This window comes from Lissotriton vulgaris, chromosome 10 (assembly GCF_964263255.1).
Source record: "Lissotriton vulgaris chromosome 10, aLisVul1.2, whole genome shotgun sequence".
Classification (NCBI taxonomy): Eukaryota; Metazoa; Chordata; class Amphibia; order Caudata; family Salamandridae; genus Lissotriton; species Lissotriton vulgaris.
The window spans coordinates 1,016,736,113-1,016,807,944 of NC_141698.1; the positions used below are offsets into that span (position 1 = coordinate 1,016,736,113).

The 71,832-nt window shown below is 48.4% G+C and overlaps 2 protein-coding genes across 2 annotated transcripts; both read left to right on the forward strand.

The window, feature by feature from the left end:
* The first annotated feature begins 8,441 nt into the window (after positions 1-8,441).
* Positions 8,442-45,279, forward strand: LOC147689202 (uncharacterized). Its single transcript, XM_086940027.1, has 11 exons — positions 8,442-8,650; positions 30,759-30,920; positions 31,059-32,519; positions 33,294-33,386; positions 33,638-33,742; positions 34,422-34,531; positions 34,692-34,886; positions 39,972-40,134; positions 41,993-42,158; positions 42,641-42,735; positions 44,450-45,279. Exons 2-11 carry the CDS (start codon positions 30,773-30,775, stop codon positions 44,533-44,535), a joined length of 2,622 nt encoding a protein of 873 aa, XP_086796153.1. The 5' UTR covers positions 8,442-8,650; positions 30,759-30,772; the 3' UTR covers positions 44,536-45,279.
* On the forward strand, positions 10,347-15,759 carry LOC147689203 (uncharacterized). Its single transcript, XM_086940026.1, has 6 exons — positions 10,347-10,400; positions 13,158-13,257; positions 13,367-13,465; positions 13,607-13,747; positions 13,952-15,044; positions 15,105-15,759. Exons 1-6 carry the CDS (start codon positions 10,347-10,349, stop codon positions 15,757-15,759), a joined length of 2,142 nt encoding a protein of 713 aa, XP_086796152.1.
* Positions 45,280-71,832: the final 26,553 nt, after the last annotated feature.

A 71,832-nucleotide genomic window follows, 5' to 3' on the forward strand; every position in this document is an offset into this window, starting at 1 on the left:
GGCTGAGAGATCAAGAAGGACCAGGGCCTGGGTCTTGTTGGTATCCATTCCCTCCCTGAGGTTGTCAAGGACTGAGAGTACTACGGACTCCGTGGAGTGTGCAGGGCGGAAACCGGCCTGGCGGGGGGCTAAGACCCCATGCATCTCCACAAAAGTGCTCAAAGTGCGGGTGATGTGGCGCTCGAGCACTTTTGCTAAAAATGGCAAGAGGGAGATGGGGCGGTAGTTGGCGGGGACCGAGGGGTCCGTGCCAGGTTTCTTGAGAATGGGGACGATGATTGCTGTTTTCAGTGGGGCGGGAACCACGCCCTGAGAAAGTGAGCTGTTAAGAAGGTGAAGGGGGGGATCGGAACAGGAAGAAAAAATGTGACGGAGAATGTGGGAGGGACAAGGGTCTAGAGGGGAACCAGATTTGACTAAGGGAATTATCGAGGTAAGGATTTCCTTAGTCAGGAGAGTGAGGGCATCAAATTGTCCCTGGGGGGGGGGGGGGGGCACTGAGGGTCCACAAACGTAGGAGAAGGGGGAGGGATATTGGCCTTGATGGCGGCAATTTTTTGGATGAAGAAATTATTAAGGGAGTGGCAGAGTTCTGGAGAGAGAGTGGGTTTCAAGGTGGATCTATCAGAGAATGCCAAGTTGTGCACAATCGAAAAAATTTCCCTCGATTGGTTCTCTGCGGCAAGGATTTTGGAGGAGAAGTAAGATGATGAAGTCGTCGCTGTTTTAGAGGGTTGAGGAAGTTCCCAGTTAGACTGGGAACTGGGAACTGGGAAGTCAATCGTTAAGATCTAGCCCAGAGAGGGCGTTGAATCTATTATATGTCGGAATATTGTAGGGAGTAGGTAATGGCAAGGCCATTTGTCTCCATCGATTATCACCATTCTCTTGGAAAGCGGTTCCAGAAAGATAAGGATGAATAGGAGGAGGTATAAGTGTTTGACTCTGATGCCACTGTACCGAGCCTGTTGGGTAAAGAAACTTGGGATTATGATAAGAAGTGGAAGGATAAGAGTCAGAAGGGAAAGAGTTTTCTGAAAATGGGTTCATAGTGATAGGTGGGATATTATTATTTGTATTTAGCAAATGCCTGTAAAAATATCCTAATGGGAGGAGGGTTGTATTGAATTCCCAAGTGGAAGGTGGAGGGGCCTTAGCTAGTGTCTTTTCGGCCCACTGAGGGTTCCTGAAAGTAATCGCTACACAATCCCCCTCAATTTTTTTTCGTAAGGGGCCTATCCAACCTACTCTTTGAGTGTGGGAAATTTCCCTGGCACATTCTATTGGAAAGTTACAGTTCAAACTTAACCAATGTAGTATCTTATTTTTCAGGGAAGAAGTAGTTTCACTCTGCTCTTGTTTGAGGGTCGGTACGTTTACCAATACAAGTACATAGGCTCCACATTCAGGGGTGAGGGTGATGCGTGTAGGGATCTGTATTGACCTGTATGGTTGTTCGTACGGTATTTTCGACTGCTGGGTCCTTGCAGCCATATAATTAGATTGGATGGGAGCCTGTGATCCTTGTTGGTGTGCTACGTGGGAGTTCCCTGTCTGACTAGTGACTGATTGAATGTTCGTATTGAAGGTAAGAGGTGAACTGTTAGACGATAAAGGTTTATTTACAGCGGTTGGATTATTGCTCGGAGTCTTCTGTTTTTGCATAGTTGCTGGTGTAGGAATAGGTTTTGGTTGAGGAATAATTGTTTTGCTAGTATTTGATTTAGGGTTTCGAACTGCAGAGATATTTTGAGGGGCAGTAGGTGCTGTTTTTATGTTTAGGGATATTAATTCTTCAATTTGTTTTTCCAGTCGGGCAAGTCTAGTTTCGAGTGGTGACAGATATATACTTAAGAGATTCCCAATTCGCTCAATCAACTGATCGCTGCCTATAGTATTTTCATGCTTGTCGCTATGTTCTTCCCTTATGTTTGTGTCTGAAGTCCCAAAGGGTTGGAGTATTTCATTAGATGTCTTTTTACTCTTCTGCTGCCTCACACGTTGGCGCTTCGTTGAGGCCCGAGGGACCGCTAATGTCAGTTGCTTAGTTAGTTTAGGAATTGCGCCCCCTTGTATATGAGTGGCTTCATTCTCTTGAGTGTCATCCACAACTTCAGGTGATAAGGCCACTTTGAGGGCTGGGGATCTTTCTAAATCAGTACTTAAGTCACAATTGGTGGAAGAATCTGATACTGATAGATCGACCTCATTTGTTAGTATGCAAGGGTCGTTTTGGGTGTCATGAGTGATAGCTGAGTGGGTTGTGCTGGAATTACCTGGGGTAGTAGCAAATGTAATACTTCCTAAAGAAAAGCGTTTGGCAATGCTCAAGTCATGTGATACTCTTTGCTGCAGTAATGAAATGCTAAGATCGATAGCGTCACTTGTTCTAGTTATAAAGCTGTCTATCGGCCCTAAAATTGAAGCTGCTCCCGCAGCAGTCTTACTTCTGCTGCCTCTCGTAGTCATAATGCAGTTTGTACTGTTTCAGCAATTGGACAATGTTACTTATAAATCAGTATGCACCACTATAAATGTCTATAAGTACTCCCAGGGTACACAGTAGTACATAATAGGTAGTAAGCAATATCCTACTTGTTTGGCTGGCTAAGATGTTAGGGCAGTGGACCCAACCCGACCTCTTCGGCCTCGGACGGCCACAGACGGCCCCGCCCTTGTCCCGGGCTTCTCCCGGTCGCTCCCGCGCTGCGGGGCTCAGCTGTTAATTTTATATGGCCGAAAGAGGAAGGAGAGGGAGGAGCCTGCAGGGAGAGCTGCCCAGGTGGCTTCAATGTGGGCGGGCAGGCGCTCCTGGGACAGGTAGTCCTGCGCCTCCGCCTACTCGCAGCCCTGCAGGTTTCAATAGCAAAGTTTCCAGTCCGCTTTTGAAATAGTTACAAAACAGCTTCCCAGGTGACGCGACGCTAGGTGCTGGCTCAAACAGAGGGAGAAAAGGTAAATTCCGCCGCCTCGGACAAGGTGCTGCCAGGAAAACACTGAACAAAGTATCCCACTAGTAGCCCAGTACTGCTGCCTTAAGAACGGACCAGTGAGGGAGGAGCCTGCAGGGAGAGCTGCCCAGGTGGCTTCAATGTGGGCGGGCGGGCGGGCGCTCCTGGGACAGGTAGTCCTGCGCCTCCGCCTACTCGCAGCCCTGCAGGTTTCAATAGCAAAGTTTCCAGTCCGCTTTTGAAATAGTTACAAAACAGCTTCCCAGGCGACGCGACGCTAGGTGCTGGCTCAAACAGAGGGAGAAAAGGTAAATTCCGCCGCCTCGGACAAGGTGCTGCCAGGAAAACACTGAACAAAGTATCCCACTAGTAGCCCAGTACTGCTGCCTTAAGAACGGACCAGTGAGGGAGGAGCCTGCAGGGAGAGCTGCCCAGGTGGCTTCAATGTGGGCGGGCGGGCGGGCGCTCCTGGGACAGGTAGTCCTGCGCCTCCGCCTACTCGCAGCCCTGCAGGTTTCAATAGCAAAGTTTCCAGTCCGCTTTTGAAATAGTTACAAAACAGCTTCCCAGGCGACGCGACGCTAGGTGCTGGCTCTAACAGAGGGAGAAAAGGTCAATTCCGCCGCCTCGGACAAGGTGCTGCCAGGAAAACACTGAACAAAGTATCCCACTAGTAGCCCAGTACTGCTGCCTTAAGAACGGACCAGTGAGGGAGGAGACTGCAGGGAGAGCTGCCCAGGTGGCTTCAATGTGGGCGGGCGCTCCTGGGACATGTAGTCCTGCGCCTCCGCCTACTCGCAGCCCTGCAGGTTTCAATAGCAAAGTTTCCAGTCCGCTTTTGAAATAGTTACAAAACAGCTTCCCAGGCGACGCGACGCTAGGTGCTGGCTCAAACAGAGGGAGAAAAGGTCAATTCCACCGCCTCGGACAAGGTGCTGCCAGGAAAACACTGAACAAACTTCTGTCGGACACTGCTAGGTTTGCCTTGGTTAGAGGAGAGCTGAGGAAATTACATTGGCTTCCAATCCCATTTAGATCACGGTTTAAGGCCCTTTGTGTGGTCTTTAAGGCAGTGAATGAGATTGACCCGGAGTTTCTTAAACATAGGCTCAATTGGCATGTCCCCAACAGAACCCTGCGTTCTTCCGGGTCTAAACTTGTTCGAACTCCTATGTTTAAGAAAACTAACTGGGGAGGCCGAAGTTTCTTTCACTGCGCCTCCAAAGCATGGAACAAGCTTCCGTTCCACCTCAGAAATGCCCCAGATCTTAGCTCCTTTCGGAAGGGTTTCAAAACCTGTTTTTTCTCTGAATAATCAGCTCAGTTTTCCCCAGGTAACGAGGACCCAGCGCCAGGACACCCTAGGGCAGCTGCGCGCTTTACAAGTTCTATTAACATAACATAACACCTTTCTCACAATAGAGGGCCTCAATTACAATTCCCTGTGTCACTGGAATGTCACTTTTATTGACTCTCTGGGGGGGCACATTGCAGTGCCATACCTACAAGGCCATGTAAAGCCATCCTGCGTGGATTTTCAAGGCCTAGTAGATGTGGTGTGAGGCAACGCAGCACAAGGGAGAGGATGTGGCCTAGCGGCCAGGGTGGTCGACCTCGAAGACGGAGAACCGTGCTCGAGTCTCGACAGGGACACTCAACATCCTGTGATTCTGGGCAAATCATGTAATCTCCCCCTGCCTAAAAAAATGAATGTGTCCATTTGTAACGCAACTGGGGCTCATGTAAAGCACTCTGATACCTTTGGGTCTAGTTTGAGCTACATAAAATTCAACAAAATAAGAAAAGTTGCAGCGTTGCCTCACACTGTGATCGAGAGGCGTGGCATGGGCATTACGTTGCCATATAACACCCATGCCATATGGCACATTCCCAGATTTATAATGTTCTGTAAACCTGGGAAAGCGCCAAAATGCTACGTAGGGGAGGCACAACGAAGAGAAATAAGTAACTTTATGTCTCCTTGTTTTTTTCCTCTTTCTATGTGTGCTGCTTTCAGCAGAACACGTAGAAGCAGGAAATTGCCTCCATTGATTGTTTTAGTGCAGGAAGGTGTTCGTTCCTGCACAAAAACAATCATTACCACAACGAAGAGGATGTGGCCTAATGGCCAGATCTGCTAACTAGGTTGGAGTCTCGTCATCGGCTCAGCATCCCGTGATTCGGGGCAAATCACTGATTCTCCCCGAGCCTGCAAAAAAAATGAATATGTCCTTGTGTAATGCAACTGGTGCTCATGTAAGCACTCCAATACCTTCGGGTCGGGATCATGCTATATATTTAATATATTTCTTTATCCTGCGCGTGGACATGAATGCAGAAGGTCGGACTGCCTTGCCAAACATGGTATATTGATTTAAATGCCTCCCATTTTTTGTGTTTCTAAATGCTTCATGTATGACCCTCTGGTAGCTGGACATTTAAGTTCGGCAATGTCTATGCAGTCTTACATATGTGATTACCTTAGGTGGGGCAGTGACTGAGTTCCCTAGCTGCCAATACTTTTTCAAAAAAATAAACTGCAAAACGCAGACACCCTTGCACCATGTTTGGTGCAAGAGTGCCTGTGACCATGTTTGGTGCAAGTGTGCCTGTGACCATGGTTGATGCAAGGGTGCCTGTGACCATGGTTGGTGCAAGGGTGCCTGTGACCATGGTTGGTGCAAGGGCGCCTGTGACCATGGTTGGTGCAAGGGTGCCTGTGACCATGGTTGGTGCAAGGATGCCTGTGACCATGGTTGGTGCAAGGGTGCCTGTGACCATGGTTGGTGCAAGGGTGCCTGTGACCATGGTTGGTGCAAGGGTGCCTGTGACCATGGTTGGTGCAAGGGTGCCTGTGACCATGGTTGGTGCAAGGGCGCCTGTGACCATGGTTGGTGCAAGGGCGCCTGTGACCATGGTTGGTGCAAGGGCGCCTGTGACCATGGTTGGTGCAAGGGCGCCTGTGTCCATGGTTGGTGCAAGGGCGCCTGTGACCATGGTTGGTGCAAGGGCGCCTGTGACCATGGTTGGTGCAAGGATCCCTGTGACCATGGTTGGTGCAGGGGCGCCTGTGACCATGGTTGGTGCAAGGGTGCCTGTGACCATGGTTGGTGCAAGGGCGCCTGCGACCTTGGTTGGGGCAAGGGTGCCTGTGACCTTGGTTGGTGCAAGGGCGCCTGTGACCATGGTTGGTGCAAGGGCGCCTGTGACCATGGTTGGTGCAAGGATGCCTGTGACCATGGTTGGTGCAAGGGCGCCTGTGACCATGGTTGGTGCAAGGGTGCCTGTGACCATGGTTGGTGCAAGGGCGCCTTTGACCATGTTTGGTGCAAGGGCGCCTGTGACCATGGTTGGTGCAAGGGCGCCTGTGACCATGGTTGGTGCAAGGGCGCCTGTGACCATGGTTGGTGCAAGGGTGCCTGTGACCATGGTTGGTGCAAGGGCGCCTGTGACCATGGTTGGTGCAAGGGTGCTTGTGAAGATGGTTGGTGCAAGGGCGCCTGTGACCATGGTTGGTGCAAGGGCACCTGTGACCATGTTTGGTGCAAGGATGCCTGTGACCATGGTTGGTGCAAGGGCGCCTGTGACCATGGTTGGTGCAAGGGTGCCTGTGACCATGGTAGGTGCAAGGGCGCCTTTGACCATGGTTGGTGCAAGGGCGCCTGTGACCATGGTTGGTGCAAGGGCGCCTGTGACCATGGTTGGTGCAAGGGCGCCTGTGACCATGGTTGGTGCAAGGGTGCCTGTGACCATGGTTGGTGCAAGGGCGCCTGTGGCCATGGTTGGTGCAAGGGTGCTTGTGAAGATGGTTGGTGCAAGGGCGTCTGTGACCATGGTTGGTGCAAGGGCACCTGTGACCATGTTTGGTGCAAGGGTGCCTGTGACCATGGTTGGTGCAAGGGTGCCTGTGACCATGGTTGGTGCAAAGGCGCCTGTGACCATGGTTGGTGCAAGGGTGCCTGTGATCATGGTTGGTGCAAGGGCGCCTGTGACCATGGTTGGTGCAAGGGTGCCTTTGACCATGTTTGGTGCAAGGGTGCCTGTGACCATGTTTGGTGCAAGGGTGCCTGTGACCATGGTTGGTGCAAGGACGCCTGTGACCATGGTTGGTGCAAGGGCGCCTGTGACCATGGTTGGTGCAAGGGCGCCTGTGACCATGGTTGGTGCAGGGGTGCCTGTGACCATGTTTGGTGCAAGGGTGCCTGTGACCATGGTTGGTGCAAGGGCGCCTGTGACCATGGTTGATGCAAGGGCGCCTGTGACCATGGTTGGTGCAAGGGTGCCTGTGACCATGGTTGGTGCAAGGGTGCCTGTGACCATGGTTGGTGCAAGGGTGCCTGTGACCATGGTTGGTGCAAGGGCGCATGTGACCATGGTTGGTGCAAGGGTGCCTGTGACCATGGTTGGTGCAAGGGTGCCTGTGACCATGGTTGGTGCAAGGGCGCCTGTGACCATGGTTGGTGCAAGGGTGCCTGTGACCATGGTTGGTGCAAGGGTGCCTGTGACCATGGTTGGTGCAAGGGTGCTTGTGACCATGGTTGGTGCAAGGGCGCCTGTGACCATGGTTGGTGCAAGGGCGCCTGTGACCATGGTTGGTGCAAGGGTGCCTGTGACCATGGTTGGTGCAAGGGTGCCTGTGTTGGCTCGTGGCAGCCAATTAAGCTCAAGCATAGGGAAAGAGGACAGGAATGCACCGTAGCTGATGGACAGGGTGCATTCCTGCCCTTTTCTTTTGCCTTAGGGCAGTGCAGCAGGAAGGCTTGCAGCGCTGCCCTACAGCAAAATATTGTAAATGAGGCCCAGAATGCCTTGGTTGGACATTTACAGTCTCCGCGTGAGACTTCTGGATACAGGTTTCAGAGACACTGAGAATGACGTCAGGGCTTTGAAGATGGACAGGACTCATAGGTGAAAAACTGCAAATTTAGTTTTTTCCTCTTTCTGCAAACATGTGACAGTACATACGCTCTGACTCAGCAAATGGTGAGGGGCCCAAGTCGTTTTTAGAAGAAAGCGCAGATCTAAGACATTAGCTATGTATTCACTGTGACCACCGCAGCCCTGGCTCTGATTGTGGCAATGACAAACTAACTACACACATGTCATGTATACAGGACACGCATGACACACGGCTCAGCACTGCAGTCTGTGTAAAAAGTGAAACACTTTCCACCTGTAACCCATGTTAGAGTTTGATTTGTGTAATACTGGTCTGCTCCTGAAGTACTGAGAAGATGTGGCCTAACACCGCCCCAGCTGTCGACTTTGAGAATGGTGAACTAGGTTTGGATCCCAGCGTCTATTCACCACCCTGTGATTCTAGGCAAACCACTTGATCTTCCCGGTCCTAGAAACACTAAAGGGCAAAACGAAACTGACCTTACCAGATATGTAAGCGCACTGACGTCAGCAGTGACGTGTCCGCGCTTTTCAAATAATTAAATGAAGAGGTGTTATGCTAATGGACGGCGTCTTTTCTGTCCCGAAACAAAGGCCTTGAGTAGAGGTCCCCTGCGGGGCCGAGATGTCAGTCCCGGGCTACTTCAACACCCCTCCGCCATCAGAAGAGATGGAACTTCCCAACCGGAGCTGAAAGTTATGGGGAATTCCCAGAGAGACCCCCCTCTTCCCGTCTGCGCCCCTCTGCTTCGGAGATCTCACCTCACAGGAACCCGAAGAAAGGGGTGACATTTTTTACTGTAAAAATGAATGCATATTTGTGATAAAATCAGGAGCTCAGAATTGAAAGGAGAAACACCCACAGTGATCTTATTTGAGTGAGCTGCGTGTGAAAGACATACCTGGGCATCACTTCCCCCACTCGTGAGGTCACCACAGTGAGCTTCTTGTGAAAGACATACCTGGGCACCACTTCCCACACTCGTGAGGTCACTACATGAGCCTCTTGTGAAAGACATACCTGGGCATCACTTCCCCCACTCGTGAGGTCACCACAGTGAGTTTCTTGTGAAAGACATACCTGAGTAGTAAGAAGGGATACCTTCCATCAAAAAATCCTGGTCGCAAAAGTGACAGCGCTGGTCGCAAACTGCTGGTCGCAATTTTGACAGCTTTTGACATGTCTGGTTTTAAACTTCTGGCCTTATTTTTGACAGTTTAAAACCAGGACTGTTTAAGACCAGGGTTTGATCAGCCCCTGACCTTAAGCAGTCTGGTCTTAAACTTCTAGTCTTAAATTTGACAGCTTTGCTCTGCTGCAAAACATGAGGTAATTGTGTATATGTTAAAAGTGCATAGAAAAAAACTACATGGTTGTAGGCTGGAAATGTCTGTGCATTTTTTTAGAACTGGGGTTTGCAGCCAGCTGATGTTTGAACAGCTGGTGGGGGCAGTCCTGCATTCCCAGCCCAGGGCCTGGGAAGAAGAATGCCCCATCAGCTGTTTGAACAGCTGATGGGGCAGTCCTGAGTTCCCCAGCCCAGGGCCTGGGAAGAAGAATGTGTCATGTAGGTGTCAAAGTGGCAAAGGGGCCTCAGAAACCTACCAATAGTAATTCTCTCTAAAAAATAAGTTACTACAAACCCCTTATAAAATAATAAACCCCAGCCAGCCCTGAGATTTGAGATAAGAAAAAAAGAGAGATGGCCTGTAGAGCAAAGCTTCCCATTGTCTAACCCCACTCTTCCCAGGATAGGCTCACACATCACAAAGCCACTGGTCCCAAATTTGACAGGTTAGTTCCAACTTGACATGGCTGGCAGGAAATTCATGTGAGTCCCAAGGTAGATCCTGTTCCCGGGCTCCCTACTTCCCAGGAGAATGTGTCACGTAGGTGTGAAGAGTTTTGCGCCGGCCCCCATTGTCGAACCCCACTCTTCCCAGGATAGGCCCACACATCACAAAGCCCCTGGTCCCAAATTTGACAGGTTAGTTCCAACTTGACATGGCTGGCAGGAAATTTAATATGTGAGTCCCAAGGTAGATCCTGTTCCCAGGCTCCCTACTTCCCAGGAGAATGTGTCACGTAGGTGTGAAGAGTTTTGCGCCGGCCCCCATTGTCTAACCCCACTCTTCCCAGGATAGGCCTTGAGTTTGAGTAACAAGGATAGAAAAAAAGGATCCCAACCAAAGGCCATCAGGGCATTGTTCTAACCCCCTAAAGTCATAAAGGGTGTGGGGGGGGCTTCTAATTAGCATGCTTGGACAGGTATAAAAGGCCCCTCAAGGAACACTGCCAAACACCCATTCAAAAACCCCCCCTTTGAGGAGTGACTGGCGTGGATTGTTCTGCTGTACCTGGAGGACTCCTGCACCAGCAACCAAGTCAAAAACCTTTGTGGATTTCTACACCATCAAGCCCTACAAAACCTTGGGGAGTGACTGGCCTGGATTGTTTTGAAGGCACAGAGCCAACCCTTGGATCCTAAGGCGAGAATGGACCAGAGCAACTTCTCCCAGATTGACGCAGCCTGCCAACATGTAAAGAAGGTAAATAATGGATGGTGCAATGTTGTATTAGGGTGTACATGTAGTTTAAAAAAAATAAAAAAGTTGTACTTTTAAAAAAATAGTACTATGTAGTGTGGCTTGTAAACTGTTACTCTTTAAGTCTATGTGCTGTGTTTAATGTGAATAATGGTGACAAAGAAGTTTTTTTTTTACAAGATGTGAATTGTAATGTAAATGTGCTTAAAGTGAATAAAGGCTTTGCTGATGCATTGAGTTTAAAGCTGTGTGTGTGTGTGTGTGTGTGTGTGTGTGTGTGTGTGTGTGTGTGTGTATTTAATGTTAATAAGGGTGGTGGCATAAGTTAGAGTTTGCAGGGTTTGTATTTAAGGGGTCATAATGTTATAGGCCTTAGGAGGGTACATGTAGAGGGGAAGCGTATATTTTACAGAGAATAGAAACATTTTTACCAGGCTGCTGTACATTTAATATCAATAAAATGTTAGAGGCTACTACTGTTTCAGGGGTGCCAGAGGTTCTTTAAATAAAATACATGGTATACATATAAAAATAAATAAAATGCATTATTGTACTCACCAAGTTGCTGTTTTGGGGGCTTTTCGAGGATCAGAAGTGTGGGGCTGTATCTGTGTAGGAGAGCCTGTAAGGGGTGAGCTGGAGGGGTCCAGGATGTTCAGGGTCCTGGAGTGCATCGTTTTAAAAAATCCTCTGGAGATGCACTGGGGTTCTGGGTGGGGAGGTCTCTGGGCGTCCCTGGGGGGGGGGGGGGGGGGGGGGCTCCGGTGCCCTTGTGCCGCTTTTTAAAATAAAAATAAGCCCCCATGAGCCCTCTTGAGGCTGATGCTGCTCGGGGGGTGCCACGGGAGGTCTGTGAGGGGTCTTCAGGGCTCTGGGGCCCCGCTTGCCGCTTTTTTTTTGTTTAAAAATCGCCCCGAGTCCGCTTCTCCGGGGCGCTGTCGAGGGTTAGGGTCAGGGTGTCCCTGGGGGCTCAGTGCCCCGATTGCCGCTTTTTTTTTGTGTTTAAAATTAATCCCCCTGAGCCCGCTTGAGGCTGGCGCTGCTCGGGGGGCTCTGAGGGCGGGCTCCGGGTGTCTCTGCAGGGGCGCCGGAGCCCGAGTGCCGAGTTGTCCCGCTTTTTTTTTGTAAATGCCCCCGAATGCTGCCTCGATCCATCGTTTTTTAAAATTAACCCCCCTGAGCCCGCTTGAGGCTGGCGCTGCTCGGGGGGCTCTGAGGGCGGGCTCCGGGTGTCTCTCCAGGGGCGCCGGAGCCCGAGTGCCGAGTTGTCCCGCTTTTTTTTTTTGTAAATGCCCCCGAATGCTGCCTCGATCCATCGTTTTTAAAATTAATCCCCCTGAGCCCGCTTGAGGCTGGCGCTGCTCGGGGGGCTCTGAGGGCGGGCTCCGGGTGTCTCTCCAGGGGCGCCGGAGCCCGAGTGCCGAGTTGTCCCGCTTTTTTTTTTTTGTAAATGCCCCCGAATGCTGCCTCGATCCATCGTTTTTAAAATTAATCCCCCTGAGCCCGCTTGAGGCTGGCGCTGCTCGGGGGGCTCTGAGGGCGGGCTCCGGGTGTCTCTCCAGGGGCGCCGGAGCCCGAGTGCCGAGTTGTCCCGCTTTTTTTGTAAATGCCCCTCGAGTCCGCTTTCACAAGGAGCGGCTCGAGGGTGCGGGGGTGTAGGGCTCCGATGTCCTTGGGTGGCTGTGAGGGTCCTGGGAGGGCATTTTCCCACGGTCCCCACGTGGATCCAACAGAGCAGCTGTAGCAGGGAGGGCGGACGCTTCACCGGGCCTGCAGGGGCATGGTCCGCCCCTTCAGTGATGTCAGCAGTGCATCACTGTAGGGGCGGTTCAAGCCCCTGCAGGCCCAGTGTGTGTGGTTTTTTTTTTTTTTTTTTTTTTAAACATTTTATTGAGAGAAAGCGCGAACACGATAGTGTTACAGCGCTGTACATAAGAACCAGTTGCAAAACATAGGGATTTAGGATTACAGGTATTACATAAAAGATGCCAAAACAGAAAAAAATGTAAATGTAGCGCGAATTTCACCCTTAAGTGTCAGAGCGCTTTACATAAGCACCAGTTGCAAAAGATAAGGACTAAGAATTACAGGTGTTACATAAAAGATGCCAAACAAAAAAAACTGCCAATATAGCGCAAATTACAAGAGCAGGCTTTAAGTTACATGGCCAAAAAATTTCAATTGTGTGCAAACAAAATACATGTGTTAGCAAGTGGGGTATTACAGGAGGAAAAAAGTGACATGTATGACGGTTACAAAAGCAAGCGTTAAGCTACATGAGTAATAAATAAAGTGACAAGTGTGTAGGTTACAAGAGAAAACAAAGTACAATTAGAGGTATAATCCTGCAATATAGGGTAGACACTCAAGCACAAGAATAAGCGTTATGTAGGCAATTGTGGCACTGGCACAACTATCAAAAGCACACAAAAAAGTGAGAGGGCGCAACCACAGTGTTACAAGAGAAAAGGGGCATGTACATGTTACCAAAGAGTACCATGAACCTAGGGGCAGTTTTTGTAGGTCAGAAGGACTATGTGTACCTAAAGTGATTTACCCCATAAGCAAAGGATATGGCGCAGGTTGTTTTTAACATATGTTTTAGCGCAGCACATACAACGCTTTTTTAAAAAAAAATGTCTGTTGTTGCACCCCTCTTAATAGTTTTTTAAAATGTATACATGAATTGATTGAAGTTGTGATACTTTTATTTATGAAAGGTGCTTTAAATCCTGGTCTTTTATTTAATATTTAATACAGATGCAAGACCCTGCAAATGCAACCGTCACCAATGTACCCCCTGCGGTGGACACAGCTGTAATAACTAGCAGCGATGGTCACTTGTCAGCCCCGCAGCCAGGTATATATATTTAGAGTTGTGTAGTTCTACGTAGTTTTGTACACCATCAACGCACAAGTTCTCTTTTTTTCTTTTCTAATGTGGGTCTCATGTCTGTATGCTTTTACAGCTAATAACACCGACCTACAAGAAGCTTATGACGATCTTATGTTGTTCCTCGAGGCTCAAGACGCTATGAACAATGTGCAAAACACTACAGTTCCTACAGGTAATTAAAAATGCCGTTGTTATTTAAACTGTCTAAGGCGTTAGGGAGTTGGCGGAGTAGGACAGCGTCCTGACCCTGAGGGTCTATAGAGGTAATCCTCAGAAAGATGACTAATGTTGGGTATTATTTTTTTCTTTACAGGTGTCCCTATGTTATGCCAGGACGGTGCTGAGGTCCATGAGGCGGCGCAATGTTCAAAAGAAATTCCTTTGAAGAGGAAAGCTTCAACTTCTAAAGTGGGACCTCTGTCAAAGAAAAGAGCTGCAAAAAGACCTCTTTCAGGTGTGTTTTTTATAAAAGGGTGTGAGAAGTACTAGAGGCGTTACAGACTCTCAACCAGAAGGGTACAGCTGGTTGTAGGAAGGCCTATATAAAAAAGGTGCCTGTGTAGAACTTAGGATGGTGTTGATTGTACGTGTTGTTTTTATGCTTACTCTAATATATATATATATATATATTTTTTTTTTTTTTCTGTTTATATTTTAGAAGCGGCTCAGAAACATGCTGCTGAAGAGAGGTCGGTGCCGCCCTTAACGGACATAACATCCATCCAGAACAACAGAAGCGGCGCAAAAGTCGTGAGTAGGCGTGTACGCCAGGAAAAACTATCCACGTACTACACACCAAGCAACACGCTCAACAACCATCTACAACAATCTATTCTGCACAGGGGAGGGGCCAACACTGGCGGTATGCTTACAAGCCCTGCCTCCCTTAAGAAGAATCAGGGGGACTCAGAGAACCTCCCCAGCCCTTTAAAAAGGGTGAAGGTCTGTAAGGTGTTCACAGACACCCAAACAAAGCCCTTAAACCAAAAGAAGACAACGGCGGTGCTCCACGAGGGCCTTGCAAAGCTCTTAAGCCCTGAGAAGAAAAGCCCTAGCACCCCTGAGCCCCAAGCTAACCCCTTAGATTTATCTATAAAAAAGGATGCTAAGCCCTTGAATGAGGCCTATACAACCTTGAGCCCCAAGGAGGTGGTAGTTGTACCGGTGGTTGTAGAAGAGGCGGCGCCGCCACAAACCCCTAAAACATCGCGCCTCTCAAGAAAACATCTGAAGCTAAAACCGGGGGTCCCTAAGTTCCCGTTACCAGAGTCCCTCAGCAACCCTAATACAAGCCAGGATCCACCAAGCGTCCTGAAACCCCAGACAGTGGCTAATAAAATAACTGTGCATGTAGAGGTGCACGCCCCTGAGCAAACCCCAAAGCCTGTTGTAAGTGTTCAGGCCCAGCCTAGGGTATCAACAGGTGGTAATGCGCAACCCCTAGAAAGTCCTTCTAGCATGAATAGCCACGCTCTTGAGGAGTTGAGGGGGATGGTATACAACATTGGTAGAACCCCAGAAGCGGTGTACCAGAGGTCTTTGAACACAGATGGCTTACAGAACATAGGTAACCATGCACCACACCCTAACACATACATTTCAGCTAGGCCCCAGGATTACAATGACAACTCCTCACAATCCTCAGACCCTTTGTCCCCGAGGACCCCTCCAGGAGCATACGACCCTACCAGTCCCACGGTCATCCACATGTACAGCCCCGTGTCCAGCCCCGATGCCAGCCCCGCGTACAGGCCCTTGGACAGTCCAGCTGACAATCCCATGTACAGTCCCGTGTCCAGTCCAGTGGCCAGTCCCGTGGCCATCCCCGCTGCCAATCCCGTGTACAGTCCCGTGTCCAGTCCCGGGGCCAGCCCCTCTGCCAACCCCGTGTACAGTCCCGTGTCCAACCCTGAGGCCAACACCGCTACCAACCCCATGTACAGTACAGTGTCCAACCCTGAGGCCAACACCGCTGCCAACCCCTTGTACAGTACAGTGGCCAACCCTGAGACCAGCACCGCTGCCAACCCTTTGTACAGTACAGTGTCCAACCCTGAGGCCAGTACCGTTGCCATCCCTGTGTACAGGGCCATGTCCATCCCCTGGGACATGCCCGTGTACAGACCTGTGTCCAGTACCGCCACAGCTGGTGGCAGTATAGATGTGCCTGAGGCGTTGTCACCATTTATAAGACCTCGCAAGGTGTGCCCCCCTAAGCAGGAACAAGATGGGTCTGTAAACACTGAAGAGGCATTGAAGACACATGTAAAAGAGATCCAGATGGCTGTTCGCAAATTAAAGCGACAGGCGAACCGTGCAATCATAAGAATGGATATGGGGTTTTCCAATCTCAGGAACAAGAGGGAGGCCCAACATCTGGTCGTGGCACGGGTTGGGGTGTGTAAAAAAGAGATCATACAGATGTGTCAGGCGGCTGTGGCCGATATACACGGTACACACTCATGACTATGTCAGTACCAGCCCCTAAAGACCCCCACAGCCCTTGTTACTCCTAAGAGGACCCCAAAATATAACCGTAAGGTCCAGAGATTAGTGACAAAGGCTGTACGGTTCTTAAAACTACTCAGGCAACGACCATCGGGGGCCCCACAAGCCCTCAAACAAGACACCCCTGTTTCCATAGACCCCTTCAAACAAGATACACCTGTTTCCCTAGAACCCTTCAAGCATGGTACCACAGCTTCAAGATCAACGCCTGAAGCATATAATCCAACACTTCACCGCCGACAATACATAGGGGCAGGGTCTAACATACCTAGGGTCGGTCATTTGAAGGGGGTCGGGGGGCTGGCTTTAAAACTCCAAGCACCCCAACATTCAGAAGGACCTTGGGGTGGAACTGTAGCGGAGGCCTCCATGAACAAGACAACCAACGACTGCGACCTACCTGTTCAGATAGGCTGGGGCTTGGTATCTCGAAAAGCCTGGGCCCGTAAAAAAAAACAAAAGTGGCTTAATAGTACAAAGCAACGCCGGCTTTTAATAAATAAGCTGAAGAAGGCGAGAATCTGCGCTACCCGCAGGCTTACAAGAACCCCTGAGACAGGTCCCACCATGACCTCCCAAAATGACACAACAGAGAACACCTCCACAAATCACACTCCTACTGATGAGGGCCCAGAGCCCTTGTTTTTAGAGAGTGTTAGAAGTTACACTCGCAATGTAGAGAGGTTTAGGGCCGTAGAACACTATGAGGAGTTTAGATTTGTTAACCTACACCAAATAACATCAACCACTCATGGTGTTCTGGCTATACATCAGGCTGTGCAGGAGCTCATAGAAAGGTTGTTACACGATGTGGGGCCTAATGACTTTTTCCAACTCCGCTTCCAGGGGCAGGGTTTTGACACGCCGTTGTTCACCAGGCGTAAGACCCGAGATGTTTTTGACGCTGTGCAATTTTTAGAAAACCTCCAAAGGCTTTTACAGAGTAAGGCGGAACTAGTCGCCTATGGCACTTTTAGAGTCATAGCCCTCATTGTACGGGGGCGTGAGGGGGGTGTTTCCAGACCCTTAAAGAGCGTACTATACAGTAAAATAATTGGTAAGAAACAGATGTGGCTGCTCAATTTTACCAACGCCACTGCCAATACATGTCTGGCGGCCAGCATCGTGGGTCTGCTGATGGCTCGCAAGACCCCTGACGCTGTCATCATGTCTAGAGCTGCTGAAGCCCATGAGGATCTTAAAATACCTCCTGACCGAATGGTCGGCTTTGGCGATATAGGTCTTTTTGAGAACTATTTCGCCGTGACGGTGAAAGTTCTCTATCACAGCGGTTCCTGGAAGTACTTTACAACCGGGGAACCTGTGAGAAACAAGACCGTATATGTCCTCCACATGGAAAATCATTTTTACGGCATCTTGAACCTAAAAGGTTTTCTGGGGGCCAAGTATGTGTGCGCCCACTGCGACCATATATACAACAATAAAACACACCACCAGTGTGAAATGTGTTGTAAGATGTGTCAGAGGGTTGGCTGTATAGAAGACGCTACCCTGAAGGTGAGGTGCAGCACGTGTAGGCTGTTTTGTCGCTCGCAAAACTGCTTGAGCATACACGAGAAATCTTTCAAATGTGTCCCTAAAAAGGACTGCAGCGAGTGTGGGCGGTATGTTGCAACGGATCACAAGTGCAAAGGTATGATATGCCCCCGTTGCCATGTGTCTTACGAGGCCGGCACCAACCATCAGTGTTATATGGTTAAAGGTCCACCTCAGACCAAGACCGAAGACTATATAGTGTTTGATATAGAGTGCACACAAGAGACAGGGGTACACCAGCCTAACTACATTTACGCACACCATCTAACTTCCGACGACAGTTGGGAGTTTGAGGGACGAACGTGCGTTGGTGATTTCCTGAGCACTTTCATTCAAGCCAAATTCCAAGGATATACCATGCTCGCCCACAACTCGAAAGCCTATGACTCCTTCTTTATTCTACGAGACATGATTCGTGAAAAGATACAAGTGGAGCTCATAACCCAGGGGTCTAAACTGATGCTGATGACAGTATGCTCTTTAAAAATACGCTTCATAGACACCCTGAATTTCCTACCCATGAAATTGAGCAAGCTGCCAAAGGCCTTTGGGTTCCCAGGGTGTAAAGGTTATTTCCCACACTTTTTTAACACCTGGGCTAACCAAAATTATGTGGGACCCATGCCGCCTCCTGACAGCTATGGGGTTGAATACATGATGCCTGATGAGAAAGTGAGCTTTCTACAGTGGTACTCTGAAAACCGTGAAAAGGAGTTTCACTTTCAAACAGAGTTGAAAGCTTATTGTCAGGCTGATGTAATGATCCTTCGGCAGGCTTGTAACCTCTTCAGAGATGTTGTGGTGTCTATGACTAAAGAAGTCAAGGACTTGAAACCTAAGACCTTGCCTAAAAAAGTCAAGGCCTTGACACCCAAAACCCCTGGAATACAGCAAGCGGTCGAATACATAGACCCATTTCAAAACGTCACTCTGGCATCCATGTGTATGTCCATCTACAAACACATGTTTTTAATGCCTGAAACTATCGCTCTAGTACCGCCAGACCTCTATAACGGTAAACAGAAACGTTATTCAACCCCCTCTATCCAGTGGCTCATGCACGTCTCTGAGAAGGAAAACATACAAATTCAACATGCCTTACAGGGTGGTGAATACCGCCTGGGCCCCTATTACCTGGACGGGTACTCTGTAATTAAGGGTGTGCCGACAGCCTTTGAATTCAACGGCTGTTTTTACCACGGCTGCCCCAAGTGTTACAAACCCCACGAGTATAACAAAATGCTGGGTGCCAAATTTGAACACTTATACAGGCGTACTCTGACAAAGGCCCAGTATGTTGAAAACCAGGGCTTTGCTATGAGAGTTCTTTGGGAGCACGAGTGGTTAGACATGTTAAAAACCGACACAGACCTCTGCTCTTTTCTTAAGACTCACCATTTACCCACACCATTGGAGCCCCGTGATGCCTTATTTGGGGGGCGTACAAATGCCATACAACTGTACAAGGTCGTTGGTGAGGGTGAGAAAATACACTACTATGATTTCACCAGTCTGTACCCTTTTGTGAACAAGATGAAGTTGTACCCAACGGGTCACCCCACCATCATCTATAGAGATTTCAAGCCCCTATCCGAATACTTTGGGCTTATCAAATGTGAAATCTATCCTCCTAAGCAGCTTTACTTCCCAGTGTTACCATGCAGAGTCGATGGCAAGCTGATGTTCCCCCTATGTCGAACATGTGCGATGCTTAAAGAGATTGATGGCTGCAGACACACCGATGAACAAAGGATGCTCACAGGGACCTGGTGTAGCATCGAGGTACAAGCTGCCTTAGAGAAAGGGTACAGGATCGGTAGAGTACACGAAGTGTGGCATTTTAAGAGCACTACAACACAACTCTTTGCCCCCTACATTAATTTGTTTCTCAGAGACAAACAGGAGGCCTCAGGGTATCCTGAATGGTGTACTAGTCAGGATGCAAAACAGAAATACATCGATGACTACTACGCTCACGAGGGTATCCGTTTACGCCCCCATCTGATAGAGGTCAATCCTGCACGCCGACAGTTAGCCAAACTCTGTCTCAACTCCTTATGGGGAAAATTTGCACAGCGCACAAACCTTTCAAATACCACTTTAATATCAGACCCTGATGAACTGTTCAAGTACCTGTTTGCCCCCGCTACGAGGTGTCCAGCTGCGAGTTTATCGATGACGATACCGCAGCTTTGTGTTGGAAATACGCCCAAGAGTACCCCACATCGAGTAACAACATAAACATTTTCATAGCCTGCTTCACGACAGCCCACGCTCGTCTAGAGCTTTACGGGGTTATGGATAAGCTCCAGGATCGCTGCTTGTATCACGATACAGATTCTGTGATTTTTCTGAGCAAACCGGGGGATGAAGACCCTCCTCTAGGAGATTATCTGGGTAATCTAACCAGTGAGCTAGATAAGGATGAGTATATAAAAGAATATACAACCTCAGGGCCTAAGACATACAGTTACCGGACCAACAAGAACAAGGTGTGTATGAAGGTCAAAGGGATAACCTTAAATGTCAGCAACACTGTAAAAATCAATTTTGATAGTCTGAAGAATCTGGTACACGAATACGCTACAGCAGACGATTCTGAGAATGCTAAAACCATAGTTGTGAACCAGCCCTGCATAGTCAGATCTAAAAAGAAGTGGGAAATCACAACCCAGCCTCTACATAAAACATTGCGAGTTGTTTTTGATAAAAGGGTCCTAACCACCGACTATAAAACACTGCCTTATGGTTATTAGGTCCATTAGAGAGACAGCCGCCACAGTATGGACACCAGGTTGCAGCATCCGTTCTCCTGCGTGCTAGCAGGACCCTCAAACTGTGGTAAAAGCTATTTTATAAAAAAGCTCTTAGAAAATGCCGCCTCTGCTTTATCACAAATCCCTAACAACATTGTATGGCTTTATTCATGCTGGCAGCCTCTTTATACAGACTTGGGCCGTCGGTTCCCCCATATCAAATTTATAGAGGGCATACCGGATAACCTCAACGATGATGAGCTACTACCACCAACCCTTGTAAATATGATAATTGTTGATGATCTGATGCGTGAAGGTGGTGATCATCCAGAGTTAGAGAGAGCTTTTACTCAATATTCACATCATCGCAATCTAAGCATCTGCTACATTGTGCAGAATTTGTTTTACAAAGGCAAGAACAGTAGGTCTATAGCTCTCAACGCTTCATACCTTGTTTTATTTAAAAACCCCCGTGACAAACAGCAAATAGCTGTCATAGCTAAACAGATGTACCCTGGAAACACACACTTCTTCATGGAGGCCTTTAACGACGCTACAGCAAAACCCCACGGGTACCTGTTGGTAGACTTAAAAAATGAAACTCTAGAAGACTATAGACTAAGGGCTGATATTTTTCCACCAGAGCTACCTGTAGTTTACACCCCAAAGCCCAAGACCAGGCCCTATAAAAAGCAGCGGTGATGTCTTTTAGAACCATTTACAGACCAGCCCTTATAACGCTCAGTGGTGACCATGTCTACACACCTACGCCACAATTTAGCTCTCCTGAAAATGCTTGTTACAGCCAGCCCCCAACACCGAAAGGCCATCCTGGGCACCGCTTCTGACGATTTAGTGGCTGCCATTTCAGAAATAGCCCTAAACACCCTAAAAGGCAACGTCCCTATATCAAAGCGTCAGTTACAGGTTCTGAAGAAGAAGAAGGGGCTCATCAAGAAGCTCAGTAATAAAAGGGCCTCACTCATAACAAAGAAGAAACTGGTGAAACAGTCTGGAGGTTTTATAGGTAACTTGCTGGGGATAGCTATACCTGTAATTACAAGCCTTCTTACGGGTCAGTGATGGAGCATGCCACAAAAATGTATCTGGTTCCTAGGCAGCAAATGGAGCAGCTGGGGGCCACCACGGACAACGCATGGGATATCCGTAGAAATGAGACTTTACGCTTGGATGCTGAAATTAAAGACATTTTGAGCAGGACTGATCTAAACCCCTACGACAAGGCTAACCTTTACAACAACACTCTCAAAAAATTCTTAAATTACTACACCCAGTGGAATACCGAAAAGAACAAGTTGACTCTATATACCCCAGACTCTGAACAACCATCTGCTCAGGCCCCCGACCCTCAGCCCCTACAACCGCCTCCCGATGATGCGACAGCCTCAGATACCTTTGTTGGAGACCTCCTAAAAAATATAGGTCAAAGGCACAGAGGGGCTGCGCAGATGTTGATGAGTAAACTAGCCGCTTCTAAAGACCTAGTCTCTTGGAATGAGCTAGGTGAGTTTCTCTACAAGGGCCAACCTGTTGCAGGGTCGCATATGTACGATCTAGTGAAAGGTCTCACACACCCCAAAATCCTGACACCTCAAAATGCACCGCGAGGCTGGGAGCAGTTTCTGCAGGCCGCTGCTGAACTCAATATACCCTCCACGATCGTTGGTAATAATGAACACCGCAGACTGCTAGACAATTTGAAGAGTCCCCTACTGCCATCGCCTACAGGTTCTGAAGTCCGAAGGCTATCCCCTAAATGGGCTACTCCTGCACCGTCGGTGCCAGCTCGAAAAAAAAAGACAGCTCCTAAATCACCCTTCGCATGGATTTATGATTAATTGTGTGTGATTTTTATTCCTATGTTTCTGCAATAAAGTTTTGTCAACTAAATATTTGTAATAAACACCTTGTTATAACTTTACAAACCGTCTCAGTCATCTTTAAAAAAAAAAACATTTTATGGTGCATGTATATTGAAATAACAAGTCTGAATACATGTTTTTAAAAAATATAATGTCTTTTATTTTATACGTTCAACATTAAACATACAACTGTTATAAACCCTTACAGTTTTGACAAGGTACATATTCTGTTTTCACAGGTCTGACCGATACCCTGGTGTTTTCTTTTACATATTTCGCAACTATAATATCATTGTTAACAAGATCCCCCGGATATAGATTTAAGAAATTTCTAAACGAAAGACCCTGTGACATTTTACTGATAAAATAAATACAGTGTTCCCCGCATGTGATGGCCATGGAATCCTGAACCCTTAGTTTGTTATACTCCACCACAGCTGCAGCTTTTTTCACAAACTTGAATATAGGGGGTGTATAGAGTCTGTGCTCAGGGAACTCTGCGGTACTGTCAAACACCGTAACCTTGTCAACATCTATAAACATTGCTGCCCAATGTGTCCCAGCCTGGTCATGCGGGTCTGTGTTAAAGACTAGGGTGCATGGTCTTTCTGCCCCTATTTCGGCTGGTAAACCGTCGCTAGGGAAAACACCCAAAAAGTATTTCCTAGCGTATTTATGTCTGCTTAAGAAGTCACGTATCTGCACAGTATCCATTTCACAAATGTTTTTAAAGATAGTCAAACAAAATCTGCCTTGCGTGGTTGATCTGAATGATGCTGTCGAATACAGAGAATACGACCATGTTCACATTAGCCACCAGTGGATCTGCGAATCGTATTTCAGCTTTTAGATTCCCATTTTTGACCAGGTTGTAGTGATCACCATCTTCCATGTCAGGTGTCAGGTCAAATGCGAACAGCGTGTATCCACGGCCATAGCCTTCTCTTGACACCGCTACACCGCAGTCCCTTTGATGCTTTCCTGTTATCGAAACCAGTCCTTGATATTCCCTGATGTAATGACCGGCTGCAAAACTGGGGGTGTAGGGTTTTGCAGGAATCACATTGCCCTCATGGACCAGCGCCGCGTAGTTGATGTTGTAGTGTTTAAAATTGAAGGGGTTTGAGGCATAGGTGCCACTAAAAGCTGTGTTGTCCACAAACCCTATGATGATGAGCTTTGGTAGTTGTCCCAGAAATAAATTCTGCTGTTGTGTTAAGCGGGTACCTGCAGGGATGCTGAATACCTTCAGAGCTACTCTTTCCACAGCATACTTGGCGTTGGATATTTGCAAAGCTTCGGCGTGTGCTAACCTGACGCTCGGGGACACTTTCACTCTCTTTACAAACAGGCTCGCAGACAGTATGTTCAACTTGTACTGTTCTGCATCCCCGTTGATGAGGCAGAATGAGTCCTTGTTACGATTGAGCTTGACTTTAAGATCAATTCCGTTGATGAGCAGTTTATCTTGGAAGAAGAGGTCCGAATGTATGCGCCCCAGGAGGTCAAAGGTACGGCTGGATGCAGCATGCCCCGCTCTTTTTATAAAGCCCTTGTTATCACCATCCAGAGCTGTGATTTCAAAATGTCCGTGTGTATTCCTGTGAAAGAGACCAGCTGAAAGTTGTGTGTCAAGGGCGTCGCTACTGTAATTTAGAATGCTCTCAATGTAGGCTCTGTAGGCGTACATGTTATCGTTCTGGGTGATGAGTCGGTCGCCCAGGGTGATGTCCACTTGATTAAACATGGTAGCTAGAGGGTAAGCGATTGGTGCCACTTTAGCGTCATCGTCAATGTCGGACCCATCCGCTTTTACGATTTTACACATAAGATGCAGCAGGGTGTTGTTGAGATCCAAATACATATCCGTGGCCCCTGACACATAAAACTCTATAGGTGCCAGCGGTGTCAATGCTGCTAAAGGTGACACCTCCATGAAGAAGCTGTTTTCGATGCTGGTCTGCGTGGGTTTTAGACTGAACAAGTCCAACTCTGATTTGGCGCACTCTCCAGATCCACAATGTACGAAGGCCATGGCTGTGTTTACAAGGCTTTAAAAAATATTTACTTTAGAGCCGGTTCGCTTCTTCGCAGCTCTCTTCCGTCTTGGAGCTCTTCTTTTCTGAGGGCGTTTTGAAGCTGTCCTCCTTTTTTTATAGGGGGCTGGGGGGCCCCTGCGTCTGGAAACACGCCGTTTCCTTTTGACACTCGCACGTGGTTTATACATCAAACCGGCTCCTTCTTGAGGTTGCTTGTTCATGCGTTCTGCAACCGCCGATGTAACAGACCCCACTACCTCCTGGGCAATGTTCGTGGCAGCCGCCTTCACATGAGGTTTTGCAATTTCATAGCCTCTTCTCAGGAAAGGCATAGCTCTTCTAAACAGACTCCTAAAGAATCCTCCTAATCCAGCCCCGTACATAACAGGTGAACCTTGAAAGTACGGTGGTCCTCCATAACCGGCTTGACTTCTGTAATAGTCTCTGTACATAGACGGATCTCCGTACGTTTTCATAACCACCATGATGGCTGCTTAATACCCTCTGTCGTGTCTAGGCCTTAAATGAAGCTTGACAATAACTTTCCCGTATTTAAAGGCCACCGGCTCAGACTGATCATCATAGATCATAATTGAAATAGTGTCAAAATGGTTTTTAGAAACTGCGACGTAGTCAGGTTTGTTAAATTGTATGTTGACCATGGTATTATTATCACCCTGTACATGCACCCACCTTAACAACGGCGAGTAACTATCACCTATCCTCTGAGACTCCACAATATCGCTGTACACGTAGAGCGTGTAGAACCCCCCATTAATATCGGGGCACGTGTGATCTTGTTCCACGGGGCTTTTCACATGTTGTACTGTCCCTAAAATCCTTCTTAATTTACCTGAGCAGTTAAATAGAGTGTTTCGATTTATGGATTTAAGAAACACCTTCCTTCTCACATTATCTAACACCAGATGAATATTCGGATGTGGTTCTATACTGGCTATGGATTTGTTGATGGCTTCGATAATGCTTGAAACGTGCGGGTAGTAGCCTGGTGGGAAGGATGTGTGTATGCCCATGGGGTCCTGTTCCCTCTTGATGTGAAACTTGGTTTCGGCAGCGGTAAATGTATTCCATGTTCTAGGGTATTGTATTTCTGTTAGGGCAACCTCCCAGTCCCCCTTCAGGTCCACAGCCTTAGCCAGTTTGACGGTGTAATTAGAAATCTGATTGTTGGGGAACATGTCCTTAGAAGCGTTGGATGGTAAGGTTATATAAAAGGGTGAAGTCTCCATCGTCGCAGCGGCTTTTAGTTCACACACCCTTCAGGGAGCTGGCCAATACCCAACTGTTAAATTTCTCAGGCCAACCGCGCCATTTGACATATGCCTGGCTCTTAGCCCCTGTACCTTTCCTTTTCAGAACCTTTTCAACCCTATACACCCTGTTCGGATCATCGGGCACCTTTTGTAACTCTTCCTTGTAAAAGGACCCCGACACCGTTTCCCCATCGTAGTCCTTTAACCTGTAAATATACAGCCCTTCCTTAAGCTCCACACTTTCCACTATAAATATTTCATCACTAAAGGTCTGCTGGTAACCCTTCGTGAAGACTCCTTTCAGTTTAGAAATCCTTACGTGATCACCCTTTTTAAATACAGACTTCTTCACCATGGTCCCGAAGTTAGGCCCATACACATTTCTCCAAACATTTAACGAATTATCCGGTGTTACCTCTTCAGGGGCCATTTTGATGGTTCTATGATAACTGACATTATATACAGCTAAAAAAGCCTGTAGAACATCCACGTATCTGTATGTATTGTTGGCCGTAAAATACCGCCACATCTTAGACTTTAAAGTTCTGTTAAACCTTTCTACAACCGCTGCTTTTACCTCTGTGTGTGTTACAAAATGTTGAACATTGTGTTGCTTTAATAATTTCTGAAATGACTTGTTTAAGAATTCTTTTCCTGCGTCTGTTTGTAGTTTTTGAGGAATACGACCCTTAGCGAAGATGGCTTTAAAAGCGGCTGTGACGCTAGCTCCACTTTTATCACGCAGCGCCTCTGCATACGCGTACTTGGACAACACATCTATGACTGTTAATATATAACATGCTCCGTCGTTATGTTTTGCTATATCTTGAAGGCTGATTATGTCCGCTTGCCATTGATAATCTATACACGCATTAACGATTGTGGGGCGCCTCTTAAAACGTCTTCTGGCTGGCTTATGTAGTGAATACGCCTCCTCTCCTGATAACCACGTCTTCACCGCTTCTCTGCTTACCGCCTCCTTTTCAGACCTAGCCCTTCTATATAGAGCTGCGCCGCTTCCAAAGCTGCCAACTCCTCTTGTATCATAATACAGTTTTCTTAACAGGCCCTCCGACATGTTAGCGATCATTACAGTACAGGAAATGAAAGACGCTTGTTTTGTGTAAGAACATTTTATTAAAAATAATGAGTATTACCAAATCACAAACAAAAGGGATTTCATATCTTTTCACAGTATACATAGCAAGTACGGTTTAACACATATACGGTTTTAGGGTGTAACATTCTACTACTTTACTTTAAATACACGCTATATGGTCACAATACATCAGGATTTATCTATTATAAAATAGCCTTTGTGGTGCCATGGATACCACTTTTCTATTTTTTAGATACAGATTACACAAGCGCCTTTCTATAAGTCTCTGTGCCATCTTTTTGTCACAGCACACACCTGTGCCTGGCATGCTTCTTAGTTTTGCGTAGGGGTCGTTGGCATAGCGTATCTCCTTGACTGTCGCTATCATGATCTTCAGCATGTTCGGATGGACAAAACTATTTTCAGCGCTCAGGCCGTGCACCACCCTTAACAGCTTATGCATCTTGTACGGGTCTAGCATACTACATATGTACCGGATTACACGGTCTCTGTATGATCCGGATAGACACTCGTGCGCCCCCTGTTCAGGGTCGTTAATACGATGGCCGAAACACAGGCTGTAATAGTCCCTTTTGACGCATGTGTATACAACCACAGCTGCGAAACCTTTAACACTTGATATGTCATCAGCGGTGAACCCAACTCTTGTGAACCCTGGCGTTGGTTTTTCAGAGTCGTCGTTCTTGGAACACTCTTCACACTCCGTAGACATAGGTGCCCCCGGATATGTGGAACTCCCCGTCTGGTTTGCACAGCATATACAAGACAGATTCAAGCTGCGACCTTTTGCAGTCTGCCCCTGGGCATCAGTTCTTTTCGGTGTTTCATCCTAGGTTCAAAAGATAAATATTGACAACCCGTTAGCGTTAGAAAGACACCAAACTTCCATGTAAAGGCTCTACTCCTAACTTTTTTTTTTTCGACTTACCACCATATTTTCACCACCCTCTGCAGCGCCTCTGAAATCTTGAGAGTCGGTAATATCCATTGGGGACCCTTCATCTTCCACGCTTGTACCGGGCTGTTGCACAACTACTTCCTGAGGACTCGTCATGTGAACATCCATGGTTTCATAGATGGGTGTGTTAGGAACGGGTGCTCTCTAGAGGGGTCAAAAGTAAGATTAAAGTTTGGTAGTTGAAGAAATAAAATACATCCTTATGCAAAATGGTTGCTCCTAACATTTTAACGCACCTCCACATTTTCACACCCCGCGGCGGCTGCTCCGACATCTTGAGAGTCGCTAATATCCATTGGGGACCCTTCAGCTTCCACGCTTGTACCAGGCTGTTGCACACCTACTTCCTGAGGACTCGTCATGTGAACATCCATGGTTTCATAGACGGGCGTGTTAGGCGGAACTATGGATTCTTCCTCACCCTCCAACTCCAAGAGCATGCTTTGCTCAGACGCCAAGCCGTCACTCGAACACTCGCTAGAGCTGCTGTCAAGCTTAATTGGGACCACCCGGCGCGGCCATTGCGTAGCAAACCCACAACCATAAGGTTCTTTTGGCTGAGCATTCTCCTCCATTACCGAAGGTCTGGTTCTGTAAAAGCTACTGACGGGGATCTGCGTGCCACCAAACCAATGTTTTCTCTCAAATGGTTTGTAGCTCTTCCTTTCTGCCATGGTGACCCTTCACGTTGTCCAGCGGCTGCTTGCTACACGCGGCTCCTGACCCCTGCTTATATGTATTCATAGAAATCAACACCCCTAAAAGAGGCGTATACCTCTACACCACAACAGGGGCACATGGCCATAGGGCTGCTCTGCCACGCCTCTGCCTCCAAAAACAACCCGCCCCCTATGACTCATACGCCCCCTTCCGGGACACCTGCCGGCCCTTGTCAACACACGGTCCACCTGTCACTTGTTTGAGGTCAGCAGTTTAAGACCAGGACTGTTTAAGACCAGGCCTTAAACAGTCCTGGTCTTAAACTACTGGCCTTAAATTTGACAGCCCTGGCAGCAAAAATGGACATACCAGGGAGTGGCTGGCAGCAAAAATGGACATGTCCGGGAGTGCTCAGGCCTGGTCTTAAACAGTCCTGGCTTTAAAATGTCAAAAATAAGGCCAGAAGTTTAAAACCAGACATGTCAAAAGCTGTCAAAATTGCGACCAGCAGTTTGCGACCAGCGCTGTCACTTTTGCGACCAGGATTTTTTGATGGAAGGTATCCCTTCTTACTACTTACCTGCGCAACACTTCCCACACACCCGATGCCACCACGTGAAGCTCCTCGTGAATGTGTGCCCCAGGCACTGTGCCCTTTATCGCTCTCTGCACTCCCGGTACAGCCACTCTGATTTCATTGTACAAGGTTGACCCTGGGGGGAAGGGACTCACTGCACCCTTAAGTCACCACAATGACCCCCTTGTGAATGAGTGATCAGGGCGAAGGGCTCAGCACAACACCCCAGCCCTGGTGCCACCACCATGATAATGACCAAGTCTGATTCTGGGCGTGGGTCACTGCTTGAGCCGTGAAGTCACCACTGGGAGCTTCTTGAGAACGGGTGAGCCACTTTCTCTTTCACACCCTCTCACAATCAGACTCACTTCTTTACGGCACTGCCAAGAGTATTCACGAGGAGACCCCTGCTCGCGGCAGCACGTGCAAGAGGAAACCCCTGCTCGCGGCAGCACGTGCAAGAGGAAACCCCTGCTCGCGGCAGCGCGTGAGGGGCCAATATACGCGCAGACTTTGTCTGTATGGGATCTGCGTCTCGTCGCCCAGATCAGTCTTGAATATCATCATTATTACAAAAAATAACTTCAAAATATATATTTCACAAACGAAATATTAACTCATCTCTTGAGCTCTACCTTCTTGTGTTTTCCCTGGCTTTATTACATTCCACGCTATGACCCTTGTCCTAGGAAGAGAAACCTCTGTATTTTAAACTTTGTTTCAAGATAAATAAAAGATACGGGTCATTCTTGAGCCCCCGGAGTGGGAGGGGCTCGGAGGACGGACAGGGTGAGGTGACGGGTGGAGGAGGGAGAGCGACGAGGGGGAAATTCCACTCACCTTGCAGGGCTCCCCCCACCAGCCCCTCCCACCTCAGATTGTGTATAAAACCTGCCCGAGCCGAGAACAGGCAGAAGAGGAGCAGCTGGCCTGCCCTCACAGAGACACCCCAGAAATAGGACCGGTCGTCACAGGGCGTCTATCCAGACCAGACCCTCAAGGAGAGACCCTCGGATACAGGAAGCTAGACGACCTTCACCAGAGCAGCCCCCAAAGAGGAGAGACAGCAGCGACCCTCACCAGAGCAGCCCTCAGATGAGAGACAGCACCGACCCTCACCAGAGCAGCCCTCACAGTGGAGAGACAGCACCGACCCTCACAAGAGCAGCCCTCAGAGGAGAGACAGCACCGACCCTCACCAGAGCAACCTTCACGTAGGAGAGATAGCACTGACCCTCACCATAGCAGCCCTCACAGAGGAGAGACAACACCGACCCTCACCCGAAAGTCCTTCAAAGAAAACGGAGGCGCGGCCCCGAGACGGAAAACAGAGCTCCCGTCCCTCGGTATGTACAAACTTCCGTCTCTGTGATACTTTCCTCTTGTGAGAAACCTGTCCACGCCTGTACCTTTGAGTGTGAACAACCTGTCCACGCCTGTACCTTTCAGTGTGAGCGGCCTGTCCTTGTCTCTCCACACTGCACAGCCTGTCCCTTCACAGTGCTTTACTCTGATCTGTCCGGCCTGCCCCGCTCTCACTTTACACCTGTCCCATCTCCACCTGCCCGTCTCTCTGTGGCTCTCACGTCTGGTTCACATTTAACCTCTTAACTCGTTTCACCTCGTGAACTTTCACCAAATTTCAGCTCCTGTTCTCACCTCTAAGCTCCATTTTACCTCCTGTCCTAGTCTTAGTTTCACTGCCCACCCCACCCATCTCATCCCTGCACCCCTTGCACTTGCTGTTCTCATTTTACTTCCTGTCCCTCCCCGGCTCCTATCTCAATTCTGGATCGAATTTTGCCCACTGTCCCACTCTCACAAGTGTCTTCGATCACACACTCTGTCCCACTCATGTCTCTTCCATCTCACCCACTGTCCTACTCTCATACCCTGTTCCCATCTCCCCTCTGTCTGATATTAGGCCTCTGCCTCCTGTCTCACCCCCTGTTCCCCATCTAACCTTGTGAACCAATTTACCCACCCAGCTACCCGTCTTCCATCTCACTCTTACCCCCTACCCCTCTCACCTCCTGTCGCAATCTCACCTCTTGTTCCCTCTCACACCCTGTCCCAAATCTCACCTCTTGTTCCCTCTCACCTGTGGTTTTTTGCCCTCTCTCCCCTCCCCAGGTCTGCCACTCACCATGGAAGGCTTCGCCTCTGTGTACTACAGTGAACCATCCGTCATGGGCTTCCTCGCCAACGTCATCAGCGCCTTCCTGGTGGCCCTACAGAACTTCTTTTCCTTCCACACCAAAGTGAACGCTGAAGGGGTGGAGAACATCCTGGCAGGTGAGTGTGGAAGCCACAGATCACACAAAGAGTTACAGGTGGAGCTGGGATAACATGCATAGGACACTTGGAGGGAGGGGGTACACACTTGCACACACACACGCACGTGTTGCTCAATGCCTATGTTATCTTTTGCAGGGGTCCATCTCATCCTGATTGGAGGACTGACACAGCTCATTGCATGCTTCCTGTGCTTCCGGAAGTACGATCACCTTGGGAGCACCGCCTTTGTGGCATTTGCCGCCCTCTGGAGCAGCTACGGGGCTACACGTGTCGTCCTGGGCGCGTACCCCACCATGCACAACACCACACAAACCCTGAACATTTCTAACAATCAAACCATCATGGCCGCCTCCCCTCTTCCGGTCGCTGAGAGCGCAGTAGCAGGGCTGGTGGCGTACACCGCCGTCGCCTTCATCCTCTCCTTCTGCTCGGCCACCGTTAACTACGTCATGCCCTTCGTGTTTGGCGCCATCACCCTCACGCTGGTCTTCGAGGCGGTGGGGCTCTTCGGACAGTGGGCGCTGGTGGTCTCGGGGACCCTGGAGCTGCTCATCGTGTTGATTGGGTTCTATGGCGCCACTGCCCTGCTCCTGAAGGGCCTGACCCAGAGGTACGTCCTTCCGGGCTTCGGGAACCCCTTGTTCAGCGTCTTGCTTCTGGGCTCGGCCAACAGCACCTCTTCCAGTGGCATCGGGGAGGAGACCAAGAAGAACTCCAAGTACGCGGAGCCCATGGCCTTGGGACACATCGCCGACACGGTGGCCTCGCTCATCTTTGCCTTTTATTGCTTTGGGTACATGAAGACCTTCTACATTGGCGCTATCTGGGTCAGCATCAATGCGCTGTCCCAGCTCTGCGCCAGCTACTACAGTTACTTGAGAGAAGACGTCTACCACACCACCAAGCTTGGGCTCCGCAGCCTCTTCTGGCTGCTGATGTCCTGGGAAGAGTTCATCCTCACGGTGCTCCTCTCGGGGGACAATGTGGACAAGAGCCGAGCGGGCATGGTGGGGGGCTGGTTCTTTCTGGTCGCCGCTTGCATCCTCTGCCTGATGTCCCTCAACAGAGACCTCCTGGAGGTGCTGCAGAATTCATGCTTCCTCCTCCTCACGGTCTCCACCATCCACCAGATTCCACTCCTGGGATCCCATATCTTCTTCGGAGTGGTCTGCAGCATCTACACCGCCACCTCCCTCTATGCCACTTTTGCCAGCCTCATTAACTCCATCGCTGATAAGTCGCTGATCTCTACTGGACCCCAAGTGATGTCATCTGCTACGCTCCAGGACTTGCTGCTGAGCCTGAAGCGCGTCACCAGCAGGTCTAAGGAGGGCCAGGAGGTCAGCTCCAGCAGATGCCAGCTCCCTGATGCCCTCTTCTTCTTCTGCAATGGCCTAGCATCACTCTCTGCCATCCAGGGGTCCCTCAGTGACCCCACCAGAGCCCACCTCTCCATCCCTTGGGTGCTGATCCCTGGCGCTCTCTTCCAGTTGTACGTCTGCAGGATCGTGGTCCAGAGAGGGCGAAGATTTGGGTCGGTCCTACCATTCTTTTACGCTGCTGTATGGGCCACATGGGCGTGGCTACGACTCGCAGGTAATTTATCATCTCTTAATCTTTACAATGTGTAAAATGTATCCAGAAAAGTCCTAGGGATCCAGTGTCATGAAGCTTCTGAGTGGTTTAGATCCTCAGGCACAGCTGTAGGGGCAGTGGGGGGTGTATATTTCTGGTTATTGGTTTCATTTGGAGCAGCCATGCATGCAGGTAGTTTCTTGATGACATCACATGCAGTTCTTTGTCTGTCTGGGGGGCCCTTGTGACCTGATGAAGTACCTGGGAGGGGTCATATGTGATGGCTGCCAGCTGGGGGGCAAATGGTTGAAGAGGAGGTGGCCACTAGGAGGGGACTAATGACTTATGGAACCATTCATGGGTCTGGATAAACTATTGATAAACTATTGTTGATAATCCAGGTGTGGGAAGAACTAAAAGGCATGAATATCATTGTTCAAATAACTGGTCATTTCTTGTACCCGGGGGCATATTTAGCAGAATTTAATTTTCGCTTGTCTTCTGACTCATGCGAGAAAACACCTTATACTGGGATAAGGAGCTCAGAGAAGTGTGTATCAACAAATCGGGGCGCACCTGTTCAGGGTGGGGTGGAAGATACAGTTTTGCACATCATCAAAAGTCAACATCCAGCCCCATGATTGGCTGTTAGATGATCGAGGTGTTGACAGTATATGGTCCTCTCCATCCCTTGTCTCCGCTCCTGGCCCTCTCCTGCCTTTGAAGGAAGAGCTCCTTCCTGTGTTCTGTTTCATCCATGACTAACCCTCTGCCCCCCTCCTCTTCCCTCTCCAGGTCCCCTGCTGAATATCCACGTCGACAGTTATGGTGCATTCACTGTTGGTGCCGTCACCTTCCTGGTCATCAATGTCTTCCTGATGTCCTTGGGTAAGTCTCTCCAGACACCGAGGTCCAGTCATACCTCTGTTGAATCCTTGAGGCCCAGGTGCCCTGACAGACAGCGGCTGCATCCGGCTGCAGTGGGTATGGGCCGGAGTCTGTCCCTCGATGGTCCATATGGACAGTTCTGGGGCATCGTAGCGTCCTCATCTAAAGACTTAAACAACTGCGACCCCCGCTGACCTCTGAAATATGTCATTTCCGGCCTCTGACGCCATCTTGTTCTGCTTGTTCCACAGTCGCCTATGCCAACGTGGTGCTGGTGCTGCTCGCGCTGCTGATGGAGGCGGTGATGGTCTGTTTCCTGCTCTTCACCTTGGAATGCCTGCCCCTCGCGCTCGAGAGTAAGTGGACGCCTTCACTGTGCGTTCCTCTTGTGTGTTAATGCATGTCAGGGATCTCTAAAGGGTTAATAAACAGGCAATATCTATCAAGTGCCATCCCGAGTCCACCTGTCATGTGGTGGGGGCTAAAGGGAAGTGGTCTGTAGAAAGGACTGGAGTGTGCCTGACAAGCCTGTGCTTCTGAAGGGCTGTGGGGGGTAAACAGAGTCAGTTACGTGTCAGACTCTGCTAGAGTTGGTCTCTACAAGGCAAGGGGGGCTGGAATGGAGTCAGTCACAAACCTAACATGTGTCTGGTTCTCTGCCAGACCTCCACGTGTCTTAGTTTCTGTGCCTGTCTCTCCACTGCTGCCTTAACATCACCTTCTTATAATAATACGAAGAGTTGGGGTGAGCCCGATAACCCTAAGAGCCAGAGCAATTAAGTATAAACCAAGACAGGGGTTCCTGTACCAGTTTAAATGTTTTACCACACTTAATTACATACAGAGAGAAGGTGAGTGAAAAAGTAATCTGTCTTATGTTTTTATTTTATTGCCTTGGGTGGCATTTCCCTTCTTGAAATCCCACCTGAAGGGAGCCCCTGTCTTGGTTTAACATTAACTTGATAAGCACACTTGTCTCTTTTTTTGATTTTATGAACTTTATGTCTAATTTCCCCCTCTTTGTGTTACTTTCAGTCACTGTATTGTCCGTCTTCAGTGTCGTCTGTATCTACGGAGCGGCGGCATCTCTTGGAAACTGCATTTTTAGCAAGGACCTAATTCCCATGGGACCCTCTTTCTTCAAGGTATAGTGATAAGTGCATGCAATATGTTACGATCACTATTCTTTCCGATATGTCTTTCAAATATAAGTCCATCTTTGTCCTCTCTGTGATGTGCATGTGCTGCTCAAAGGCAGCTGTAGGTGGCGCTGTCTCACTCCTTGTCGGATCTTTGCACTTTTAGGAAACGAAGTCAGAGGAGAAAGTTGAGGCGTCCGACTCCTGCGTGTGCCCCGATTCCTATCGCACCGGCAGTCTAAGGACCATCGCCGCCCTGCTGGACCAGGGTGGGGTGTGCGGGGTCCCCACAGACACGGTCTACGCCCTGGCGGCCTCCTGCAAACACCCCGAGGCCATCCAGAAGATTTACACCATCAAGGTGAGCACCCAGGGCCCGATGTAGGTAAACGCGATTTTCCGATTTCAAAATACCGAGGCGGGCCGAATCGGTATTCTGAAATCGGAAAACGAGATGTAGGAAAAAAATACCGAATGAATACCGATTCGGTCGGCATCGGTAATGAGATTCGGTACGTTCCGATTCTGCTCGGTCCGAATCGGAAATTACCGAATCGGCCAACAACGAATCGGAAATCACCGAATCGGCTACCACCGAATCGGATATTCCCGATTCGGCGAATACCGATTCGGTAAAAGCCGATTCGGTAAAATCCGATTCGGCAATCATAGACCCATGGCGAAAAAGCCCATAGGAATGCATTGAATGAACCGATTCGGCTTTTACCGAATCGGATAATACCGAATCGGATTTTACCGATTCGGATATTACCGAATCGGTAAAAGCCGATTCGGCAATAGGCGATTCAGCCAATGAGGTGGCTCCCCCTCCCCCACCCAAACAGGGAGTGGCAACCCTGGCAGGTGCAGCTAATTAAGAAGTTTCTAGAAGTTTCTGGAAAGCCTGCCTGAGCCCAACACACACAGTTAGCAGCAGTGGGAGAAGGAGGTTGCAAACTGAACAGGAGAAAATGGCAGATCAGGCAGGAAGCCAGAAGTCCTCCCAAAAGAGGAAGCCCAAGTTCACCACCACCGAACTTCAGGTGCTGGTTGAGGAGGTGGTGAGGGTGCACCGCCAGCTGTTTGGCAAGCTGTCCCTCAACGTGCCAGACAGCACCAAGAGGAGAATGTGGGCCGACATCGCCCAGAAGGTCAATGCTGCTGGTGTCACCCCCAGGTCCATTGAGGAACTGAAGAAAAGGTTTTACGACCTCCGCAGCCTCACGAAGAGGAAGCTGGCGGACATTCAAAGGCAGGCTGGACACACCGGAGGAGGCCAGAACCCGGCGCCACCCCTCACCGAGCTGGAGGAAATTGTCTCCAGCACCATCGAGAGGGAGAGCATCGTAGGAATCGGGACCCTGGACAGCTCTGCGAGAGCCACAGCTACAGGTAAGAAGCATGCGCATCATGACACACCCTACCAGACACCTCCCCATTAGACACAATGCATAGGCAAACACCAGCACTGTACTGTCACCAACATACAAGAGACAAGCATCATGGTACATGTAGTCAGCAGAAGTTAGCCAAATATGTCAGTGCAGAATCACAAGACAGGAAACAGTGTGACACGGTGTAAGGAGATGCAAGGACATGTGGAATGCCATAATTGTACTGACTGTAATACATCGGCACTCAGTTTACAAATGCTTCTTTGTACCTAGGGGCACCATCAGGCGGCACAACTGTGACAGCAGAGGGAGCAGCAACGTCCAACACTGCAGTCGCAGGGCCGAGCACCAGCCAGGCTGGCCAGGAGGAGGAGGAGGAGGATGAGGAAGGAGACACCCCAGGGCTAGGAATGGAGGGAGTCCTGGTGATTGATTTCCAAGCAGCGCACTCCCCAGTACTGTCCAGCACACCCCCCTTGCAATTCTCACCAGAAAACTCCCCTACAAGGCAGACCATTCCGCCTACACCAGCTCCTGCCACAATCGTGGCCTTGCCACCTGTCCAACCAGTCCTGGGAGCAGGGGCTCAGGGACCGGCCAGCACCACACCCCCACCAGTGGCACCCCAGCCCACTCAGCAGGCCGGAAGCAGCAGTGCCCGACGCCGTGCCACCACCACCACCACTGCTGCACCAGCACGGGAGGGCAGTGTGTTCCTGGGCCTGGAGGGACAGATGGTTAAAATCCAGCGCCAACAGGCCAGATCCACCATGGCCTGCCAACGCCAGCTCCTGCAGCACAACATGCAGATGGGGGAGTTGGTGAAGGGTTTCCAGGCTGTTGTGGACAGCAACAAGGAGGTGGCAGCAGGGTTAGGCAGGCTGACCACTGCCATCACCCACTCATCTGCCCGACAGGAGGAGCATGAGGTTGCGCGCAGGAGGGATGCCCGGGTGCTCAACCGGGCCATGGCCCGCCTTGCAGCGGCGACCGCACAACTGTGCCATCGCAGCTCCAATCAAGAGTCTGTGCTCAGTCAGCATACGGCTGAGCTGACTAGGGGGATGGCCAGGATCACCACGGCCATGGAGGCCATGATAATATCAAACACCGCCTCCAATCCTGCCCTGGACCTGGGTGATGCTGGAGACAGCAGCAGCCGCAGCAGCCCAGCCAGCGCTGCATCAGAGCCACGGAGGAGCACCAGGCGATCAGCTGATGCTGCTGGGCATTCGGAGGGGGCCGAGGGACACCCCAGTGGGTCTGGAAAGCGGGCCAAAAAATAGCCTGGCAAGGGGGGATGAGCAAACCAGAACCCTGGACTTTATTTGAGTTTACAATCTCCATTTTTTGATGCACATCAGTGCTGTAACTGTGGTGCATCACTATTAAAAATGTATTTTTTGCAAGCAACATTTAGCTGTCTTTGCATCTGTACTCAGTCAGAAATAGTTCTCAGTGATCTCCTCACGTCTGTATCTGCCATCACTTGGCGTACACACCCCAGCTGGCTGTGTCAGTGGCACAGCTTCGTCGTCGTCATAGTCTTCGTAGTCAGACAACTCCACCTCAGTGCCCTTCTTGACCGCAAGGTTGTGTAACATTGCACATACAGCTATGATCTTGCAGCAGGTGATGGGGGTATACTGCCTTGCACCTCCACTCTTGTGCAGGCATCTGAATCTACTTTTCCAGATGCCAAAGGTCCGTTCAACAACATTCCTGGTGCGTATGTGGGCCCGGTTATACCTCCTTTGGCTGGGTGTGGAGGGGTTGAGGTAGGGGGTGAGTATGAATGAGCGGAGGGCATATGCACTGTCGCCTGGAAGAGAAAGGGGTCACATTAGACACATGCATACATGTATTACACCTACCTACTATGTGTTATGGGGGTCTGATGATGTGGCTCACCTAGGAGGTATCCTTCTCCAAAATCGCCAGCCATCAGCCGTGCATATATGCCGCTCTGTTGGAATATATAGGAGTCATGGGTACTTCCTGGAAATTTTGCTACCAGGTCTGTGATGGTGCACTTGGCATTGCAGATCACCTGCACGTTGATGGTGTGTGTAGATTTCCGATTGCGGTATATGTATTCGGTGTCCGCTGGTGGGCAAATCGGAATATGCGTGCCATCTATGCAACCGATGATTTGGGGAAATTGTGCCATCTGGTAGAAGTCAGCTTTGGTTTGTAGCAGTTCTGCGTGGGTTGCAGGGAATGAGATGTATTGGTCCATCCTGTCTATCATGGCGTCAAGGAATATGTGGAAGAACCTTGACAGGCTGCTCTGGCTCACCCCTCCTGCTGCTGCTACTCCACTTTGATAGCTGCCAGACGCTACCAGGTGTAGGCTGCATAGCACCTGGACGTGCGCAGGGATGGCGTGTGCCCTTGGGGTGTGGTGGTCCAAGTATGGCTTAAGGTCCCTGATGAGCTCAAGTATGGTGTCAGAGTCCAGCCTGTATCTCTGTAGGATCTCAGCCTCAGTGAGCATGAACAGGGTTATCCTCTGTCTGTAGACCTGTTCATTTCTTAGCCATTCCCTCTGTCCTTCCTGCTGTAGCCGTAGCCGCCTCGCAATGACATAGAAAGCTGCCATCCTGCAAGTTGCAATGCATTTTGGGACTGTTTATATGGGTTGGAGTTGGTTACCACCTGATTGCAATCCATGGTAAATACCGAGTGAATTCTACCGATTTTGAGCCGATTTCGGTGTTTCTGTGCCTCCCTACATCTCCCCAACTGTCGGAATCGGGGAATTTCCCGATCGGAGATTCATACGAATCGGCATGTTTTCCGATTCGGCTCATGTCCGATTCGGTATTTTTTCCGATTCGGTACATGGACCGAATCAGTGATTTTCCGATTCGGTGTCACTAACGAATCGGTTCTTGGACCGATTCGGTGATTTTCCGATTCGGTGTCACTAACGATTCGGTAGTAGGACCGAATCGGTGATTTTCCGATTCGGTGTCACTAACGAATCGGTTCTTGGCCCGAATCGGTGATTTTCCGATTCGGTGTCACTAACGAATCGGTACATGGACCGATTCGGTCTTTGTAACCGATTCGGTGTTTTTCCGATTCGTTACATATCCGATTTTCGGTATGTACGTATCGGATTCTTTCCCATTCGGTACTCATTCCGAATCGGTTTTCTATCCGATTCGTTCTGTTTTTGGTTCCCTACATCTCGATGGCTGTTTACCGATCGGTAAGGGCCAAAAATCGGTATTTTCGGCCGATACCGATCGGTAAAGCCCTACCTACATCGGGCCCCTAGTGGCGGACTCCCGGCGGAATTTACCGAGTCCGAGACAGATGCTCTGTCATTCAAGAATAAGGGACACCTTTTACCAGAACAGTTGGAAATCACCCTGTGGGTGGAGACATTGTCATGGAAACGTCAGGGTGAAACCATTCTGCAGGGGTGTGATTACCATGGCGATACCAGCCTGGAGTATGTATATATACAGATATTGCCATGGATACGTCAGGGTAAAACCATTCTGCAGGTGCAGGATTACCATGGTAAAATCTGCATAGAAAGTACCATCTCCAAAACTTTTTTTTTTAAAGGAAAGCAGCCAGGTTAAATGGTAGCTTGCCATTCTTTGCAGGGAGAGTGGGGGATGGGTGTGATATGGGAGGTGTGGGCTCCAGTCCACTCACAGTCTCAGGAGAGAATCCTGCTTATGGGGCAGAAGGGCCCAGCGAGATGCTATCACATGCACAAGAAAGATGCTAATGCCCCAGAGCACACAGCGAGTCTGCGTTCTCAGACTATGAACCCACTGTGCAGATTCCAAAGCACTGAATTCTGTGTCCAGTGTCTGTCTGCTGTAGGTCATTAGAAGGTCCTACAGGCTTTTAACTTGTACAATCGGTTGGCTAGCACTAGAGACATTTAGTTTATTTTCTGAGGTGGTGTGACTGGGTCTAAACTCATTTTAGGTATCACGTGATCCTGCACAGAATGTCTGAAAGTCATGACCTCCCTCTTCTCTCTCTAAACCAATCATTTCTCCCCTCTCTTTCATCCTCTGCAGGACCGACCCCTGGAGAAGCCCATCTGTATCTGCATCTCCCACCTGGACCAGCTGCGGGCCGTGAGACCCCCCTTCAGCCCCCTGCTGTGGGACTTCATGGGGAGAGTCTACCCTGGGGGTGTCAGCTGCATTGTCCAGAAGGGGGAGTGGCTGAAAGGGATGGGTGAGTGTGACCTCTTCTGCATGGTCTGTTTCTTTCTCCAAAGAGGGGTGGGCTGGGGAGGGTAGAGGGGTGAGGGCTACACATGCCAGAAGTTGTACCTGGGGACATTCAGGGGTGTGCCCACTTCATATAAGTGCTGCTTGTCTAGATCATGCTTAATTCCTCCCCCTCCCCAATATGTACTGACCCCCATCTCATGCACGTATTATGAATTACTTGCAGCTATCACTCCATTCACCCCCAATGCCTATAGACCCCCATCTTATGTAGCATTGTATGTATCTATCAGGGTCCTTTCACCCCTTTATGTCTACAGGCCCCCATCTCACGAAGCTACTGAGTGTACATATCAGACTTCATTCAGCCCCCCTAATATATGCATACCCCAGTCCATGCAGATATTACCTGCACATTCACCCCTTGATATCTACAGACCCCCATCTCATGGGGGTATAACAAGCACACAGACCCCTGATGTCTACAGACCCCCCTCTCATGCAGGCAGTGCATGTACATTAACCATCCTGCTGTTTATATACCCCCATCTCATGTAGCTGTTGTATGTACATATCAGGGTCCAGTGACCCCCATTGTGTGTACAGACCCCCATCTCATGTAGTTATTGCATGTGCATATCAGGGTCCAGTCCCCCTTAATGTGTAACAACCCCAATCTCATGCAGGTATTCTATGCACATTCACCCCTAAAGCACACAGACCCCCATCTCATGTACCCATTGCCTGTACATATTGTATATATTATGTATATATGTGCGTGTGTGTGTGTGTGATGTATGTGTACATGTGTGTAAAACAGATAAAGAAATAGATCTGACTCGCACAATTCCTGACTAAACATGAATTAAACCCCACAGCAATGACAAAACAAGGAAAGGTTGCTTTCGTTATACTATGGCTGTATAAGGGACCTCCCACCGACAGCCTAGACAGAGGCGAGGAGTACCGACGGACAGAGCGGTGCTCCAATTGTACCTGAGCTGTAGCCGGGTGAGGTGGAGAGTTCATTCCCCAGAACGTGGGTGATATGATTCTAATCACAATATTAACTCACTTAGTCACATGCTACACATGGCATTTCTTCTTTTTGCACTGCTAGCTATTTTTACCCCCTGATACCACTATATAGTTTTCCTCTACACGTCACTGCATCCTTCAACACGATTAGGCTACAATCTACCTAATCCATAGTGGATTCGTTTCAACTTCCTTCGGGTGAAGGATCCCAAATGATGTAGGGCGGTACAGGACGGGTATCTGATGGGAACACATTTTTTCACCATGAACACTGTGGATTCATAGATTGTATCCCGTCAACAGCACACAGGTTTCCAGATAGCTTTACTTTGTTTCTTGACCCATTGTTATCTGTGGTTTTTTATTGCTCGTAGGGATGATAACAATGCAAGGTCAATAAATATTCCCGTAATACGCCCTCCTTATTGTATTGTTGATATATCAAATAGCCATAAAATTATGTAAGACAGAAAAACTGTTCTGGCTGAAGTCTTTTTTAAAGAATTGTTAACAATATGCATTGCAGACATCTGGCCTCTCAAGATATAACAAACAAATGTGTGCATGCCTTTCACAGTATGCTTTAGTAGAGCTTCTTTCATACTGAATGGACAATGTGTGCAATCACTTATTCAAGGACTTTAATTAACTCTTGATGTTCTGAGGCTAGACCATTCAAGCATCTGCTCAAATTAAGCACAACCAATTGAAGGCACCACTGTACAGCAACTCTGGTCATGATGCTGAGCAAATAAATACAGTCAAACACAAATGTTCACACCTGACACGTTGCTGATTAATTTTGTTATTTTCTCTTCCTGCAGGAGTTGGACCAGCTTATGACATTGTGGGCACCAAAGACTCCATCATGATCCGAGTGCCGGACCACACTATCTCTGCCCACCTGACCGACATGACCGGCCCTCTGGCCATCACCTCCGCCAATCCCAGCGGGGAGTGTGATAGCACCCATCATGACATGGTCATCTCGTGAGTACACACTCAGAACAAGGGTTGAATTCAAGAAAAGGGTGTGAGTGGGGCTTCTGCGGATGAGATGGTGCCTGGGGTTTGAGAGTTACTAGATGGCTGCTAGGGGCTGAGGGCAGGGGCAAGGGTTGTTGAGGGGCGTGAGCTGAAGATCCTGAAAGGTGAAAGGAAGAGTGTGGGAGTATTGATGAGTGGTTTGCTTCTTTGCATGAGTTTAGGCTTTTTTAAGCATTTGATTAGACTGGTGCTACTGAAAGGTGAAGGAAGGGGTAACAGTGTTTGTGATATCACAGCCATATGTAAGGGTGTTTGAGATGCTTGGCATAAGCCTATATGTGGGCGCATTAAACGCAGGTGTGTTTGACCGGTTGAGGTCAGGTAGATGTTTGCCAGCCTGCGGCTTCCCCTCAATCCCCAGCACCTGAGCCTTTGTCGATGATTACTTTAAATGAGTGATTTTGTATTTCCTCTCTGTGTTCCAGGCGTCTTCGACACAAGCTGGAGGGGGTGCTGTGTGATGGCGACTCCTACGAGATGGTGGGCTCCACGGTGGTGAACTGCCTGAGGATAGACGAAGGTGGGTCTCAACCAATGCTTGTTTCTGTTTCATCTCTCCCCCTGCTATTCCCAAAGTAGACTCAGGAGCATCCATGGATGTGAACAGAGTGCTCTGCTCCCCACCACCCCTCCCCACCCACCAAACACCTGCCATGAGATTTGGGAAACACCAGTCCTGGTCCAGTGCATTCCTGGTGTCCAAGGCAGACAGACCTACAAAGCCCACAATGAATGGACAGCTGAAGCATGGAAGGGGCCAGAATGAATGCGTAACTAAAAGATGCACTTTATCGAGCCCCTGAGGAAAACTCCAAGCGCTTGGTCTAAGTTTGCAGGGATGCCACCTGAGGTTTCCTACCTGTGCCGACTCCTGACCCCACTCTCAACTTAACAAGCCTTTCTCTTTATCATTAGTCTGCACCATTGGTGTAAAATGTTTCATAATTTGTTTCACAAAATATCGCTAAAATTACATGAACGGTGTGAAATATGGTTCTCCTTTATCTTGCATGAAATTTTAATGGTAGTAAATACCGCACATTAAGAAAGTCATGTTGGATACTGACAGAAAATGTAATCTGCGAAAAATGTCTCTTTCTGGGACATTTTATGCTCAAAGCCATCTCCAGTGAAGAAGAAAAGATGCAAATTGCATAGTGCAAATTTGGCAAATTTAGCAATAGTGATTACAAATTCACCCAGACTTAGTCAGCACATGGACCCAGAGCTTCCTTCATTAAGACAATATCCCCCAAGATGGGATCTTTTATTTTCTCCCCAAACTCATTATTATATCTCAGGGACAATCTCACCCTGCCCCAGGTAACCAATGCCTGAAGGGTCTTACTCTGGACCCATCTGAAAATAGAGACCTCAGAATCACAGATTCTGACATGCAGATTTTTAAAATATTGACCATACACAAATATACACAAATGTCTCTTTAAACAGCATTCGACCTTTTAAAAGTTCCTAATTCCAGTGAGACTCACTTTCTAATTATGGGAATACAGAGTTAACTTACTTTTCCATCTCCTGTCTGAGTTTATTGGTCAAGTGCTTGATGGCGAGTTTACTGCTGGTTGACTTTTTTTTCAGGGGGATAGTTGGTGTGGAAGATATTTTGGCAGTGGGAGCTTTCGAGTCTGTATTTTAGCTGTTTGTTGTTTCCATGATATCCCACCCTGCCCCAGTCATTCAATGTCCAGCCGCGGTCGGTAGTGGGATGACCTGCAGGGCGGTGACGTGGGGAGGGGGAGGGTCAGGATGGAGGGTGGTAATGTATGGATTACGGAGTTTTACAGGTAAGTAAACATATAAATAAATAAAACAAATTTTGTTGCGTGCACTGCATCACCAAATGCGATGCAGTTCCAGCAACAACATTCTCTTTATTTATTTATATGTTTACTTACCTGTAAAACTCCGTAATCCTTACATTACCACCTCCCACCCTGACCCTCCACCTCCCCACGTCACCGCCCTGCAGGTCATCCCACAATCGACCGCGGATGCCAATGTCTCCTTGAGGGCGCACACCCCACGCTTTTCCAGTCAGTGTATGCCACGTGAGAGGGCGGGTCCTTCCTGTACTTCGTCACCCATTGGTTCCTGAGGGGCCAATCCCCAATGTGCTCATTATGCTTGTCTCTTCCCCTCCCTCTGCTGCTCACAGACCTCAGACCTTGTCCACGTTCTCTCAATCTCATGCTGTTGTGCTTCTTCCTTTCCAGGGATCCTGAGCATCGTGAGGGAGGGCTGCGTCCCCACCACCCACATCATGCAGACGTTCGAGCGCGTGAAGAACGCGCAGGTGTGAGGCTCCCATGAGCTACGACCAGTCTTGTTCTGCTGACCACAGCAGCATCCGCACAAGACCTGAGCCAGCTGCCATTTGCACTTTATTAACCGGAAATGGAAGCATCACAATCTGAGGCCGTATATCCGCGTCGAGCCTGGCCGAAAGGAAGACATTACCAGAACAGACTTACAGACCGCAGTGGAGTCGGACATTCTTACAGACAGCTCACAATACATTTTTGTCATCATACTTCAAGTGGATTGATAGGCAGATGTTTTCTACCCTTCACTCTCCAACAAAGCATTGACCTGAAAGTCAGTGCTTGATGATGTGTACAGCGACAGATCCTCGATTCCACGCCCCTCAGGATGCACGGGCACAGATACAATGTATGTATACTGTGGCATTCTGTTTGCGTTCTTTGCTTGAATATTATATTTTACCCTCTGTCCTTTTAATTTTATTTTAATGTAATGCTGATATCGATATTGATGATAAATTCTATTTATTTTGGTACTCTGAGGATGTCTGGTCCTGTCAGATCTCACCAGACTCGTGTGACAGAATCCTGCAGAGACAGAGATCTCATATTGTTACAACCACAACTATTGGCTTCACTGGATGGTGCCGGCCACCAATCGAGAGGAGCTTCAAGAATCACTGACAGAAGTTTTTGCGTACCAGTGACCTACACATAGTGTTTAACTTATTTAATATATTGGAGGTTGTATTTATTGAAATAAAATTGCCCTTAAAAAGAAACTGTCTTTTCTCTTTGATGTCTCAGGGGGACCCTTACCACGAATCCTCCTGTGTTACAGCTGTGAAAGAAAGGTGTCATGTGTGTGTGAGTGTGTGCATTTATTGTGCAAAATGCAGTGGTATAAAACCCATTTTTCATTTGTAACCATGAAGTTTAGAATATATTTCATGGTGTTCATTGAAATTTGGGTTTTATCATCATAATCACAGCCCCAAAAAGCACTCTGCATCAGAGCTTTTCCCTTGTCTGGGCTACTAGAATTAGGCTCAATGGAGAACATAAATATGTGCCATGGCCATCAAAATTAAGTGTAAAGAAAAGGCAAATGATGTGGCAAATTCTCTGAAAATATTATTTTGATCCATTTATGGTAGAAACAACATTTTCTCTTGAAATTCCCAAAGTATGTGTCAAACGAAATACATTATGTAATTAACACTGTAACCACAGAATCACATAAATTCTGAAGTCTTCACTGTTGCCCATTATTTTATTGGACACTGTTAGTAATGAAAGGTAAACAAACCCTAAACATTCTAATTCCAATCAATGCCCATTGGTAGCTACAGTTTTAAGAGAACAGGTTTTTGTCAACAGGTGTAGTACCCCAAAACTAATATCAAACCTAAAGAATGCATAACAGGTAACATGTAAGTAAGGCAAGAAAGTGGAGATGACGGTGGACTGTCGTTCCTGCACCTCTATACCAGTTTTCTCTTGTGTTGATACCGCACAACAAACCTAGACACCAACCGCCTTATGGTGTCACTGTGCTCCAGATCCTTATCAAGTAGTTAAATGATATGCGTAGGATGAAAAAAGTCCAACAAATAAACGCAGAATTTTCAAAAAGTTCTTTTATTGTCAGGTTTTTAGATTAATTCAAAGACAAAGATTCAGCCAACACGTTTCGTTCTCATTGAGAACTTCGTATGGGCTTCTCAGGGTAATCTCCCTTCTGAAGGAACAAACGCATGTACATTTGTGTGTGTCGTAAGAAAATTCGCATTAAAATTGCACTGAGCGGGAACCAAAGGATTTAAGGTGTTCTTTGTGCAACAGAATTCAAAACGTGGTCAGGGTCCCATTCTCAGAAAAAGAAGTCCTATAAGGTTCATCCAAATAGTAGAGCTGCAATCAGTCTGTATCAAAGTAAGGTGAAGAGAAATTCTCAAAAAAGAGCATCCAAAGGCTCTTTAGCAATATAGGCATGTGTTAAATCTGTATAATAATCACGCTGACACACACCATAGTAGGAACTCCAGGCAGTAACTTTTAAATGAGGTTCAGATTGGCCACATGGTCTGGAGGGTTTGAGGGGCTAGTATTCTTACTTAGAGTCGAGCTCGCCTCGGCAGTTGGTCAGCTACTCGTCCCCGGAGACTGCATCTTGTGAGAAACTCTCCATGCTGTCTGTCATGAATTCTAGGCAACAGCCGAGCAGGCAGACAGCATGGAGGGTTAATATACAGGATGAGATTTCCTTAAATACAGGCATATGTTAACATATATTTGGGGCCCACCGGTAGGGAGGGGGGGGGCACTGACCACAGACACAGGAATGGTGTGATAAAGGCCGCTTTATTGGAATCAGTTGCACCCTGCCTATTCCACAACCTTGGCCTGTGCCGAACAAAACTAGGCCTAGCTAAATTTGTGAATGCCTGACAACCCCCACCCCCACCCCTAACCGGATCCCCAACATTGCCACATCATACAACATCTTACAACATCACGTCCGCAACAATACCCCCATGCCTACCAACTGTAAATTACCTCATTGTCCCCCACCACCTACAGAAACAGCCCAGGCCTCCTCAACTACCCCCAACTACCCCCCTTTCTGAACTAGGAGAAGCTCAGCACCCGCACCTGATCCAGCGACAAACAAGCTGCCCCTCAATACCCACCTATCGATTGTGCACCATCATCCAAGAAAACCCCTTCGAGTACTACAAAAAACCCCCACGTAGAACCCCTAAAAAAAAACTCACTAAAGGGCGGGTGGGTGGGCAAAAACTCGTGCCCCCACTGTCCTGATGCCAGCTGCTCTGTCACTGCACCAAAATGGTGTCCAGTGACACAAGATGTCAGATTATAAAAGCCCCAGCCCTAAAACAGCACAACTGAAGCCCAAGAAACCACCCCCAGCCCAAATTGCTCTGCTGTGTCTCCGGTGCCCCCAACCCCTCCCCCCACGGTCCCAAAACTACCTGTGGGGGCAAGCCTCCAGTTGGTCGACTGCCCCCCCAAATCCCCATTGGGGCCCACCCGTAGGGGGGGGGAGAATGACGACAGACACAGGAATGGCGTGAAAAAGGCCGCTTTATTGGAATCAGGTGCACCCTGCCTATTCCCCAACCTTGGCCTGTGCCGAACAAAACTAGGCCTAGCTAAATATGTGAATGCCTGACAACCCCCACCCCCACCCCTAACCGGATCCCCGACATTGCCACATCATACAACATTTTACAACATCCCGTCTGCAACAATACCTCCCATGCCTATCGACTGTAAATGACCTCATTGTCCCCCACCACCTATAGAAACAGCCCAGGCCTCCTCAACTACCCCCAACTACACCCCTTTCTGAACTAGGAGAAGCGCCACTCGAAAGCCGCATTAGCGACTTCGACCCCCCCATAGGACTCCACCCTCCTCGGATACCTGCGCACTCCCAAGGCCCCATCCAGCACCTCCTTCAACTGCACGATATATAACTCCATCCCGTACCATGAGATATGCACTCCATCCTCCCTAAAAAAGTACACCACCCCATACCTAAGCTCGGGGTGTTCCATCCTGCCTATCCCCTCCCTGGCACAGAAATCCCTCATCTCCCTGTTGATCTTCCGCCTCGTCCTATCAATCACCCCAGGGCGCTCCGCCCCCCTCCAGAACCTTCTAGGAATAAATTCTGACCATATCAAGTGGCAACCTGCCCAATTCCTCTTAATCTCCAACAGGTCCCTCTTCATCTGTTTGACCAGTGCCAAACTCTTACACTGCACCAGGTCATTTTCGCCCAGATTGATAACTAACACACCGCCCCCCGGACCACATTGTTCAGCAAGGGCATAAACTCATGCCAACGCATTCCCTCCTTTCCCCGCCAGTGTCATCTAAACAAACTGTCATCCAAATCCAGGTTGAGCCCTCTCTGCCCACTTGACAAATGAGTGTCCCACAATGAAAATGTTAAGGCTGTCCACCTCGGCCCCGCCACAGCACCTGAAAAGACACACATATCAGAGGGCGAACCAACAAGCTCAGAGCGCCTCTTCTACCCCCCGCATCTTGACGTATCGCCTATAGCAATCGGACTTCCACCGCCCCAACCGCTTGATCTCTTCCATTCCCCAACCACACCGTGCTGCCTCCGTCGCTGCCCGGATTCGAAACGAGTGCGTCCCAAACGCCTTCGGGTCCTCACCCATATTCCACAGGGCGTGCCGCAGAATCCACAGAACCTGAGTCGCTGTCACCCTGCCGCCATCCCTTTGCCTGAAACTACGTTGTCCTCCGCATTCCGATCCACCGACAACCGCAAGCCCCACGCCGCCGGACAAACTTCGACGTGCCCCCCGGGGCCCAGCACCACCCACGTCCCCACCCCCCTGTGGTCCGTCTTCGAGCACCGCAAACGCACCGCAACTTCCTGGTCCTGCATCTCCACGTCCTCCCACAGGAGTCCCTGGACCCCTTTCGAGCCTACCAACTTCGACACCTGAAACGCTCCAAAAAACAGCCAGGACATGAACGTGGAAAACAATACTGCCTCGCTTCCGCTCCGGTACACCGACGGCAACACACCAATCAACGCCCCAGCAATGTCCCCGTGACCGGCCGATGCTGCGCCACCCGTGCCCCCCTCTCCCTCAACCACCCTTCCAGCAATTGAGCCCCCAACTCACCCGCCGACGAGGGGTACCCCCACCACAACTTCCCCATGAACGCCACCGCCGCCAATTTGCCCGCAATCGTCACCCGCGACAGACCCCTGTCCATCAGACTCAACATGAACTGTACCACCTGCTCCACCCGCTGCCAGGGATCCCCGAGCCTTACCTCACCCGAGCGCCGGAACTCCTCCCACGCCTGTGCGTACGCCTTCCACGTGGACGCGGCCACTAACGCCCTCACCAGCTGTACAACCCGGCGTCTCCTACTGACCAGAGCTCCCTCGGTACTGACGTCTTGACCGTCTCCGCCGCCGTGGCTAGCCCATGGAACCTCTGCTACTGTGAACGAGACAAAGCATCCACAATGTCATTGTCCACTCCCGGCACGTGGCACGCATAAAACATAACGTCATTCTCCAAACATCGCAACACAAAAACTCTCATCAGCTTCAAAACCTGCGGGTCCCACGCCGACTGCGTGTTCACCACGTGTACCACAGCCATGTTGTTCTCTCTGAAAAACACCCTCATGTGTGCCAACTCACCCCCCCACACGATGGCTGCCACCAACAACGGAAACAACTCCAAGAAAGCAATGCTATGGCCCCCTGCCTGCCAATGTGCCGGCCATTGCTTCGCACACCACCGCCCGTCCCAGTACAGGCCAAAGCCATCAACACCCGCTGCATCGGAGTACAGAGTAACGTCCCACTACCCGCCCTCCGCCGGCACCATCGGCACACCATTGAACCGCTCTAGGAAAGCCTGCCACATCCACCAGTCCTCCTTCACCCCTGCCGACAGATGCAAGTGGTGTTGGGGAAGGGTCAAACCCTACAACACCAAGTCCAATCTCCTACAGAAAGTACGACCCGCACGCACCATGCGACAAGCGAAGTTAAGATGCCCCAAGAGGACCTGGACCTCCCGTACCAACACTTTCTGCTTGCCCAGCATGTCGTCCCCCAATGCCAACATGACCGACCTCTTGTCCTCCGGCAGGAGTGCTTCCATGGCAGCTGAGTCGAGCTCTATACCGAGCAAGGCCAACACCGTACTGGGACCGTGCGTCTTCTCTGGCGCCAGAGGAACTCCAAACTCCTCCATCATCCCCGCCAAACTGTCCAGCAGCCGCTGGCAGTCCGTTGCACCGGGTCGCCCCACCAGGAAGAAGTCATCCAGGTAGTGCGTCACCGCCTCAGAGCCTGTGCACCTGGAAAAAGCCCACTGCAGAAAGGAACTGAATCGCTCAAACAACGCGCAGGAGACTGAGCACCCCATCGGTAATGCCTTGTCCACAAAAAAGCCACAGTCAAACTGAATCCCCAGTAACTGGTGGTCATCCGGGTGGACCGGGAGCAAGCGGAACGCCGACTAAATGTCACACTTCGCCATCATAGCGCCCCGTCCCACCCCCGCCACGAGCCTCCGCTCCACGTCCACCGATGAATAAGACACCGATGCCACCTCCGCCGATATGAAGTCGTTGACTGACCCCCTGCCGGTCACGACAGGTGTTGTATCAGTCTGAAATGCCCCGGCTCCGTATTGGACACCACCCCAATCGGGGAGATAATCAAACCAGATAGTGGCGGTGTTCCCCCAAATGGGCCCACCATACGGCCCTCCTTGGCCTCCTTCAACAGCTTCTCCCTCACAATACCCTTGTGAGCATTCACCGATTTCAGATTGTCCGCCCAGCGCGCAATCCGTGGGCCCTCATAGCCCAGCCGAAAACCCTCCCGGAACCCCTGCCTCAAAACGGCCGCATCGTCCGCCCGCGGGTACTCAGCCACCCAGGGTTCCATCCGCGCCAGTCTAACCGGCATACAAGCCCTTTCCTATCCTTGGCGTCAAGGTTGGCGTCCGCACTGGATCCCGCCGCCTAACCAGTGGAGCTGAGGGGGCCGTCACTCTGGGCACGTCCTGCTGTGGCCGTACCTGTAACACACTGCCAACAAGATTACCCGATCCCCCCTCCCCCTCCAGTATCTCCCCCTCCTCCTCAGATTCCCCCGCTCCATCATCCCCCACGCCCCGGCTGTCCCCCATGGACTCCAGCCAGATCAACCCCGCTTTTTCCCTGCACACCCGCATCAAATCCACCAGGTCCACGCACTCGCTCTCTTCCACCGCCGCATTCGCACCAAGCATTGAAGTGACTGGAACCACATGCACCATCCTCCCCCGGCAGCCGTCGCGACCCTTCGGGGGTGGGCTGGCGGCGACACTTCTCGTCGCCACCCCAAGATGTCCCATGGCATGTCCCACGTTGGAGCGCGACCGCCCGTACAAGGCAGAGCCGGCCCATCCCCTCTGTAGAGCGGAGCCGCATGCTGCTCACCCGAGCGCCTCGCCAACCTGTCCTGCCAAAGAAAAAAGGTGGAGTCCAGCATGCCGGGGTGAAAAGGCCCCCCATCCCCTCCCCAAGAGCTGCCCTTGCCCCAACCCCTCTGCGTACCTGTAATGGCAGAGTTTTTGGCTTTATTTAGCAGTGATATAGACCTTAATCTTGCTCACATCTAGTATAGGTGTTCTTAGCCTGTGTTGGCCCTTTTAAGCCTTTTTTTTCCAGACCTAGAAGAGGATAGCTGCTTAATATGATAATAGATCCTTTATTCTTGACTCTAACCTGTCTATTGCCTATTGGCTTTGACATATTAGACACATTGGTATGGTTTATGTAGGTATTCTGACAGAGCTAAGGGGCATTTCATCCCTTTCAGGCCTACAGGCCTAGAGCTAGGGGGACTCCATCTTGATGAAGCTGAGAGGCTTTTCAGGGCAAAGGCAAAGTTTATAGTTAAGGCTGTTTTTCACTTGGAGAGAACCGGTCTGGGCCGGCCCGTATCGGTAGGCTGTATTATTCTCTGTGTGGAAGACACAACAAAAGGCCGGCCGGCTGGGTGTGTGTCCTTGATGCGAGGTGATGCAGAGACCTGGTGGGCGGCAGGCTGATGGCTGGAACTTTCCATGAGGAAACAGCATTCTATATCAGTGAAGTGCAGAGGCGGAGCCAGTGAGTCGAGTAGAGTGAGAGTCGAGTGGAGGTGGCGAAGCCAGGCAGTCGTGTTAAGGTGGAGGAGTGGAAAGCAGTGGAGTGGAGTTGGCAGAGAGAGAGGGTTCAAGCTGGAGAGAGAGCTGAGTTGAATAGTGAGCTGGAACTGAAGGAAGCAGTCAGAAGCAGTTGCTTATCAGGAGGAGGTGTGAATAGCTGGAGTCTGAAGTAATGCCTTTTAGAAGAGACGGAGGAGAGATCGTGGACTAACCTATGGGAGCAGATGGAGTTAATTGGACATTGGCGCAGAGACAGAGTGAATAAGCTAGTGGAATGAACGGTGATCAGAACGGCAGGAATCATTAAGATTGAAGCTGGAAGGTGGAGACAGTTCGTGGGGGAGAGGAGTCCAGTGCAAAGTGATCAGCGCAGAGGTGTACCCAAGAGTGCAGGAGAGAGAGAGAGTCTGAGATGAGCCAAGGCACAGACGAGAGAGGAATCCAGATGACAGCTAGAACAAGACTACACACTAATAAGGTGAAGGCGCTCCTGTTATATTAATTTACTTTACACTTGCATCTTAATCTTATCTTTATTCCCTAGGCTTTTGCATTGCTAATCTTTTCTCTTTCAGCGGTGTGTTCTACCTATAGTCTTTGTAGATCTGTGTAAATGTTTATATTGTATTAATAAAATAACCCCCAGTTTGTAGAAAACTGGCGTGTGTCTCATACTTTTGTTCAATCCAGGTAAATGCAACTTCTAGGTGCTTACTAGGTACATGAATGGATGAGTAATCCCAATCAGGTAAGTGGTGATCACATAAATAGGGAGTGAGTGGACCTATGATTCCAAGAATAGGAGGCACATTATATTAATTGGCTAACTCCTAATATTGTAGTAGCAGACCCTTAGTGAAGAGACTTCCCAATATATATATATATATATATATATATATATATATAGGTGTTCATAGGAATGTGGTCGTCGTTGATATGCGGCGTTAGTGAGAACGCTGGGGAGGATTACCAGCGCATATACCCACAAGATTGTGGCTTGCATAAGTGAGAGCGCCAGGGGGGACACTGGCGTGTAGATCGACAGGATTGTTGATCGTTTGGAAAAGGGAGCATTGGGTTCTGCAGGCCCATGTGTAGTCGCACCGGATTGTGCGCAATATCTGCCCTAGGGTAGACCGGTCTGGGTCTGAGTGGCCGCGAGACCAACTGATGTGAATATAAGTGTGGTGTAGGGTATGGATATCCCTAGTAATCAGTGAGTATTCTTAGTATCCCTATAGATTTAGTGGTGTTTTTAATAATATGAGCTTGTATATTGCGAGTTCCCCATCCTCAGGTAGGTACCCAGGTGCCTGGATAGTTGGTCCTGAGGAGGGATTTGATTACGTTCTGGCTGGGTTGGAGGGGCCCCTAGGTGCTGATCCCATCTAACCAGAAAATCCAGCCATAACATCTGGCGTCACGAACAGGATTACCTATCCTGTGTGTCCTGGCCATGTGCTTAGAGAGTTTCCCATGTGTTCTGAGGGAGTGCCCTGAGCGCCGGTTCCATCTGGCGTAATGTTGCAGTTTATGTAGCCTGTGTGACCTATGGGCTTGAACAGTTGCAGCGTGAGGAGATTGCATTACATCATGGCATTTGGCTTATTCAGGGTGGAAGGAATGGTTTTCATCTTGGTGTTTAAACTGTCAGGGTTGAAGGATGGCATTACATGAGGGAGCCAGTTACATCTTTGTGATGGTCCAATTGTATAAATGTGTGTACAAAATGCTTTTAAATTGCCTATTAAATTGCTTGCTGCATCTGCTTATGCTGTGCAATGTGAAATGTGTTCATTGTAATATGATCTGTGGAGTTCTTTGCATATAGCTCCTTGTAAATATGGCTTGTGAATAGCGCCATTTTATTGTGGCTTGTGAGGTGCATGTTCTTATGTTGATTTGCTGTGTTCCTTGTGCATTGCGCCTTGGATATATTGTTTGTGAAAAGCTTGTCTTGTAAATATGGCTTGTGAATAGCGCCATGTGGTCATGGCTTGGACAGGGCATGTTATCATTACGTTAGGCAGGAGAGAGCTGGATCTCTCTCGGGTGCTTGGGGATAACGTTTTGAAAATATGTGTACGTGTTATCTGTAAACGTGAAGAAATGTGCTCATGACTTTCCCATGTATCTGCAGTCATTGGGAATTGATTGTGCTTGAGCTGCCAAAGGGTTAATATCTTGAATTGAGATGGCAGTCTTTATTTTTAACATGCTGTCAACACGCATGGTTATCTGAACTGACTATAAAAGTCAGTGTATTATTTTAAGGATTGATGGTTTGATTTTGACTTTTTTTTGATTCCTTGGTCTGCCTACGTGCTTTGTCAGCTTCTTGACGGAAAGGTAACATCTTGTGCTTTGCAAAGGGTTCTGTTCATTTCACATTCTTTTTGGAATGTGTCTACGAATTTGTGTGGGTTTGCCTTGGAACTGTAAGTTATAAATCACCCAGTCGGATTGATAAGGGTTTGCACGGAGAGGGCTGTGTTCTTTTAAATACGCTTCTTAATATGCATCCATAGACGTGTGGAGTATTATTTTTGAATGCATGATTTAAAATGAGTGAAATGTTAAGGAGGTGGCCCGTTAGAATGCATGCTACGGGCTGTTTTCATTAATTATTTCTTTGAGGGTTTTCCATCTAGAAAGGAATGTGCTGGTTGCAATGATCACAGGTTGAGAATAATCAATCTTGCCCGACAGTGCATGGTAACATGTGCTTTTAATTAGTGAAAGGCAACCGTGTGCCTTTGAAAAAAATATAAAATGTAACATTATTATTTTCCCATATGTAAAATACAACCTTTTTTATAAATGTGTCAGCAAAACCAGCCTTGGTAAGTTCACCAACTCAGTTAGAAAATAATAGGCTGTTTCATGATATATGAATGTGGCCCTTTTATTAGGTTGGATTGAATAGCTTGCATGTTAAATTACACTGTAATGTACAATTATATGATGTCTCTGATTGAACTAAGTACAATGTTGAAATGTATCTGCATTTTATGTTGTTTTAAAATTATTTCTCTTTCAACAGCTGACAATGGTCCATGTTAATTCGTTTTTTTTTTTCAAATGCAGAATGTATAATTTTGTGTGCAAAACTTAGTTGCCCCTTTCTAAATAAGTGCCCTTATTTTAATCATCTTGCCTTTAGCTGAATTAGTTGGACAAAAGTCTTTTTAGAAACTGGAGCTTTTAAGTAGCAGTACACTGTAATAGAATTGTTTTTTTTGAAAATGCTAGCTTTCGTTGGTTAGTGGAATCAGGCCTGGGAACAAGCTTACAAGGAATTTGTTTGTCGACCTTGGCAGACCAGCTGGTTTGTGCAGACGAGTTTTTTTCCTTCCCTCTGCAGGCTCCGAACACGGCCCTGTCTCGTTATGATTGGCTATAATCCAATTTTCTTCCGCGGACGGCTTGTTTATGTAAGGGCGGGGGAACTGGCTCTTCCTGGCTGTTGACGCAGGCGGCTTCATTGCCTGCTGATAAGGGACTCTTGCCCTTGGAGTTAGTTAGTTGCAGTGGGCCTGGGCGGGCTTCTCTGATCAGGGAAATGGGAGGCTTGCAGTGCCCTGCTCCTGCTGTGAGATCATCATTTGGCAGTGATTCAAATTACTTCATACTGTAGCCTGGCTCCTACTCTGAAGGGAGAAGGCTGGCTTAGAGAGGATTAGGGTATGTTAGGCCCTGCTATATTTCATTAAAAGTTAAATTTTGAATGTTTTTAATTAATTAGGATATTTTCTTTTCAATAATGAAAGGCACCCGGGGTGCTTTTTAAATTAAAATTTTATTTTGCAAGAATAATGATACTTGTTTTCTTGTCCCTAGGATTGCTGGGTTGTGGTTGTGCGTGGGCCCCTCCCCCTCCCACTTCCTTTATTGTTTTAGTTTTTTACTTTCATGTTTTTATGTTAGTTTATTATTTTTGGATGATGGAACCAGACCAGACCAGACCGGAAGGGTGGTGAATGGCCGCATCGGAGGAAGTGTCCGGATACCGAAGATGCAGGGTGGTGGCCTACACTGAAGCAACAAAATTGACATTGAACTCTAATTCCTTGGCCTGCATTATTCCCATGTTTTCAGTCATTACAAGCAGGCCCCACTTTTAAAGCAAAAACATGTCACCTATTATAGTTTTCCTGTTTTCTTCAAAACAGTTTTTGCCAATGAAGGACTTTTTTTTTGAATGGTGGTGCACACATGTGTTCCACAGTATGATGTAAAATGGCTGTTTTAGGCTTGGTGTTACACCAGCTATCTTGTAGAAATGGGGTTGTTTTTTATTGTTCTTACATTTTCACCTTGATTGATCAAAGGGTGGTTACCCTAGACCTTAGATTGTTCTGGGAGGTGTGTCTTTTAGTATGATTATGTATTAATGTTTGCCCAAACCTTGAATATAATTTGTCATGTCTACTTCTCAGATTTCACCAAAATGTTTCTTTAAATCAATCATAGTCAGTAGGCCTCATTTAGGCCCATTGTTATTTTTATTCCACAAACAAGCCCCTACACCGCTAAATTTCATGAGTCATCATTAGCTTAAGTTGCCTATAGTAGGTAGGGCTCATTTAGGCCCTTTGTTGTTTTCTCATTAGAAGTTGAAACACATTTAGTTCTTAAGTTGACTATAGTAGGTAGGCCTCATTTAGTTCTTAAGTTGTCCGAAGTAGGTAGGCCCCTTGCTGTTTTCATTCAACACATAAGTCCCTACATCACTAGATTTCACCAGTTATCACTAGAAGTTGAGGCACATTTAGTTTGAGGATGCCTTGGTTAGTTTCTGTTGTTATCAGATCCAATCTCAGATATGTTTCAGCATTCAAGTCAAGGGTGCTTTGATTTGTTTTCAGTTGGTTGTTAGGTTTGTATTCCCTACAATTGAGTTTCAGGTGGAATTTCCTTAAGTTGTCATTCTTTTTAGGGAGTTTTTTAGTTTTTGATTTGTTGATAGATTGTGTTGATGTTTGTTTATCTGGATGTTATTGTTTATAAGATGTTCGCAAGATAAGGATCTAAGGGTGGATGGCAGAGTTTTTGGGCTCTATTTAGCAGTGATATAGATCTTAGTCTTGCTCACATCTAGGATAGGTATTCTTAGCCTGTGTTGGATAGATTGTGTTGATGTTTGTTTATATGGATGTTGTTGTTTATTGATGTTCGCAAGATAAGGATCTAAGGGTGGAGTGTAATGGCAGAGTTTTTGGCTTTATTTAGCAGTGATATAGACCTTAATCTTGCTCACATCTAGTATAGGTGTTCTTAGCCTGTGTTGGCCCTTTTAAGCCTTTTTTTTCCAGACCTAGAAGAGGATAGCTGCTTAATATGATAATAGATCCTTTATTCTTGACTCTAACCTGTCTATTGCCTATTGGCTTTGACATATTAGACACATTGGTATGGTTTATGTAGGTATTCTGACAGAGCTAAGGGGCATTTCATCCCTTTCAGGCCTACAGGCCTAGAGCTAGAGGGACTCCATCTTGATGAAGCTGAGAGGCTTTTCAGGGCAAAGGCAAAGTTTATAGTTAAGGCTGTTTTTCACTTGGAGAGAACCGGTCTGGGCCGGCCCGTATCGGTAGGCTGTATTATTCTCTGTGTGGAAGACACAACAAAAGGCCGGCCGGCTGGGTGTGTGTCCTTGATGCGAGGTGATGCAGAGACCTGGTGGGCGGCAGGCTGATGGCTGGAACTTTCCATGAGGAAACAGCATTCTATATCAGTGAAGTGCAGAGGCGGAGCCAGTGAGTCGAGTAGAGTGAGAGTCGAGTGGAGGTGGCGAAGCCAGGCAGTCGTGTTAAGGTGGAGGAGTGGAAAGCAGTGGAGTGGAGTTGGCAGAGAGAGAGGGTTCAAGCTGGAGAGAGAGCTGAGTTGAATAGTGAGCTGGAACTGAAGGAAGCAGTCAGAAGCAGTTGCTTATCAGGAGGAGGTGTGAATAGCTGGAGTCTGAAGTAATGCCTTTTAGAAGAGACGGAGGAGAGATCGTGGACTAACCTATGGGAGCAGATGGAGTTAATTGGACATTGGCGCAGAGACAGAGTGAATAAGCTAGTGGAATGAACGGTGATCAGAGCGGCAGGAATCATTAAGATTGAAGCTGGAAGGTGGAGACAGTTCGTGGGGGAGAGGAGTCCAGTGCAAAGTGATCAGCGCAGAGGTGTACCCAAGAGTGCAGGAGAGAGAGAGAGTCTGAGATGAGCCAAGGCACAGACGAGAGAGGAACCCAGATGACAGCTAGAACAAGACTACACACTAATAAGGTGAAGGCGCTCCTGTTATATTAATTTACTTTACACTTGCATCTTAATCTTATCTTTATTCCCTAGGCTTTTGCATTGCTAATCTTTTCTCTTTCAGCGGTGTGTTCTACCTATAGTCTTTGTAGATCTGTGTAAATGTTTATATTGTATTAATAAAATAACCCCCAGTTTGTAGAAAACTGGCGTGTGTCTCATACTTTTGTTCAATCCAGGTAAATGCAACTTCTAGGTGCTTACTAGGTACATGAATGGATGAGTAATCCCAATCAGGTAAGTGGTGATCACATAAATAGGGAGTGAGTGGACCTATGATTCCAAGAATAGGAGGCACATTATATTAATTGGCTAACTCCTAATATTGTAGTAGCAGACCCTTAGTGAAGAGACTTCCCAATATATATATATATATATATATATATATAGGTGTTCATAGGAATGTGGTCGTCGTTGATATGCGGCGTTAGTGAGAACGCTGGGGAGGATTACCAGCGCATATACCCACAAGATTGTGGCTTGCATAAGTGAGAGCGCCAGGGGGGACACTGGCGTGTAGATCGACAGGATTGTTGATCGTTTGGAAAAGGGAGCATTGGGTTCTGCAGGCCCATGTGTAGTCGCACCGGATTGTGCGCAATATCTGCCCTAGGGTAGACCGGTCTGGGTCTGAGTGGCCGCGAGACCAACTGATGTGAATATAAGTGTGGTGTAGGGTATGGATATCCCTAGTAATCAGTGAGTATTCTTAGTATCCCTATAGATTTAGTGGTGTTTTTAATAATATGAGCTTGTATATTGCGAGTTCCCCATCCTCAGGTAGGTACCCAGGTGCCTGGATAGTTGGTCCTGAGGAGGGATGTGATTACGTTCTGGCTGGGTTGGAGGGGCCCCTAGGGGCTGATCCCATCTAACCAGAAAATCCAGCCATAACAGTACCCCATCCCCACCCCGCCGGGTGGCCTCCCCTCCGCGGCGGGCGCCCCAAACCCCCGCCTGCTCCCCCTGACCCCCATCCCATCCCCTCCCCCCATACCCACTACTGTGGTCCCGCTCCCCCTCTCCACCTCTCGTACCCCCAACACCCCCCCGCCTCCCCCATCCAGCCCCCGCCACTCCCCTCCGCCTCCCCCCCTCCCCCGCCCCGTCCGCCTCCCCCCCAACCATGCCCGGGCCCCAGTTCACCACCCTTTGCGGAAACGTGACAAGCATCCATGTTTGAGTGCACGTCAAAGAGTAATATAAACGCAGAAATACATCATTTTACAGCTACATTTATTCTTGAAACACAAAATAAATATGGATAAATACCAATGAGATGGGCCAAAAATAAATATGGATAAATAGAGATGGAAATGTTAAAAAAATAAATACCATAAAACCGGGAGCCCTACTTGTAATATGTCGATTGCTACCATGTATAGATTTGCTTTATTGCCATATCGGAATTATGATGACTTTTAAAAACCCTCAGCCTTTGGACACGTGGTTTAAGGTGTGACAAGAAAATACTGCAATAGAAATGCTTTTTATGTTTTCTACGCATCTAGGTTTGCCAAAAAAGCACTATAAAGCTCCATATAAAAACAAATAAATACTAAGATATTAGACTTTTACTGACTAATGCAGAATGCGGCAAACTTGATATGCATGCGATACTCCAAACGCTTCTGTTCTGATTTCTCCATAGAAAACTTAAGTTGAATTTACTAATCAGACCTTGTCACACAAGAATATGAGAATAATTTAACTAGACACAGTCCCTGCCTTTTACCCATTACTCCCTATAAAACTCTTCTCAGTTAAATTAACACTCCCACCAACATGTGCCTTCATTTCTGTTCAGTCGCTGCATGTCGCTATAAGTCATCCTCCAACGTTCAGATGCACTTGAACAGGGAAAGAATTTAGCTCGAGTCACAACTTGAAACTTCCTGTCTTAGCTCCGCCCTCTGACAGGTGTTTCACCTCTGCCCTCAATGCCTCTTCCATGCCATACCTCACCCTGCCTCGGACCACATCCCTTCGAAACAGTGGACAACTCATTGGGACTGTACCCCTCCCCCCAGCATTCCCATAGTGGGGCTCAGCACCCCAAAATGGCAACTTCCTGGAATTCATTGATTCCTCCTTGATCAATCTCCTTTGCTACTATCACAACACTTGGACTCACAACACAGCCGTTGACTTTGATCTGTTCCATGCAGTGGACTAAGCACATCTGGACGCATCGAAGCAACGGGCTCAGTAATTCAATAGCTTCAACACTGGAGCAGTCAAAAAGGAGCTTAACACAGCATTCCTTATGCGGAATGTTTATGTATGAAGCATAACTGCAGCAATGAGACAGTCTTGAGCGAGGTGCAGACAGAGCTATTCCTCAGAATGAAAGCCAGGGGGTTTGGTCAGGAGGTGTTGAGGTCAGCTGAGGAGAAAACAAGACCTAAGACTCCAGAGGAGGTACTATTTGGGGAGAGTAAGAGTGAAAAGCAGAAAAAGAACCTCATACATGACTGCCCACTACGACTGATTATACGATATGCAGCATATCATGCTATGTATGTATGTATGTATGTATGTATTTTTATAAAGCGCACATATCACCATTCGGTCTCATAGCGCTGACAGAGGGATTGGGGGATGCAAAAAAGAAGGGGTATTATGCCGTTGCCTTGAATAGTAATGTTTTGAGTTCTCTCCGGAAGATTTTATGATTCTGGTATGATCTTAAGGCCGTAGGCAGGGAGTTCCATGCCATAGGGCCAACCTTCGAGAAACTCCTATCTCCATTTCTGACAGTTCGAACTCTTGGTATTTTTAGGAGATTTTTGTTTGGAGAGCGCAGTGTTCTTTCCGGGCAGTATCCCTGAAGTTTGTTTTTTAGATATTTGGGGCCTTGTCCACTATGCACTAGGCAACAGATCTTGAACCTTATGCATTTTCTGACTGGGAGCCAGTGCAGTTTCTTCAGGCACGGGGCAAAGGGAGTGCGTGGGGGCAGGTCGAGAGTCAGTCTAGCTGCTGCATTTTGGAGTGTCTGCAGTTTAGTTAGTGTACCTTCATTCGCATCAGCCAGAAGTGCTTTGCCATAATCAAGGCGGTGGTGCTTGTATCAGTGGTTTACGGTAAAGCAGGGGTAGCCATTTGAATATTTTCCTTAGGCTTCTCATAAGACCTATGCAGGTGTGAACTACTTTGTCTATGTGGGGAGCCATGCTCAGCTTGTCATCTAGGGTGAAGCCCAAATTTCGAACAATACTTTTCAGAGAAGGGCAGGGTCCGAGTTCCTGTGGCCACCACTCTTGGGACCAGATGGATTTGGCAGCGCCGAAAAGCATTATTTCCGATTTGCCTGCATTGAACATCAGGAAATTATTGGTCATCCAGCCCTTTATCTCTAACATGCATTTCCTGAATCTCACTCTTGTCTCTGATGGCTCAGGGCCGAGGGTTATGAGGATTTGAGTGTCGTTGGCGTACGACATTGTGTCGAAGCCGAAGTCCCTAATTATTTTGGCCAATGGTGATACGTAAACGTTGAATAATGTTGGGCTTAGAATTGAGCCCTGGGGCACTCCCTTGCCGTTGTCGATCGCCCCTGATGAAAAAGGTCCTGATTTGACCCTAGAGCTTCACCCTGCAAGATAGCTCTGGATCCAACCTAGGGCTTGGCCTTCGACACCTATCTCCGCTAGTCGCTTTAATAGGACTCTGTGGGATATGGTGTTGAAAGCCACCGAGAGGTCTAGCAGGATGAGGATAGCCGACTGTTTGGAGTCCAGTGCCAGCCGAACATTGTCAACCACCTCTATCAGTGCAGTCTCTGTGCTATGGGAAGCTCTGAATCCTGACTGCGAGGAATCCAAGAGCGTATGTCTTTCAAGGTATTTGACCAGTTTCACGTTGATAATGGATTCCATTGATTTACCAACAAGTGGTAATAGAGATATGGGGCGGTAATTCATCGGTTGCTTAGGTTCTGCATTATTTTTCTTCAGGATTGGCCTCACAATGGCTTCTTTCCAGGGAGTAGGGAAAGTGGCACGTGTTAGGGACGCATTAAAAATAGATGTCAGTGTGGGAGCCAGGGCGGGTGCTAGTTTTGCTAAAATCTGGGCGGACGCTGGGTCTTTGGGAGATCCTGATTTAGCCTTTTTTAGTATGTCAGCTACCTCGTCCCCAGTAATTGTTCCAAAGTCAGCTAGGTTTTGCTTTATGGAGTTTGTGGTAGGGAGGTCTGCATGGCATACTTCACTTGTGCCTGTTTCTGTGGGGAATGATTCATGGATTAAGTTTATTTTATCTTTGAAATAGATAGCTAATTTGTCAGCCCAGTCCTGAGACTCTTGAGCGGCCTTTTGGCAGGCAAGGGGGTTTGAGAAATCTTTTACGATAGAATAGAGTTATTTCTGTGAATTTCCGGCTGCTTTAATTTTTTCCCCAAGATAGGTTTTCTTAGCAGTGGCTATTTTGCTCATGTATTCTTTATGTGCAATTTTGTATTGTAATTTGTCGTCGGCGTTTTTTGATTTGCGCCATTGTCGTTCAGTTTTCCTGGTATGTTGTTTAGTGGTTTTCAATTCATCAGTGAACCAGGGCGATTTTATTTTCGGGCAGTTTATTTGGCATTTAGGGGCTATGAGATCCAGAGTCTTACTGATTGCGGAATCAAAGTCTAGAGTAAGAAACATCCTTAATAAACATTGGAAGATTCTGAAACGTGATCCAGTAATGGGTCGAGATATGCCACGTACCCAACTAATATCCTTTAGGAGGGCTAAATCAATGAGGAGAGAACTGGTGCAAAACATGCTCCATATTAGAGGAGGATCAGACTGACTAAAAGCCAAGAAAGGTTTTTTCAGATGCAATAAGTGCAAAGCATGCAGATACGGTCATAAAACCACCAGGTCCAGTCACCCCTTAGATCCAATCACATTGAGATCAGAGGCACATATAACTGCAAAAGAGATTTTGCAGTATATGTGTTAGAATGCACCTGCCAAAAGAGATATGTCGGTAGCACAATCCACAACGTTTATGTACAGATCATACAGCACCTTAGGGCTATCGCCAATAATGATCAGAGATATCCAGTGGCCAGGCACATCAACCACTGCCACCAGGGAAATGCAGAATAATTTGTTTATTTTGTCATTGATTCTGTCCCCAAGAGTCCTAGAGGTGGTAACAGACAACTTCATCTACGAAGATTAGAGTCTAGATACATACTTATGTTAAACACCAAGATACCCCACAGACTTAACTTAGATGAGGAGTTAACTGTACACCTTTATTGATTGTAGCACTCTCCCGTAGACAGGGTGCTAGACAGGGTGCTAGGCACAGAGAAGTCACATTTTTACCTTTACAATTTTTCTTTTTCACATGATCCTAGTTTGGTAAATAGTGTAATTTCTTAGTACAGAAATTTAAGTTTGTATGTCATTGTAGGATGATTTAATTTCTTGCAAGAAAGTACCAAATGTTATTGATGCATATACAGGTTTTCCAATTACACTTTCTGTGATAAGGTGATTAATGATGTAAGAAGTATGTGAGACAGGTATTTTTGCCCACTGGGGTTGAATTCACATCTGCATCATGACACTGGTGATAACAGACAAGAGTTGCGTGAGAACTCACTTGAGATAGAATGTTATTGTTTAGATTCTATTAACCGGTATTTAACTTATGTATATAGATAACTTGCATATGCATGTACTAATTTTGCCACATGTATACAGTGCACCTTGTAACCCAGTAATTAATTCTGGTAATTCCTTGTTTATAACCACAGACACTTGTCTAACCTTTATTTTCATACTTCTGCACCACCTGCATTAGCTGTTGTAAATTGATGAACAGACTTTCAGCAGAGGGCGCTGTGGAGCACACGAACTGCGGAGCACACGAGCTGCGGCGAGGAAGACAGCGCGGAGACGCCGACTCCAGCCGCTACCTTTGCTCACTACCGGGCATCCCAGGCATCCCAGGCGCGGCTGCATTGTTCTGTGCCCCCGGGCGCGGCTGGTGCGCGACGACGACTCTCGTGACTGGTGAGCAGGCTGCGGCTGGCGGCTGGAGCTGCGTGTCAGCTGCGGTCGGCGCTTGGGGTGCGGCAGTGCGGCAGTAACTGCGGTTGGACCCGCGAAGCCCTAGCAGGACACGGCAGGGAGCGGCAACTACCGCGATTGTCGTGCTGGGTGCGGCCGGAGCCGCCAGCACACGTCAGACGCGGCAATAGCCACGAGTGGTTTCTTGTGTGTGTGGCTGGAGTTGCGAGGTCCCCCTGGACGCAGCAGGCACCGCGAGAGGCGTTTTGGGTGCGGTCAGAGCCACAAGAGACTGCTGGACGCGGAGCCGAGGAGTGAACAGGCTCGCAGTGAGAGACGGGGGTTTATGAGAGAGCCACCTGCCCGCTGCTCCGTCTGTTTGCTGTTTACTTTGACTACTGGCCCGAACTTTGCCTGAACTTGGCTGGTCTTGCACCCTAATCCTGCCCCTCGACTCAGCTGCAGACGATGACGACACGGTGAGGAGGCAGGAGGGAGGGGGAGCGGGCTGCCACGGGCTGTTGGAGCAAGTTGAAAGGCGAGATTGCCCAGGTGTGCATTTGGTGTGCCACTGAGTGGTTAAAGCCTCGAGTGGGGCATTGAGTCAGGCATTGAGCCAGTATAGCCAGCATAGCTGCCACTCCTGCAAATCAAACATTCATTAAAACGGACATACCTGGCCAAGACAGAGAGGCACATCAGCGCAGCAAACCTCCAGCCCTCCTTTCCAGCCCACTCCTCGCCGCACCCGCTTCGCGGGTGCCGCCTCGTTGGTGGGTGCTGGAAGCGGACCATCAGCTGGAGGGAATCAGCAGCGCCGGAGCGGAACAGAGAGGCGGTGAGAGGCGCGAGGCACCAGCGGGGCTGCGAGCGTGCGGGGACTTCATTTCCCAAAAGTCCCTGCAAGACCGACGTATAGCTTCCGGTCCGCTCTCCCTGCTGGCCCGCCCCCCGCCCATCAAAGCCATTTAAAAAGCGTTTCTGCCCTTTAGCGAGCGGGACGCTTATCATTAAAACGGACATACCTGGCCAAGACAGAGAGGCACAACAGCGCAGCAAACCTCCAGCCCTCCTTTCCAGCCCACTCCTCGCCGCACCCGCTTTCCGGGTGCCGCCTCGTCGGTGGGTGCTGGAAGGGGACCATCAGCTGGAGGGAATCAGCAGCGCCGGAGCGGAACAGAGAGGCGGTGAGAGGCGCGAGGCACCAGCGGGGCTGCGAGCGTGCGGAGACTTAATTTCCCAGAAGTCCCTGCAAGACCGACGTATAGCTTCCGGTCCGCTCTCCCTGCTGGCCCGCCCCCGCCCATCAAAGCCATTTAAAAAGCGTTTCTGCCCTTTAGCGAGCGGGACGCTTATCATTAAAACGGACATACCTGGCCAAGACAGAGAGGCACAACAGCGCAGCAAACCTCCAGCCCTCCTTTCCAGCCCACTCCTCGCCGCACCCGCTTCGCGGGTGCCGCCTCGTCGGTGGGTGCTGGAAGCGGACCATCAGCTGGAGGGAATCAGCAGCGCCGGAGCGGAACAGAGAGGCGGTGAGAGGCGCGAGGCACCAGCGGGGCTGCGAGCGTGCGGGGACTTCATTTCCCAGAAGTCCCTGCAAGACCGACGTATAGCTTCCGGTCCGCTCTCCCTGCTGGCCCGCCCCCCGCCCTTTACGCCCCTTACTTAACAACACCTTACTCCCGCAGCGCGGGACGCAGCTCGGGCGAAGGCCGTTCGAGGACGGCAGCGGACGGCCCTGGCCCAGACCCAGACCCCCAACATTTTTACCCCCCTACCACGAGTAAGCAAGGCCGCCCAGTGACACTCATCTTACTTTTCAACACAGAGTGGCCAGTCACAGGATTCACCTCCCGTCTCCTGAGAGGCCCATTTCGAAGCCCCTGACTCACATCACACATGACCACTATGCGTCCCAAAACTAGAAGCAACACAAAAAAAGCTACGGCCGTGGCACAAGTGACCGGCCCCATAGATCTCTTCATATCCCGGGTCAACGAAACCATCGATAAGAGCATTAACCTGTTGGAAAAAAGAGTCTCCCTGGACCTTATGCACGCTAAACGCTCTTCCCTGGGTTCTCTTGCAAACGCAAGCTCCCCCGCTCACCAGGCCGTTAACAACTGTTCCTTACCCTTACCCCTAACTATCGTCCCCACGCTGACTGTCCCGAATGCTGTAGACTTATCCGTGACCCAATCAGACTCCGATCTGTCATATGTTGACCTGGAGGCAACCCCAGACTTAGAAGCATGCCAATCACCAACTGACAAACCAGAGCAGAGTGTAGCTAGTCATCCCACTCCACCCGACACAGAAATGACTTCAGAACCGATAAAAGCAAGGAAAGACACCTCCACTTCTACCAAGGTTGTCCCGAATATTAAGGAAAAACCAAAAGCAAAAGTTAAGAATCATAACTTGATTTCGCCCACTCCTAACTCCGCGGCAGGCATACCCTGCTGGGTGGAAAACATGGTAATAGACCTTAAATCAGATCTCGAAGCCACAATAACAGCACAAATTAAACCCCTAATATCGAAGCTAGACAGACTCACGTCACTAATCAATTCGAAATGTGGTAGCAAGATAAGCGGGAATGGCCCCGCACAAACGCATGGGGCAAAAGAAATACTCCCCAAAAAAACACCCTGCACCAAACATGCAACAGGCACATCGATCAAGCCCAATACTCCTCCAGCTAGCAAGGCATCAGCGATACAGCTTCTAACCCAAAAAGGGAGTAAGTCAGACGCTCCCCTAGTCACCCCTATTGCGGTAGATTCCGTCTCCGCAACTCAAGCAGCACCGAAAGCTTCTGTAGGTCCAACCAAAACAAATAACCGACAACCAAAAGGCACTAATGGGAACACTACTACTCCAGCAGCGACTCCACTCTTAGAGAAACCTCAAGAATCTAAGACAAACCAGTCTCGACCCAAAATAATCAATTTGCCGCCGGAAGCTTCCCCCTTCGTGGTGGTCTTAACAGCTGTACCACCACTGAAGGAGGGTGTAAGAGAAACTTTCGCAGAGTTAAGGAATAAATGCGCCCAGTGGCTCCAACTGCATAAACCCTTACCTGCCCACATCAGGGGTGAGATCTTTTCTGTACGTAGGGGAGACTGGGTGGGCAGGAACACGAAGACCATAGCGGGCGACGTTATTACCATCAAATTTAGGGAGACAGGGGCAGCAAACTATATCTGCAACACACCCAGCAGTGGACCCGCCACCCAAATAAATCCTCTTCCCTTGTGCTATTTACTACCTACACCCTCACGACAAAATTTTCCCTGTTCCACTTTTCCAGTAAATAGAGGGCTCATACACCCCTCAGAATACATTACGTACCAATGCCAGCAGCCTCCACATACCCCGCGATTCCCACAAATACCACAACAAACAACTTTCCAGTGGCAACCACCCCCTCAACTTCCTCAACCTTTACATTACATTTCTCAACAGTGGCAGCAACCTCCTCAATCCACACAACACATCATCCACCAATGGCAGCAACCGTGGCAAGGTCGCCCCCCCCCCCTTTCAATCCATTAGGCCCCAACCACCGAGGCAGAGAAAGGGATGAATGGAGAGGACAAGAACAGTGGAGAAATTACAGTGATCCCCCACGTTGGGATGGCTGGAATGGCCTTCCCCTGGCAAATAAGTATAGTGCCCTAGAGTGCGTTGACTGACCACCACAGCTAGAAGAACACTCCCTAATAGCACCAACTCACCGGGACCCCCGGATTCCCCACCACTCCCTCCAGACCCACAGATTCCTAGCGAATCACAAGCAGTTAAAACCTCTAGGGACAATCCAACAACCCTAAGCCTGATCTCCTGGAATATCGCAGGATTAAGGACAAAAGTGGAGGACGGGTCAATTATGTACCACGCGCACAGTCATCTAATAATATGCTTACAGGAGACGTGGTCACAACAAGAACACCATCTACAGGGGTACAAGACATACTCCTCCCCTGCGACGTCTGGACAGAAGGGTAGACCAAAGGGAGGACTATGCATCTATTTAGCCAATACTATTCAAAACATCAAAACAAAGGTCATTGAACTGGACCCTAACTTTCAGATCCTTGGTCTCTCCCTACCGAAAAAAGAGTCAATAGTCATGATTAACTTCTACAATAATCTGGACGAACCAGAGCTTCAGGGAGTCCTGACTCACCTCCACGAAAAACGAACCACCTTTAGAACGAAACAAGGAGAAAGAGGTTCGGTATCCATAATATGGGTAGGCGATTTTAACCTCCACGCCTGTACCCAACCAAAACAAAAATGTCCTGGCATGGTGACAGAGGAAGGTCGTTCCCTTATCCACTTCTCGCATAACAACATGGGCAGATTAATGAACGATCTCCTATCAGATCTGGACCCCCAAGTAGTAAATACCTTGGACCACGGAGCCAACTTGCTAGCACCGACCTACATAGGAAGAGGTTACAGTACCACGGTTGACTACATAATAATGTCAGCATCCTCACAATCAAGAGTAAAAAACTTCGAAGTCAAACCGAATTTCCAAAGCGATCACGCAATACTAAAATTGGAACTGACAATAAACCATCAACAATGCCCTCCTATGACAATAGCTAACACATTGATCCAGGAAAACATAAGCATGGACAAACTAAATGGGTACTCAATAAAGTGGGGGAGTATAAACCCAGAGGAACTCACTAAAGAGCTGATAAAGTCAGTCTACCCCCAAATTAAAATCTGTCTGGACATATCAACAGAAGACGAGGAGCTCCTTAACAACTTTGCCCAAATTATGGATAAATTAAAGGTTTTACTTACAGCAAAACAAAAAACTGGACTACCTCGACTAAAAGGCTGGTTCAATCAAGAGTGTACCAAGGCTCACACAAAGCTGAAACTAGCTCTAAACAAAGATGGAAGGGATCCTCGCACTATAGCCATCCTTAGAAGCGAATATCACAAAATCAGGAAAAAGAGAAAAGAGGAACTTAAGCAAAAACTTTGGAACGAACTCCATACCAGTGCACAAGACAAAAACCCTCAAGCCTTCTGGAAAATTATAAGAACTCCCTTTTTGGTTGATGACACGTGCCCAAAAATCGAAGTCGCAATAGACGCTGCAGAATGGGTATCTCACTTCACCACAATCTTCCAAAAATCATCCTCTGATCAAGAAACGGAAGAGGAAAAAGAAATATTCCCACCATACCCTATAGACATAAACTTCGAAATTTCTGAGATCCTTCTGGCACTGAATTCATCCAAAAAAGGAAAAGCCCCAGGCCCAGACGGAGTCCCGGCGGACTTTTTTAAATACAAAACAGAACTTTGGGCACCGATTATAACAAGGGTGTTTACCGCAACGGCAAAAAAAGGAATCTTGGAGTCATGGACAAGGTCCATTATGGTGCCAATATTCAAGAAAGGCAACCGCCAGGACCCTGCTTGCTACCGCCCAATTTCTTTGTTGGATTCACTGGGGAAAATGGCAGGCAGAGTGATCCTAGAAAGACTTCAGGATTGGGTGGAGGAGAGAGGTATACTGTCTGACCTACAATTTGGCTTTAGAGAAGGACTAGGAACCGTGGAACAAGCCCTTAATCTTTCGGTCATTTTTGGAAAATACGTGCAAGCCAAAAAAGAAAAACTCTACATGATCTACGTGGACCTGTCCGCGGCTTTTGACTGCGTCTCCCACACAAAACTATGGTCCCTTTTAGCACAAATGGGGGTAGATCCGCCACTCCTGAACTTTTTGAGGGAACTCTATTCTAATCCTTCCGCAAGAGTTCGCTTTGGCACAAAGGGGGAACTGACAGCGTCTTTTAGAGTGGAGCGTGGGGTCAGACAAGGATGCGTCCTGGCACCCTTCCTCTTCTCCCTCTACACTAACAACTTGGAGGTAGAGCTTTTGAAGGGTGCCCGGGATCTCCCGCAGGCTAAACATCGCCCGATCCCCGCTCTGCTCTACGCGGACGACGCCGTCCTCCTGGCACGAACCCCCTGTGAACTCCAAAAATCCCTCAACAGATACTCTCAGTTCATGAGAACCCTAGACCTTCACATAAACGTGAAAAAGACTTTCGTAATGAAGGCTGGGGTCGGGAGAAAACATCAAAAAACCATTTATCTTGATACCCAAAAAAATAGACTCCACAACTGAATACTGTTATCTGGGAGTTACGATAGATAACAAACTCTCCTGGAAAAAAGCAGTGGAAGCCAGGAAACACTGCTTTAAAAGAGCATTAGCTGCATTGGTGACGTTCCCACAAAAACTAGGAAAACGTCCTCCCATGGAACTGCTGACTATATATAAAGCCAAATGCCAATCGACAGCCCTATACGGAGCAGGACTATGGGGTCACACAGATGTCACTTCTCTGCAAATTGCAGAAAATAACTTTTTTAGATTTCTCCTATCAGCCCCTAAGCGAGCTTCGACCTACGCCTGCCATACAGAATTGGGCGTTTCACATATCGAAGATCTTGCGAAAATACAACCACTACTCCTATGGCGTCGCATCTGGGTCTCAGAAAAAAATGACCTTACAAAAACGATACTGGCAGACGCAATGTCCCTGGACTACGCTCTAAAAATCAAATGGCTAGCCTATATCCGGAATTTCCTCATCGACCTCGGAGTAGAACAATACTACTCAAATCCTGAGAAAATTGGAGAACTCACAAAAAACAACTTAAAAACATTAGCCTTGGGCCATCTGGAAAACCTGAGATTACAATCAGAAGCAGGGAAACAGTCCGTCCAACACGCAATAACGATCCAATCCACCTTTTTAATTCAGCCCTATTTAACTCTTAACATTGGCACCTTCGACCGCTACCTCCTGATAAGATTCAGACTAAACATATTCCACAAACTGGTAGCTTTTCCAACCCCAAACGTCTGGGACTCAAATCCACCTCTTTGTCCTTGTGACGGAAAATCAACACAAACTACCCTCCATACCGTCTTGTTCTGTAAATTCTATCAGGAACACCGTAAAGTTTGGCTATTGACTCTCCTAAAAACTTGGGGTCTTAGACAATGTCGACCAGCCATGCTGAGTCTGCAGCTTTCGGACACTGAAGCCACATGCTACCACGTTCTTAACTTTTTGAAATGTATATACAGACACAGAAAAAATCTCTAAAATAACAGTATTGTACAAACTATTCGATTTCTTCTTAATTGCCATGCTACTTGTAAATACATTGTACTGCAGATTTTTTTATTATGTACAGCTTTTATGGATCTC

Bases quoted from the DNA above. Each gene is read 5' to 3' on its own strand.
- LOC147689202 (XM_086940027.1), top strand. From the start codon at position 30,773: ATGGAAGGCTTCGCCTCTGTGTACTACAGTGAACCATCCGTCATGGGC. The intron at 33,743-34,421 runs GTAAGTGGACGC...TGTTACTTTCAG, and splicing joins CCTGCCCCTCGCGCTCGAGA to TCACTGTATTGTCCGTCTTC. The intron at 34,532-34,691 runs GTATAGTGATAA...TTGCACTTTTAG, and splicing joins TGGGACCCTCTTTCTTCAAG to GAAACGAAGTCAGAGGAGAA.
- LOC147689203 (XM_086940026.1), top strand. From the start codon at position 10,347: ATGGACCAGAGCAACTTCTCCCAGATTGACGCAGCCTGCCAACATGTA. The intron at 13,258-13,366 runs GTATATATATTT...ATGCTTTTACAG, and splicing joins CTTGTCAGCCCCGCAGCCAG to CTAATAACACCGACCTACAA. The intron at 15,045-15,104 runs GCCCTTGGACAG...TCCAGTGGCCAG, and splicing joins GATGCCAGCCCCGCGTACAG to TCCCGTGGCCATCCCCGCTG.